The sequence below is a fragment of the Ischnura elegans genome, chromosome 11, assembly GCF_921293095.1.
Source record: "Ischnura elegans chromosome 11, ioIscEleg1.1, whole genome shotgun sequence".
Classification (NCBI taxonomy): domain Eukaryota; kingdom Metazoa; phylum Arthropoda; class Insecta; order Odonata; family Coenagrionidae; genus Ischnura; species Ischnura elegans.
The window spans coordinates 65,022,613-65,094,701 of record NC_060256.1 but is presented as its reverse complement, the minus strand read 5'-3'; positions in this window follow the sequence as shown (position 1 = coordinate 65,094,701).

Here is a 72,089-nt window from a genome sequence, read left to right as displayed (position 1 = left end):
GCCTATTGGAGAGCGGAGTGAAGAGCTCTATGAAATCAATCTTCGTATTACTGAATTACAATCGTGATGGGTATATGAAAGAGTGGATGAAATGGAAAGGTTTCTTTTCGCTGTAACTTATCTTTCCCTATCGAATTCTCGCAGCTGATTTCTTTTAAGTGAGCGAACCTGTTGGTTAGCGTTATACTTGAGGCCTGACTTATCCTGAATTACGTCGGGCATGCTTTTACCTTGCATTGAGCATACACTAACTACAATTTAGAGTATCCAAGAAATCATTTTTACCAATCTCCAAAACAATTTTCATATAAATAGTATAGGAAAACAAAAATAGTACCAATTTTCTTTAATAAATTCATCAGGTAGTAACACTCATTCATGCAGCAGAATAGAAGTCGAGAATAACATTTAAATAGGGAATCAATAACTGGTAGATATAAGTGATTCTATTATTTTGAAATCAGAATAACTAGCGATGGGAGAGAAAATTAAAAAATTATCAGCATGATAGCCCAAGCGAAGAGAGCATTCCAACAAAAGGGATACCTGCTTGCAACGGGAAACTTAAACATGGAAGTAAAGAAACGATTTATAAGAACCCATATTTGAAGCATGCTTCTACACGAAAATGAGGCATGAACAATGACAGCAGCCTGATGAAGGCAATCGTCGAGGGACAAGTGGATGGCAAGAAGAGAATAGAAAGACCTCAAACAAAATCTATGGACAGGCAAAGAAATCTGTGAATGAGAAGAAATACGTAGGTGCGAAAAAGTAGCTGATATGAGAATTGAGTGGAGAGCTGCGTCAAATCAATTTTAGGATTGTTGACCAGTGATGATGATGATGATGAGAAATTTTCATAAAAGAACACTGAATATGACGTTACATCGACTTAAAAAATTAATCCGCATAAGTGCATAGATTCATACCGAAAACTATGCCGATAAATACCGCGTATCTGTACGTTAGGGTAGGGTCAAGGCTCCGTATTCGTCGGTCGCGTATCGGAAGTGCAGTTATGTGTTACGCAAATGTTTGCGTTTTCACAATCTACGCCAACAAATAAATAATCAAAGCATGAAATCAAAATTATACATTCTTGCACCAAGTGAACTCTTTATCGAATTTAATTAGGATAATAATTAACAGCGATTCACCAGAGTGTCACGTGCGGTTGCCAATCCCTGCTTTAATTGGATTTCAACTCCGCGAGAAATTTTTCCGCTTTTAATTCGGAACGCATTAACCTATGCTCGATATTATTTAGAGGAATTTACAGCGTAGCCTCCATTAAAGTGATAAAATTACCTTTCATCAGAGATAAAAATACATATTAACAGAATGAATGCATTCAGCATCATTTACCGGCCTCCTTACATTAATCCGTATTTGAGGAATAACTTAAAACTCGATAAGGACTAACTGTTGTATCAAGTAGATCCCTATTCTTTAGTGTTTCAGAATAATTTCAAATCAACTTATTTTTAAATAATAATAAAATTATAAAGTAAAAACGGAATCTAAAAAATAAAAGATCTTGCCCGACATAGAATATATTCCCCTGAGAATGAATTTAACAAATAATGTTGTTAAATTTTAATATGGACACATTACATCGTTAAGTTATTATTTAGAGTAGACCTTATTACTACCTCTTCATAATTTTATGGCTAGTTCTGGTGAAACAGAATTCGTTGATAACATCGGATGATAATCGTAGACCCAAAAGTAATTTGCAGAAGAATAAAACTTGATGAGATCACTTTTTGCACTAAAATTACTCATACGCAAGTACTATAACCAAGAGATTGATAAATTTATCTATTTTACTTAGGAACTTATTGAAGGTCCTGGAGTCCACAATAACATGAAAGCTATCTAATATCCCATGCAGCAAAATAGAAACTAATCACTCAATTACTTCGCTTAGAAATCAGTGTGCACTACATACAGTGCACGTATATTTGCTTTTATTAATTTCCATGGACGTATTATTCCATCTTTGATGACCTAAGTAAGGCGTTTATCCATACGTGCTCATCCTAACGATTTTTTTATGTTGAAATTAAAAATATGCTGTATTGACTGAAAGCTAATAGGACCAGTATCACAAGTATAAAGTAAAAATGGAATCTAAAAAATAAAAGATCTTGCCCGACATAAAATATATTCCCCTGAGAATTAATTTAACAAATACTATCGTTAAATTTTAATATGGACACACTACATCGTTAAGTTATTATTTAGAGTAGACCTTATTACTACCTCTTCATAATTTTATGGCTAGTTCTGGTGAAACAGAATTCGTTGATAACTATAACTAACGTTGATATTTGATATAAAGGGCAATAAACGTTATTTCACAAGTTTAACTGAAAAGTAATAAGGATATGGTATTATGATAAGCGTATTGAATTATATTATTATACATTTTAGTTTAACAAATTTAAATTTTGGTCAGCAGATGATCTCATTCATGGGTTTCATAAAACTATTTGAGAACTACCAAACAACGGCAGAAAAATGGCAACTATTCACTTAAATATTTTGTTTAGAATTCAATGCGTAGAAAAATTTACTTTGATTGCTGTTCACGGACGCATTTTTTCATGAATGTCCTCATGTTTTAGGTTAGGTCTTAACCAATATGTGCTCAACGTAAAACTTTATTTATTTTTATACTAATGTGTTAATGAAATATTATTATGAGCCAAATAGCAAAGCTAAATTTTATATATAGAGCAATAAATTTCATTTTACAAGCTTACTATATGAGTAGCTATGCATATGTCACGAAAACAGGCTGCCTCATGGAAATATAACCATATAATTTGCAGAAATAGGAACAAATGAACAATCAAGGGTCATAGCGCTTAATTTCGAAGTTAAGCACAAAGGGTAGTCTTCTTTTTCACTGATGAAGTAACAAAAAAAGATTTTTGAATGCGAAGATTCTCTGGATTTAACCGTGTTGCAATTCCAATTAGAGGAATTCTTGGCGCACTTTTTTCGCACGAGAGAAACGGCATAGACCATTACTCATTAGGGGAGAACAACATCATTACTCATTTGAGTGAGCGTGTTCCTATGTTTTTCTACCGCTTCCACCGGGTGAACTCTTAATTGAGCGAATACTGCACTGCTAAGGCATGCTGGCGAACTCACGCAAACCACTCCATTCGCAGTAAAAAAAATATGGACTCAAGAGTGGCGACCAAAACACAATTTTAAAGATTCCCATCCTTTTCTTCTGGCATCTATATACACCAAATATACAATTACCTGATAGAAAAATTACAAGAAATCAGTCAACAATTATGATAATACCTTATTATTAAAGAATCGTGAAAATAGCACCTTCATTTTTATTTTATAGCACTCTCAATTACTTTTTATAGCATTCTGTAGCATCTGTTTTTTTTTACTTGCATAATGTAGCACTAGCAGTTGACAACAATGTGTAATGAAACGCAGTTACTTGAAAAAATACGGAATAGTTTAAATAATAATGGGGTACAGCAGTAATAAATTAAGGAATAAGACATACAGTACGTAACTAAAAATAATATTAGCAGCCCGAATATCATTTAAACTAGTTGAACATTAATACTGAGCAAGTTTCAAAACTTTCTCCCTTCGAGTGGTTGCGCCTGCCAGTCACAACTAGGTTGTACTAGCTAAAAAAAACCTCTCTGCATCCACGATACTAACTGGTGTCCAGATTGTGTGGAGTACAGCATTACCAAACTCAGTTTTTTCTTGGCATATGTCAAGAAATATTTGCTTTACATCGCAGAAGCTACCTCTCAACCACACTAGTAGCTGCCAATGAAAGTACATGTAACCATCTATGAAGCGGTAAGGCCCAACGTCCGGTGGCACAGCGAGGGGTGGGCTCTGCACTAAATTTACGAATTTTGTCATCGAAAAGGCAAATTTGCGCTTTTAGTATCATAAAAGTCCAGTCATCGTGACTATGTCGCGTTTATTCACGTGTATCGCATCAATATCGCCTATGCGATTTTTACGCATCACTACTTATTATTGATACATACAAATATCATGAAGTATGTATATACACACAGGATGAACATAAGATCTTTCCGCGATCATAACATATTACAGAGTAACCGTTTTACGTATAATTTAAATTTGATTCTGTCAAAGGTACTAGTTTTTCTAAGACCACCATTTATTAAACATCAGCGCGTGCCCCCTTAGTCGGTCAGAGAACTTCTAAGCGGTATTCCAGTTCCCACCAGGTGTTTTGTAACATGTGTTCTGTAACAGTATCAACAGCAGCTTGTATCCTAGCCTTCATTTCGTCGTTGTCAGCAACTGGTGTGGTAAAGATGTGCTGGTGAAGTTGTCCTTGGTATATAGCCCCAGAAAAAAGTTATTATGGAGTTAGCCGAGATGGAGTTGGAGAACCTGACCCGGTGGAATTCCCGAGTAACCTTCCACGAAACTAAAGATATTCTTATTTACTCAAAAGAACAAATGTTGCGTATGTTGAGTAAACCCTTCTATAAATAGTTTTAAATAACCTATTATTTATACTAACGTTGAATTTGATTACATTTGCACAATAAAAAATAACTATGCAGAAATGTGCATAAAATTCCCGCATTCATGCATATTCAAGCTAATGAATAAAGAGGGTTAGCGTCAGTATGGAAAGAAAAAACTTTGCCACCGCTTGAAATTCACACTCAATTTTCTTACTCTTATTTTTGGCCCAAAAACGAGAAATTTCATCGCATGCTGAATAAAATAACTATGACTACCAGGAATAATGCCATTTCCTCAGCAGAAAAACGAGGAATCAACCAAGAACCACCATGAAAGAGGAATATTATGGAGTACTGCAAGAAAGCTTTTATATAGAATAATATACAGGTTTCTACATGAATAATATATATTATATATACTAACTGTCCTGTTTAAGTTTTACTGAACCCACTTTAGTGATATTTATATTGTAAAATGCTTACATCTGTTGATATTTCCCTGTTTCTAGTTAATATTAGTACCAGACAGCGTAACCTATATTGGTAAGTATGTGTTATTGACAATCATTCCTAAAACATACAGTAATTTATTTTTATAATTATTTTACTTCATATTCTCAATGGTGATGAGATATGCAGACAGTCCTGTTATTCATGTGTCAGTCTCTAATTTTAGTGTCTTCCACTGGATTGGAATTTGGACTATACCGTTGACTTGGGCACGCTTCATAATATATGGATCAATACCTTTGTTGGAATACTATTATTTTTGCTACCTCAATAACCTTGACTAGAACCTTAATGGGTCAACGGTTGAATTTCCGTTAGTATGTTAGCGTGCTATTTTCGTTTCCGAAAACCTAAGAAGTGACATCTTTGTCAATCTTTTTTAACATTGAAACCCCAAAAGGCAAATTTTAAATTTTTCCTTGGACACGCATTGCGAGGTCAAAATTGTAAAATCTTGCTAATAGCCAACAAAATATGGGAGATTTCACATAATTTTGCCAATTTTCATGAGTATTGCTCGAGGGGAAGTTAGTAAAAGCAGAGGTCAAAAGTGACACACGATTACCGGGATAGTCTCTATATCTGATAACCATCAAAATTATGGACTAGAATAATTATAATAAAAATTACATCAATCGTAGTTTTCAATAATACATACCTACATATATTACGCTGTCTAGAACTAACAGTAAATAGAAACAGATAAATATCAAGAGATATAAACATTTTACAAGATGAATATCACGCAAGCGGGTCGATTAAAAACTTTTTCAATTATTTTAATCAAATAAATAAATTAACCACATATGTTTAATTGACATAAACAAATATTTAATGGTAAATATATATACTATGCAAAATTTCACGGATGAATGGATATTCAAGTTTAAGTTGACGAACAAGTAGGAGAAGAATGTCGGAAAGAAAAAAAAATGTCCACTGCTTGACAGTTTAGGCTCGATTTTTCCTCCTCTTATTTTCGGTCGGAAAACGAGAAATTGCATCGCGCGCGCTATAAAATAACAGTCCATTAGGAAGGTAGGGTGAGGGATGGAGGAGCAGGAGGAGGAGATGGGGTTTAAAAAAAAAAGAAGGGTAGGGTGCGAGGGAGATGTCGGGTCGGTCGTTGAGGGAAGCCGCATGTTTCTTGGGCTGGCGGCGTTTAAAAATTCCACGCAGGCCCCATCACGGGCACGCGAAACACCTATTCGGAGTGGAGCCGTGTCGCCCCCCCCCGACCGTCCTCTCGCTGAAGACACCACCGCGAGAACGATGAACGAAAATCAATAGGAAAGGAGGAAAAAACGAAGCGAAAGGGGGGGGAAGAGGAAGCGTTCAATGGAAAAGGAATGTGAGGAAAGGGAGGGAGGGAGTCCGTGTCAGCAACACGTTAGTGCAAATTGTTCTCTTAGTCCACATTTTCTTTTACGTTTTCCATACACTTACGTTACTCATATGTACCATTACCCAAAAATTGTTGTACCCGTCTTTTCCTCTCTTTCTCAATCAACGAGGGTTGCCCAGAAAGTAAAGCACAATTTTTTTTTCTTCGATCTTTATCGATTGAAAGAAATTGAAAAAAAAAAAAAATTTAAAAAAAGCTCACACGAAAGAATGATGTTTCAACTACTCAACCTATTTTTCTAAGTTCTCTCCGTTCCGTTCTATGGGCTTCCTCGAGAGCGAAACAAGGACGTGTTTGCCCTGCTGGTACAAACCCTTCTCCTAATCACGGAGCCATTTCTACACTGAGTGAGTCACATCCTCATCGTCTTCAAAATGTCTTCCCTGAATACCCTGTTATGTTCCAAGCAAGTGGAAGTCCGAGGGAGCCAGTTCAGGGCCTTATGGTGGATGGGGTAACACAGTCAAACCCTGTTTTTCCATCTGTTCAGCAGTCTTCGACCTTGTGTTGGGCCGAGGGTTAACATGTTGAATCAAAACATCTCTTTGGTTGATATGGCGCCGAAGTCGCTGGGTGCGCCTTGAGGCTTGTTAATGTGTTGACATATGTTTTTGAATTAATGGTTCCGCCTCTTGGTATTAATGGTATGACTATGGCAACATCAGAGCTCGCATAAATCGTAAATGAATGTGCTCCTTGGAGACGTATTTCAACCAATTACTTTCAGGCCGACAAGTCTGAAAATCTAAAATCACAGCAGGAAAATGACTTTCACCAAATTCTCGAAAATCAAAAAGTAGCCAACCACTTTTGAATTTGAAATATTAGTAAATATGTCGGTCGACGCGTTCAGACACAGTACTACTCTCAAGAGCTATACAATAACTAACAAGATCAAATTTAAAACAGTCTTATTTATCACACATCTCAATGCTTTTGGTAGGATCACTAAAGGCTACAAAAAAGATTTAACGGCGTGGCTCGAGCGCTAATCTTCCGAACTGTCCTTTTACTTCGGGTGCTTTTTAAATCAGAATAAAACCACTGACGTCTAATGCCTACATGAGTTTCAATTTGAATTAAAAAGATTACCAATCTCATACTATCCCCATCTTTCTTTCAAATTAAAAGAAATAGGAAAACAAAAATTTAAAATTCAACCTACCGCCCCGAAAAAATAAAAAAAACACTTATTTAAGTACACCGGGACTAGCCACGGTGATAGCTTTTACGTGAGTCACCCGCAATGCACAAATTGTGCGAAAAATCCCCAAATTCTGGTCAAGGCGAATGATTTTTTCCCTGTAGATTTTTCGCACAAAAAAAATTTTCGACCTGGTACACTGAAAAGTCTATATTACGCTGTCTAGAACTAACAGTAAATAGAAACAGATAAATATCAAGAGATATAAACATTTTACAAGATAAATATGACGCAAGCGGGTCAATTAAAAACTTAAAAAAAGTACTGTTTTCATGAATATCTGTACTGTTTAGATTGTCATCTAAACAGTACAGATATTCATGAAAACAGTACGGCCAGACAAGCAAAGGTCTTCAACACCTTTTGCCAAGAAATCTATGGAAAATCATGTCTAGAACGTCGTCGTTCCTACTCGTGTCCGTCCACTTCACCTTCTTCATTCTCTGACACTGCCACGTCTCGAACGCCTACAGTCATCTTCTCCTTCTCCTTCCTTAGTGTCCACGTTTCCGCACCGTAAGTGCTACACTCCAGATCAGACTAAACTAAGGGAATGCGTAACCTAAGAGAAAACTTCCGGTCCGGAGGCAAAACGCCAACGGGATCGCGTGCACCGCCCTCCCACACATAAACACCCAAATCTGGGGGATGCAGTTTAACACTTCCATAAACTGCCGCGCCACTCAATGAAAAACTGAGCACGTCTCCGAAATAAATTTGTCATCCCCCTCCTCGGCCGATGAAAGCTGTGTAACAGGGGGATTTGCGGATGGGGAGGAGGAGACGCTTTATTTTTTTTCAGACCCCCGCGGGGATCAGGAACCTTTCGGGACATGGGTACTAGAAGGAGGGTGGAAGAAGGTGACGGAATGTGGCCTCAATTTTTAACGAAAAAGATCTTTTGCATTTTTTAAAGATTTTTTTCGCCCCCCAACCAATTCAGAAGATTAGCTATGGCTCATCTATCTATACATGTAAAATAGGATGTCTGTATGTCTGTGCGCTATTCATTTCCATACATCTGCACGGATTGCAGCCAAAGTTTGTACATTGATGCATCTCAAGCTCCCAAATCCTGTACTACGACTTCTGGTCGTCCGAGTCCTTTTCGTCGTTTCCCCATTACCTTTTGTAGCGTCGGACAGTTACTGTGATTGGGCATCCTGTAGGGTAGGCACACCCCTTGACACGTAAAAAGGGAAAACCTAGCTAAAAAGATTATGCACCTATCTACATCCTATCAGTCTTTTCATTGCAAACCTATCTGCTGCGGTATGAGTTCTCACGATTTTCGGTCTACGTACGTACGGATATACATTTAACATTCAATATTGTGGAGCAGCGAATAAGCCGATCCCTTGCACGGTGTACGGAAATCGTAATTGAAAATGTATTTTTTCCATTGTTTGCTGTTGCGTCTGTACACCGTCACATTAACTGATTTGTTCCTTAACCTAAAAATCGTCTAATGTGACCGTGAATTCGATGAATGTACCAAGTTTTCCACTTCTTTTAGTACTATCCTTCCCCAGCAACGCCGGTTGACCTGCTTGTCTGTACATACGGTGAAATATATACGTCTTTTTCTCATTACCTTTTGCTCCGTCACGTCATACTACTTCTGTGGTTGGATATCCTACCGGATAGGCACCCCGTGTGGCACGCTAAAAACAAAAATATCCTACTATTTGACCATGATTCATGAATATGACAAATGTTTGGGGTGAACGACAGATGGTTACGACAAAATTGACCCCTTCTTAAATCCTCTGAAATCATAATAAAAATTGTTGAAATACTATATCTTCAATTTTCTGTCGATTAGTGTTGCCAAAAAAATCTGTTTTCAAAAATAGGGTTGAAAGAAGTAAAGGACTGTTGCCTCACTTTTTGACGGAAAAAATAATTTCCATTTTTTAAGACTTTTCTCGCACCAACCCTATTCAAAAGATTAGGTATGGCTCTTCTACTTACTATAAAATCCACTTCCGACCACTTACAGACTGACTGACTGATCGGTACAATTGTACAATTGTCCGGGGTAAAGGAGACGAGATGCGGCAGTCAGCGTGATAGAATCGATCCCCTCTAGTGTCTAAAACTCTAGGAAAATTGTCAGAACAGTGTTTCTATTTATTACAATTTTGCCACTGATTTTACCACCACCACTGCCACTCTACAATTTGGGGTATTTAAGGGCCAAATAAATCTTTTTTTAATGTAATTTTTCAAATCTACACCACTGTCATCCTTTTAACTTTCCCACCACCATTTTGCCCAGCAAAGAGTACGGCCTTGGGGAATGTACTTTTTTTCAACCCCTTCAAGTGAAATGGTATGATTTGGCACTAATTAGATGTGCTTCGATAATTCTGAAAATTGGTTTCTAGACGCATCACGTGGTGTAGATTTGAAATATTATATTAAAAAGATTCTTTTGGCCCTTAACTTCCAACCCCACCACCTGTTTTACCAGGAAAAAGTACAGCCTTGGGGAATATATTTTTTTTCAACTGTTAAACGATCGTAAATGGTACAATCACCTATATACCATTTCACTACTTTGTGATTTAACAACGGAGAGAGATACAGTGTTGCTTCATGGGGTTAAAAAAAACAAGAAACTATACTTCCCTTTACAGTATGTAGTCAGTTCACGGCTGCACTAGGTAAAACAAAAAGTTTCAACAAAAAAACTCAAATCACGATTAATGATTTTCATGAGACATTTAATATGATCACAAGATATGCTAAAATAATGTGGAGGAGAATTCTATCATCGTTACCTAGAGTTGCCGTATCGGTTCCTTCCATGTTGCACCGAGCATAAACATCAGGAACGTTCCAAGGTGTAATTCCCCTGGCGTTGGCGGATTGAGAAAATGAGCATCTTTTGAAGTATTTAAAAGCAGACAACATCAAGGTGGAATAATAAGAAACCCTATTCAAAAGGAATACATTCGCTTGTCTTCATCAAAATATTTAATTATCATTATTATAGTATTCCACCGATTACGGTAGGTTTCCATGGAGTATTCAATAAGTGATCTGGGAGCCCCCCTTTCCTTCCAGCACTGCCTTCTTCAATTCACTGTAAGGCCTATTCCCTTTCAATCTATCTAAAAATCCTATTCTTTTCCTTCCCCTCCCTCGTTTCTGTAACATTCTACCCTCTAACACCATTTTCAACATCCCCTCCCCGCTAAGTACTCCCTCCAGCCATACATTCTGTCTCCGCCGTATCTCATCTAAAAGCTGCCTCTCCTCGCCAACCATATCCAGCACTTCGTCGTTCCTTTTCCTCTCCGTCCATTTCACCCTCTCCATTCTCCTCCATACGCACATCTCGAAAGCCTCCAATCTTCTCTCGTCATCTTTCCTCAGTGTCCACGTTTCCACCCCGTAGAGAGCTACACTCCAGATCAAACTCTTCACTAATCTTTTCTTTAAACTCTTAAGTAACGATCCTCTCAGAAGCTCCTTCCTGTACATGAACGCCTCCTTTGCTAGTGCAATTCGCTTCCTGATGTCCTTGCTGCTGTGTTCGTTTTCCTCTAATGTGCTGATCAAATAGTTAAATTGCTCTACCTGCTCAAGTTTTTCACCACCCACTTTTATCTTAAGTCTCACATTCCTCGCTCGTGATGCTTTACAAAACCGCATAACCTTAGTTTTCCTGTGATTATTCCTCATCGCGTAATCCCCGCAACGGTCGTCTAACGCATACTTTAGAGCCTGCAGTACCCTCGCTGACTGGCTAATCAGCGCCTGATTATCCGCGAACCTTACCGATTTCAACATCATTCCTCCCACTTTCACTCCAGCTTCCAACTCGTCCCACGCTTCTTTTACCATCTCCTCGGCGTATTTTATATGAATTGAAAACAGGGCAAGGGTCTTTGATATGCAGGCGCCGGTACACAAACGATCACTAAGTTAAGCATATTTCGCACGGACAAAGGTTGGATGGATGTCAATTATTCATACCTTATTTCAGGATGGGGTTGGCACTAGGGATAAAAAAGTGAATGAGTACTTGCCGAAACCCCCTCCAATCACGCATTCTAAAGGCCGTTTTACACGGTATACGTCATTGCGCAATCTGACGCATGTACGAAGGCGCAGTAAAAATTACGTCGTGTAAAGCGGGAAATTCCTAGAAAGCATCCTAGAATTCATGGGTGCGAGATAGAAAAAATGCCACTGCTTTAAATTCGAGCTCGCATTCTCCCAATTGCAAAAATATTTTCAGTGCTCACCTGCACAATGACATGCCCCGTGTTAAGCGGCCTTAGCACATTGAAAATGAAGCCATTCACCATTTAGCAGATTAGTACAGATTGCCTCTATGGTATTCAATCAAGAGGATACTAATACCATAAAAGCTTACAAAGAAAATTAGCCTTTTGGATTTAACATTCGTAGGAAATAATTATCTTAATCTCATACGCGGCGAGTATCATTTTTTCTGATTGCCGTAACGGATTAGCAGTCAGACTACCTGGAGGACATTCCTTTATGCAAATTTAAAGGTGAAAAGACCCTCTTTGTGAGATATATAGCGAGATATATCATCGCTCTAAACATAAAACGATTTCGGCCGATCTAAAAATAAATAATACAAAAAATGATAAAGAACTCACAAATAAAATCATAAATTGTACAGAGAAAAGGCAATTATTGTTCCAATAGTTTATTATCTTTCTTTGTTTTCAATTTCAACGCCAATAGATGAATACATTTTTATGAAATATGTTCAACTTGATCATATTTTCACTCTACAAAACACAAGTCAAATCATTCTAGCCACAATCTGCCAATTAAACCTTCACATTGTGACACAAATAATGGGAAATATTTTCACTTTTCGCGTGTGAAAAAAATCTGAATTATAAGTGACCTTCATCTGCTATCTGAGAACGGGAAATATTCCGGACAACTAACAGCACCTACGGTAGTTGTGCATTTCAAATATGGGCGTCAACGCGGAAAATTTACCACAACATGAGGATTATTAATAGCCAAGGAACGTCAGCGTTCTCACTAAAACCATATTCACGGCAACGTAAGTATCCGAGTTAAAAATTAAAGCCGTGGTAAAAGTGCAACATTAGGTGTAACGAATATAAAATACTCTGACCATTAATTACAGCTTACTCTACTGGAACAGTGCCTTGGGGCATTGTTATCTGTCTCACTGTTTGCGGTGCTGCAAAATTAACAGCACTTTCGTAGAAATTTCGATAAACAACAGACGCATCCTCAGGCGAAACCCGAATCTCATTTGGCGGTAATGAATTTGAGCCCAGCGCCGAGGCTATGCAATGTACACCAACGTAATTATGCCTAAAACTCAACTAAAGTGACCTATATTAAGCCGGAAACTCACGAAGCAATTAACCCAAAAAATCAGAATAAGCACGAATTATCGCGTACGGTACAATAACTCACATCAGGCATATCAATCAAAAAACGGTATCGGATTATTGAAATTCCAGCCACATTTAACGATTTAATTCAAATATAATAGAGCTCTAAATTTTGCCCTGTGGACAGTTTTACGATAATGTGGCGTAACGGTTTTGAACTGTAGGTTAATAACGTTCGCCCGGACTAGAAGAGCTATTTTCATCCTTCGATGAAACAAATGAGGGAAAAAATTCCACAAAGATTAGCAAAACCAAAGTACCATCAACTCACCAATGCATTAAAAAAACTTAACACCGGCTTTTTCAAAAAGTATTACGAACAATGTTCTGATATAACTTGATCTTGCACTTTACACAAGAAACTGAGTCGCTGTGCGGCGACTTAAGATGAGGTCTTACCACACCGGTAAAAACAGGCAATAAAACTCACAAGGATATTATTGCATTTCCTGTTTACTGAGGAATTTTGAATGAAGTTTCTGATTATACATTAAGAGTGAAATTCTCCAAGAAAAAACCATATGGCTTAGCCGGGATTCAAACCCGGATCTCCCGATTGCCGGTCAAGAATGCTATCCAACTTTCTTGTTGAACATGATAAGTTATTTTTTTATGCGGTACTTGGAAAGTTTCTGAAATTCATTCGTATACTGGAATCTTATTTGCTATACGCTAGCCTTTCATTTGTCCCTGACCCACGACAGTTCTTCTACCTCCCCGAGGCTCACCTTCCCCGTATCCTTCTTGCAAGGTGCTTTTCCCAAGGACATCCTGTTCATGGGATATTTTCATCAATTTTACTTTCACTATGCTTCCCAAGTAGGTAACTGCTGTTGCCAAACCACCGTGTTTTTCTTCGGCGAGTAGTGATCCAAAGTGTCCTTTCTTCTCATATTCTCCTTGATATCTACCAATGCTTCGCCTAAAATGGGATTTGTATTCCTCAAAGTTACATGGGATTTTTATTTCATAGACACCCCATGCATTATAGAAAACATCTGATGATATTTACATATTTTCTCAAAAATATATGCAACTCTATCATATAATTCTACGTGTAGCATGCAAATGACAGAGCCCATTTAGCACGACAAGCTCGAATGAACAATTTTGTATCACAAAGAATGAATTCCGTGCCATACGAAGAAATCAATGCCGTTTTATAATGAAATTCCATTCGCCTTCTAACAAAAGGAACACTTATATGCGAAAAAGTAATAAAAAACATTGAAAGAGAATTCAGTGCAAAGGCTCAGCGTAAATCTTGATTTTAAAAATCTATTTTTGGCATTTTTTAATCTCACACAAAATATTCACACAAATTTTTCCGAATGGACAAAAATCTGGATTCAAGATCTTTCAACTCTCGTTACTTTTCATGGCGTTTTCGACGAAATGCTTAGCAGTCAAATTGGTCAGTCTAGTTGTAAATATTTATTGATCAAAACCTGAGGTACGTATACATATTTCAATCGATCAATTATAAAATACTTAATTCGTTTCCAAGTATTACGTCCTCTTGCCTATTTCATTACATAATACAATGACACGTGCTCTTTAATGCTAGAGTACTGGCGCTCAACAAATACTCAGTAGTTGCTGGACAGTCATGAAAGAGCCCTGCTTCTCATGGGTATATAATTCCAGTTTTATGCTGAATTTAATCGTGGAAAAAAAATCGGAATTTATTCAAACCAAATAATAGGTATTGTTTTCAGAACTCCATCCTTGGTGATTTGAGAATCATACGGTCATTTATGTAATATAACTCCCTAAATGCTTACGCTGCAAAAGGTAAAAGTAAATAAACCAATAATTCATGCAAATTTGCATCAAAGTCATAGTAGAACAAAAGCAAACACGATGCACGGTTACAAAAACTTTTTTTTTAATGCTGGCAACTAATTTCAACGGCTATAGCGTCATTACCAAGACAAATATCAAAAATTTCCGTTTTTGTCGATATTGACGCTATAGCCACAGAAACTAGACGACACTATTAAAAAATAATAAAGCTTGTTGAACGGTATCGATACCTACACAGCAAAATCGCTCAACAATCGCCCACCGAATCAAATTCGCTCATCTAGTAGCCTAGCAATACGAATACACTCAGCTGACAGTGTCTGTAGCATAAACGCTCACCTCCAAGCTTGGAGAATAGGAGATGAGCGTTTATGCTCCGGACACTGGCAGCTGAGCGGATTCGTATTGTTGGTCTACTAGATGAGCAGATTTGATTCAGTGGGCAATTGTTGAGTGTTTTGGCAGTGGAGTTATCGGTGTTTTTTCTATGCTTTACTTCAACCATGAATAGAACTACATTCCACCAGGTAGGTAACCCCAAAATAAGTCGATTTGATTCACCAATCATCTCAAAGGAGCCCTAAAATATTTCATGTGCACTAATTAATCAAACAACATCTTCCAACCACCAATTTTTACATTTCAAAGTAAATATTTCATTAGCTTATCCAATCGGTTAGCTTAAATAAATGATGAAATACAAACAGTACGAACATCTGCTAAATAGGCTACCGATTTCACAAAATTTATAACGACAAATTTTCCACTACTTTTCAACTTCCTTTTTGTGTTTCAACTCACCAAATTATTTTCATCTCAAAAGTATTCATATCCTCTTTTAATTACAGAAATATTATTTGACTTTTATAAACGGAGTCTTCAAGCTACAATTAGAGGCGTAAACCAGTGGCAACAGAATATAATTGAGCAAATATTTAGATCATTTTTCAAAAGCGAATTTTAAAAAATCTCGCGGCTACTCAATTTCCCACTTTCACCGCTGGGTTATGCTTCATACGAGATTTATTCATAATCAGTTTTTCATCAGGTTTATGATAAACAGACTCCACGTCGATTGAAATTCATATATATGTCCAAGAAAATATTTTTCGTATCTTCGGTTTGACCAAGTAATTGTTGGGAGACTCGCTTGGATTTCACCAAATATTCTTCACATAAAAAATTCATTGCCCCTACCTTTTTGTGAACATAATTTTTCTCCGAATCAGGTTTTTAAATGGAAAGTTCCAATGCATCACCTATTTTCGAAAACCATCTTCAGCAAGCATACCTATCCGGATAAAATATATGGGACGTATTCCATGCTCGTTTTATTTGTTAGTAGCAAGTGAGCAAGTATTATATTCTACTAAGATGAAAACGGTTAAAATACATTTGAATCTGTGGTTCCAACTAAGGGTATTTCCTATTTCCCAAGAGAGATGTCGTCTTCTAGGAATCTTCAGAGCACTTGCTAAAAATTAATTTAATTCATAGTCGGGCAAATGTACCCTACGTTCCCTGATATCGTGTGCATAAAAATCCCCTCCGTTATCCAGAGTAACAAATTTTCTTGATGAGATGCATATTGTTGACTTCAACACTATTTACTGATTGCAGATGACAGTTAAAGGAATGCTTCAAAGAATTAAGCATAAAAAACGGTGTGACATGAAAAAGGAACAAAAGTCAAGGCCCTGCATCCACCGAGATATGATCAAAGCTTTCGGGTGTGAGTAAATTTCGAGGGTCCGGAATGAAAAATTGCTCCCATTCAGTGTAGATGTTCCATTTTAGTGCATTCTATTCCTAGAAAACAAGGAAATGGAAAATTCGTTTTGAGCTTCCTACTAAGTGCATTTCCTGGAATCCACGAGAAATTCTGCATTTCGCGAACCTTCAAAGCGCTTGCTTACAATTATCGTTACGCATGACCATGTGCGTACCAGTAAATCCGCTTGTACATTCCGGGAAGCATATTCGTACGATGAGATCTATTTAATCAAGGGTGACACTGTTGTGAGCAAAAGGTACGGTATATATGAATACCGTTTACCGGAAAGAGACAGAGAGAGAGCATTACCTATTTTCATAACTTAACCTCGTTTACAAATTCGTAGTAAAAGCTATTTCTATTTTGCTTTTCCCCGCAGTCCCGTGGGATTCCGTTACCTTCAGTCATGATGTGCCATTTCATATTTGTTCTAGTTTCGGTTCTAATCTTAGAGGGGTGGACGCCTAACGGAAATCCTCTCCTTCCAGCTTGGGCCGATATAGAATAAAAGGGAAGTGCACAGAAGGACAAAGGGAGTTCATCCTCATGAAGTTTTGGTGTTAGTTATTGCTGGTTAGTTTCGCCATCCTGAGATGAAACCCACGGTAAGCCGTAACCCATAAGAAGCCCCACTTTAAGACAGTAGGCTCTCTCTCTACTTGGAGAATATTTGCACTCCCCGCCTTATTCCACTACTTGGGTGTATAAACTGCCGGTGTGAAATAAAACTTATTTTAAAGCTTGATTGAGATATTCTTAATCTTTGGTCAGCTGACAACCTGGCAAGATCCCTTAACTGTGCAGCGTCATGAAGTGATCCGTCGATTCATGTCGCGTGCGCACGACAACACTATCTACAAAGGAAAGAAGAGAGTTGTAGGAGTGCCTCAAAGCATTAATTTTTTTAGCTAGCATCAGTAGCCTCACATCGGTAACACTCAAAAATACTCGCGTACAAAACAATAGAATATGTAATAAAAAAAGAGCGAATGATTTAGAGCCGGTCATCCATTTACTTTTTTTCCTTCCAATTTTTTAAGGACGATGCGATTTGGTTCCATTCAGCTATAATCAAAGCCTTGGCGTAAAAATTATACCGCGTTTTCACTGCAGCGGCTATTTGAATTTTCGCCGCTTGTGTACATGGGATGGAGAGCCCTCCACCGTGGTGTGAAAGGATAAGCCAATTAAGCTACCTGATTCAAAGCGCTGACGAGAGAGGGCGCGTGTGAGTGTCAATATTATTATCCCGCGAACACTTCAACAGCGTGAAAGAACGTACACGGAAGGGATAGGGACGAGCTCTGGGGACCCACTGAGCCGAAAAATGGGGAAAAATAAATTCGGAGGAATGAAAGCGATGGGGGAAAAATATACTTCGCGGCGGATTAGGAAGTAGGGGATGACGTGGAGAGGGTAAAGGGTATGGATAAAAATAAAAAAGAATAAATAAAGGTTGATTCGGGAATAGCACGTGGGTCACGGAGGATCTATCGTGATGTGACGTGGATTTCAAAATATAAGCTATTACTCTTTTTTGAAAAAATAGAAAATGGGCATGGGTTCCTGAGGAATAGGTGTGTGATAATTGGAGTGTGGACAACATAAAAGGACAATTATAGGCAACATAAATGATTCTACACATGTTAGTAAACAAGTAATACATACAATAGGAATATTTACGTGATGTGTCATCACGTAAATTATGTATGGTCACAGAATATATTATATTGAACACAATATTTAACAGGAAGGAAAATGCATGAATCAGGGGCGGTCTGACCAGGTTGGCTGGTCGGCAATCCTCGAGGGCCCTGAGCTTATGGGCCTCCACAACGCTCTCGTCTATCGATCATATAGAAAAGGTGTGTAGAAAAGACTCATTTTCATAAGCATTTTCTGCAAATAAAAAATTCTGTTATTAGTTGCTTTGTTTAAAATATACTCAGTGTAAAAATGTAATATAAAAAATAAATAAAACAAAGGTGCCCGAAGGATTTTTTTGTTAATTTGAGGTTTAATTGTAAAGGTTATATTAGAGTCCAATCCATTTTCAAGGTGCAAATTCACTGATACATGTTAAAACCATAATCTGTATATAAAAATAAATGATTCAGGGGTGGTCTGACAAGGTCGGTTGGTCAGAAATCGCGTTTATCGTGAATCTTATATGAAAAGCTAAAATAAAAACTTATTTTTTGAACCAAAGTTTTAATACAATTTGTAATAAAATTCTACGATTTCATTACTTGCTTTCTTAACAACACACTCGGTGTAAAACGACAATATAAAAAATAAATTTAAATAAGTGTCAGAAGTTAAAAAAGGGAACCTGAAATGCTATTTTGAAAGGGTTACCTATTCGAAAAGGTTATTTTAGAGGTAACTGTTTAACCCTGGAAAGAGTAGTAACTGCTTAAGCCTTGGGCTAGAATAATATATTTCAGGTAAAGAAAAGATGTGAGGAAATTATACAAAATATGAGGAATTAAAGATCGCGTTTGATTACCATAAAATGCATCTGTTATAAAATGCGTTACGTAAGAACGTTTTCTTCAATTTCAATAAATTTCAGTTGGAAAATGATATTTGAAATTTTCGAGTAATATTAGAGATGCCATGGCAAAATTAGCAGTGCTGGAACGCACTTCCCTTGACTTTTTTACCAATAAAATGTTCAACTGTTTTTATTACAAGATACATCTGAATATTTTAAAATGTATCTACCTTTGTTTCATCAATATTTTAATTTTTGTTTTGGTTAGGAAAATAAATTTTTGAGAACTTTAGGCACCAAAGTTTAGAAAAATGATATTTTACTATTTTGTCTTTTGTTAACGCCGTTCCGGCATGCTCTTTCTCCATGACACCACTGGTCTACGTAGTCTATCATAATCACTAATCTCTCCTTTTTTCATATATGATATACATTTTTGCTGCGCAAGAAAAAATATTTTATTCTCACATACATTTTCCGACTCTTTTTTCATTTAATAGTAACACAAATGTTTATTGGATAAAGAAAGCCCAATAAAAGAATATTCCATTGGAAAGAATATTTTACAACTCGCCGCAGCTTCTTCATCTCAAAATACACAAACAGCGGTACTCGACACTTCATCTGTTGTGTCTACTTCCTTCGGTACATGGCGAACCTCCTCTTCCCAAAACGGAGTGTCCGCCTGGGCAAAGATCAACAAGTTCCGTAGCGCTTGATCGTCTACATCATGGGTTCCCAAACTTTTTTGTACCACGCCCCCCCCCCCCCCCCTACACATATCAGCTTTCCATTTTGCAATACCCTATTTCCACGGTGCCGTACATACCAACCTCTACTTGTACAAGTACTTGTACTCGTACAAGTATGTTCCTACTTGATACGGTGAGTAGGTAGATTTTTTTGTTCACTGTTGAATGCGGTAACGCAGAATGGAAAGATTCAATAATTGTACGTATGATGAAAATTAAAACAAGTATAAAATGAAAAACTGACTGACCGTTGCGTCTGACAGTAACTGCTATGGAGGGGGACGGTTTTGAGAACCTTGAACTCTTGTGTGTTTTGTAGTTTTAAAAACTGTAGCCACCTAAAAGGCATTTGGCAGGGGGTGTTAGGACAATAGTTGTTTACACATCAGAAGGAAGTGCTCTAAGTAAATTACACCTAGCATTTAGTTCTTTATATCTCCTCATTTTTAGTGGGGCGGGGTATGTTCAGATAGACATTACGGACACAACCCCATTAAATTTTCTGGGAATTAGCGTCCCACCCAGTTTAGTCCTAGCAAGTTCAAGGGGCCTTGCGCCTTATGAACAATTGTATAATTTTAAGCTCTAGCAATAAATGGCCTCTTTTATTCCATCAAGACATCTCCATCTACGAGGTACCATGCAAGCGACCACCAGGGTTAGTTGCAATGGGTTATTCCACTCCAGGCATGAAGCACTCATCCAAGCCTACGTAAATCAGACACGCGCTCTCTTACCGGACACAGACCAAGCACACAAGACAGCGAGATGCGGTCAGAATAGAAACTACGAGAGTGCGAGGGACACGAACATGCTACCATGCAAATTAAACTACCAATTAGTGATAGAAAAACGACAAGTTCTACATCTACATACTACCCCGCAAGCCACCTAAAAGTCGTAAGGCATGGGATGTTAGAACCTAAACCAGCCATTTGCACATAAAAAGGAAGTGCTCCAACGAAATTACGACTAGCATTTATACAAGTCCCTTATGGTTCGGGGAAAAACGAATTCCCATATCTATCCGTTCGGCAAAACATCTTAATTTATCGCTTCTGTCGGACCTGGAGATAGAGTGCGGCTCTAATAATATGTTCTCCGTGTTGCTCTCAAAGATATCCATTCTCAAATTTACAAGTAATCTAAGCCTAGCGCGCAGCCTCCGAGTCTCCCGAGGCTCCCAGCCTAATTCGCTTAACATCTGGGTAACGCTGTCTATACGCCCGTAGCAGTGTTTGACGACCCGCGCTTTCCTTTGTATTTTATTCAGGTCGCGGATTAAAATCTTCCCGGATCCTAAAATCTTCCCACAATAAGCTTGACGAATCCTAATCACTTCAGCGCTGTGCCGCAAATATTCTTTGTGTGTTCCCCACGAGACTTTCGGGGTTATCGTAACTATAAGGTACTTCACTTCGTCTGTTACCTTATTCAATATACCATCCACAGCATAAATACGGTTACGAGTTACTTTGGCTAATATGGAGAATTTAACCTTCTGGGAATCCCGAGAAGAGTTTATCCATATTTCCTCTGGGATTCCAATATCACGTCCAAAGCTATTTTGTCCGCGAGGATGCAAGCAGAAAGAGAGAGCTCATTTGGCTGACGCAGTGATATGAAAGCGAAATCCGCGCTTCACTCGGGTAATCCACGCGACCTTCAGCGCCAAAATGGATTCCATCCCACAAGATCCTCAAAAGTCAAATCAACAGCTAAAATAATTAGAACATGGGATTCCTGGGGGATGAGAACCATCAGTCGCCCGAATTCACGGCCAATCACGCCGGCAAAAGACCTCGCCTCAACCCTATACCCCTAATCCTTGTCCGGAAACCACATCTGGCCCTCGCAAACTGAATGACATTCGGGGTCGTAATTCCCCCGTACCCGTATACCTCATTACACTGCGGAGTCCAGTCGCCGCAAATTTATAAGATTGCGCGACTGCCAAGGCCAATGGTTGTAATCCCATCCGAAATTTCATCTATAGAGCCATTTGCCTGAATAACGGTCTATATATGCACCTGCACCAGTAGGAATACCGACAAGCATGTAATACTGGGGGCGTCCACTAATGTTTTTACTGTAATGTTTTATTTATGACGACATATCAGTCGTAGCTGAGTCAGCAAGTGATTTTATGAAGAGCGTGATATATAAGGAAACGACATTGGCTAGATATCAGCTGTAAATCAGCAAAAAAGAAAGAAAGATATTACTATGCAGCAGAAGAAAGGACACTAGGGTAATCTTTAATTAGGAAAACGAAATCTTGAAGAAGTGATATAGATTGACTACCTATCATGCCAATTAACAAGCGATGGATAAAGCAAGACAGAAAAAGTTAATAGAAAATCACAGGCGAAGAAGCAATCCTAAAAAAATAAAAATCTACTTACAGATGAAAATACTATCAGAGAATTGTAGAAACCAAGCACCAGATGGCGTAGAAAAAGGAAGACGAAATAGATGGACCGAGTACGTAATGAGGGAAAAAAAAAAACTTTCCAGGACACTTTAGTCGGTAACATCATATGATGGCATCCACCTGTCGTCAAATGACAGGTGGATGGGAAGAAGAGCGAATGAATGACATAAGACAGATTATTGAGGATGTAAATAGGAAGAAATATTTGAATAGGCTAGCAAGAAGTAGATTAGAATGGGAGCTGCGTCAAACCAATATCACTATATGATCTTGCCCTTTACCGGTGTATGATGCTCGTAAAGCCTTCTCGTGTTTATCACCGGGTGAGTTGACTGTGGTCAGACGTTTCGATGGAGGCCTGTCCTTGTCTTTATGGCATATCCTTTAGGAACCACGTAATTAGCCCTGAAGGCATGGCAGTGGCAGGAAAATCCGATAAAATACTTCACCATTACTCTCACTATTTATTACAAATGATGACGATAAAGATATCCATTTCCCAAATTTCGATCCACCACTCACTTCTGGAAGTATTTGGCCTAAACCCTTCCGCAGATACATGAAATTACTCGCTCCTACCGAGTGTATCAACGCTTTTCCCTTACTTTTTGCCTCGCGTAATTTTATGTTGCTGAACATTCTTGTGAGTGATAACTTTACTCATGGAGAGGTACGTGAGTTTACTTCGATTGGATCTTCAATTTGATAAAACATTAAAACTTGAGCATGCCAGCTGAGATACTTTCTTGCATAATTGACACAAACATAACAAAGACGATTCTTTTCGTATAAAAAATGCTATATTAGAACTTTGCCAAAATCACATCGATAGCCTAGATGGAAATGCTATTTTCCTGTGCTTAGATTGGCATTGCAAAGTAGAGCTTTCTCTTACTCATTTTCAAGCACATTGCACTATAAGTACAATCAGAAGTGTATATTATTCAGGTTTCATAAAAATTGGCATTCACCTTATTAAGTTGGAATCTCTTTAAGCATCAACATTAAAAACAAAGTATGGATATGAAATACGCCGAATATTGCAAAAATTGCAAACTAGTTTTTTTATTGTTCATCCCACTTTTTCTACAAGAAAGTCATTTGTGGACTCATGGCTTGCCTTGCTGTGAAGATGAGCGTTCGGGCAAAAAGTTATGCGCTAATGTATTCTAATGCTCAAATACCTCACTGCGTCGAAGTATAAACCTCTCAGAATTGCAATCAATTGCGATCTTCAGTTTAATGAACTCATGGTCAATATTTAATTTTAAGTATTTATGCTTATGCAAATGGTCATAGATGAATTTGCTGTAATTTGGAACAATTCACCAGCGAGGGGATGGAATCCATGTGGACATTAACATGAAGTTCCTTTTTTCTATCTAGATTTCTGATCAAATTTGATCTCAATTCCCAATATGGTGCTCGCATGGCGAACTTACACTGCAACAACAGTTTTACTACTAAACATTGCATTTATTTTATGTTCTTCTCACCATTTCCATCCATACCTCAAATGATATCCGTCAATCCTCATCCTCCCTTCCCTACGAACGCGCTTCCATCCATGTAGGTATGTCTGTCAGCCTTTTTCTTGTAGATTTTTAATTTTTTTCTTTCCCGACGTGTGTCCCCAATTTTTAAGGATACGAATTTCCAGTACTTTCCTGTTCCTCATATACTCGCATCTATTTCCAACTAGCGTACGAGTTAAATAATAATTTAATGTTCGGCCAACTCGGCCAGCTCCAATTTTTTCCCACCTCATTATGCATATAAACAACTCTTCAATTTATTTCAAGCTATGATATATTATATACCTTCAATATTATATGCCTTATACATAATAACTTCAATTAAATCGCTCTCAAAGTTGCGGAAAAACCGAATTTTTTATTTCCATACCGCCCTGCAAGCAGTTTCCATGAAAAACCATAATTAAATTTTCCATTTTTGTTACTTATTTTAATGCGAGGTGAGAATAAAATATCAAATGAATTCGTTTGATGAAAGACTAATCACAGCACCTTGATTGTAAACCAAATAACTGCACAAAACTATTATGCTACGTAATGGCAAGTCCATGGAAAGTTTTTTTTTAAACTGAGATTAATCCACATCTACCGATGAAATTATGTGTAATAACAGAGTTTAACAGAGGTTACCCAATCAGTCGCTGGCACACTTGGGGAAAAATACATTGAAAACAAATCGACCAATAGAATCTCTTGCAGCAGTAGATTCGAGTGCATTTACGTTGGCCCATTCGGCCCCTGGCTAACTTTGAGTAAAATTAATCAAAAAATCAATAAATTAAGTCCACTTGCGTAATAGTTTCCCGAAAATAACACACTCGCCTGCGGGGCATAAATGCAGCCACGAATAAGGGGATCTTCATGAAGTTGATCCCAGTATGCATGAAAACGCAGCATAAACAATCCTTGCGGAGTCACGTCTCTGCGGAGGGTTAACTCAAGCTGTGCATTAGCATGTTTGCACAGTGGCGGGAAACCAAACATGACATGCTTCATAGTCGCTAAAGCAGAATCAGGATTATGATAACAACCTCTGGCATATTACTATCTGCTAGAGTGACTTTTAAAAAGTTCCCGGGATCTCCTAAAGGGGTTTACTCCTGAGGGAAGGGTAAACCTTTCGGGGTAAGAGGGAAATCTGAAGCAGGAGAGCACATCATCCAAGTGAACTCCATCATAATAACACTGGCTGGATCTGATCAACTGGAGCGATTACAAGGTTTTATAAGTTGATTTTATTGCATAAAAAGTTTTCTAAATCAGCAACAATGATTAAAGGGTCAATGAAAAATTACTAATCCATCTGCTATGTAAAATATTTTAAATAAATGTTTTTGAGATTACTAATAATAGCGAAGTTACAGTATTTATACAGGTATTGGCCATGATACCTTAAGGAAAGGAATGGAAAAACGGCCAATAGGAATTAGCTCTAGAAAATTGACTCCACTTTTCTCAATAAATCAAAAATTGCCATCAAATACCGTCCTTGAAGATAAATTTAACTTGGTAGGAAGTCAGAGTAATGTTCTACATTATTTTTACACATTCAAGTACATGAAGGAATGGGTTGCTGCGAGAATGCTTCTGAAGCTCTTCATCGAAACCTACATAGGTATCGATAGAATACCATAATGATAATTCATATTTTTATAAAGTGGTCAAGCAAGTCATTTTTATGAACTGAACTAAAGCTGCATGAGTTTCTCCAGACATTTCTCATCGATTTTGAATTTTTAATTAAGGTCCACCTTTCACCATGATGCTTGCAGTACTACCCGGCGTACAGCATTGACAGGGAAACGCTAAATAGAAAAATAAATTATCCGTAGTGGTATATCACGTAGGGTAAAATTGAGAATTCACGCAATACTATGAAATGGATACAAATGCATGCCTGATAAATCCAATAAGATATTTTTTAATTGATGCCGTCTATACGAATGAAATTGTGCGAAATCATAAGAACACCTACTATAGAGTCTGTTTAGCATTTCCATAGAGTTTCTGAGTTAAAAATTATAACTACATACTTTTCTTATGTTCTCACATTATATAGATCTGTATATTAATTCGCGACATAATTTCACTAATGCATGATATTGGATATTTATTCACAGTTCTCTTTGCGCATTTAACGAAAAACAAATAGGATAAACCCGTCTCGGGCTGTATTGATGCAAAGAGGCTTGTGGGCCACAATACTCTTCCAGACATCAGCTAAGATTAGTTTGATAAGTAACAGGGACAGGTGAGATAAATGGGCTGATACCATCCCTTCAAAGATGATAATACCTGTTTTCCTGATAAAGAGGTCGAGCTACGTGAGGCACAAGCACCTTCGAAGCTTAAACTAATCAATAATTATACTGATTACAAAGTCTCCGACAGGTAAGAGAACGCTGATGATATGAGCATTTTAGTCATTACAAATAAATTTTCTATTCCAGTGATCCGATCCGATCTAGACTTCGTTTTTTCTCTTACTTTCTACTTGAACACTTTAAGACTTCTGGTATTCATAAATTATAATGAGACTTTAAACATAGCATAATTTACACTTGCGGATTAATGGCCAAAAATTGAACTAGCCAAGGAAATTTCGACCCAGCAAAATATCAGTAACTATTAAATATTAGGACGTGGTTCTTTTTTCCAAATTTTGACCGATTATCCAAATAAGTCTAACCCAGTTAAAAACTAATTGGTCTAACTCATTTCAAATATAGAAATTAAATTTTTATTTCAAACATTTGCACCAAATTTTACTAACAAATACGAGTACAACAAAACGATTTTTTCTTTAAATGGATATGCGCAACATCAACTGTAAAAGTTAAATATTTTATGCTAAATAAAATTGTTTATTTAAATAAAAAACGCCATGTTTATATGATGGCACCGAAGTGAGAATATTAATGTTCTTTTTAGACCATCGGATCCCCAAAGGAGATGAGTGCTGCATGCCTACCCAATTTCACGTGATCATAGAAAAACACAAATTAAAGGATGTAATACGCTCTACAAAATGAAAAATATTTAATAAGGCTTACAAAATATTTAAGAAATAAAAAGTTGTTAATATAATTCATAATTTTATCTAGTAAATATCCAAGGTCCGAATTTTAGTATAGGTTAACTGACCAATAGCCAATAAGGTGACACCAAATTCATAAATATGTCTTAAAATGTTAACAATCGGACGTAGACTCGTTAAATTCATCAAAAAACACCTCCCACAGTAGGAAATTAGCGTTTTAACTGATCACAACTTTGCACAAGCCATTAGTTTTTTTACAAAATTAATCATTTAATGATGGCGCCGTAGTCGAATATTAATGTCGTATTTAGACCACCGGATCCCCAAAGGAGGCGAGTCTACATTGATACTACTTCTACATCGATATGCCACATGAAGGAAATTGGATTTAATATGACACTAAAGAGTTAAGTTTTCATCTCCTCCCTGGAAATGTATTCTTGGAAATACCGTGAGAGCAATGCGATTTTGAGGAAAATTTTGAGATTTTGGATATAATAGGGAAATTCTTTTCAGGTTGTCACAAGAACGAATAGCTCCACCTCCAACGTTTCGGCTGCTCACGCCTCAAGGTGGTATCAAAGTGAGCTCCCAAATTACACTTGATATACAGCCATTCACGCGGTTGAAGATGCGGGAAGAATTTTTGCAAATACGATCATTATAAAAATTTCCGTGTTTTACCCAATATTTTATCTTTACAAAGAGATTGTACGCCACGTTTCTTCCACTCCTATCATTTGCGAGCAAAAATCACTTTTTAAATAATTAATCGGTCATGGCAACCTTTTAGTAATTTCCATTGTTATTTAAAAATAGAATAGTATTCCACATGAGTGATTGGCTTAAGTATATTTGAACCACTTCAGTATATTTAAAGCAATTCCTGCAATGTGATATGTTTTGTAAAAATTCATCAATTCTACAGACAAACACAGCCTTTGAGTAGGCCAAGTAAAACCTAGAATACAACTAAAGGAAATACATGCGTCAGGCGAAAACAATGTAGTGTTATTTTACATGCAAACAATGATCATGTTCTGATAAACAACTTGTACTGCTAGAAAATCATGGGTATTCACTTTCATGGCTTGCTTTTACAAAGAGCGCGTGTATGAAATATCAAAGCAACAGCACAGCTACTGTTTTCAAACTAAAAATAAAAAAAAACGTAAACGAGGAAAACAATGTTGCTCTAAATGTGTAACACGACACAAAGATTTTTTTCAAACAAAAACAGTTACCAAGGTCTTCTGACGAGACGAAAGAAAAGCAAAGAGTATAATTACCCTGTGAACTAAATGACTGGAAAAGGCATCAAAGGGTGAAAGATGACGCTCACAGAAAGAGCTATGACATAGACAGAAAAAGGTCTCCCTTTTTCCATCCTCAATCACTGGCGGCTAGACTTTTCCTAACCTCTATTTCCACACAAGCTAACTCACATTATAATTCCGCGACCCTGAGTTTTTTTTCTATATAAATATACATCTTTCACCAAACTAGATGCCAAAGGGCTAATAAAGCCTTCTTTAAACCAAAAGAATCAATACGATTATTTTTGTATTAAGTATGCGAGAAAATCTATGCACTCACTTTTAACGCTTCATAAAAAATGTTCGAATCGAAGTCAACTCACGAACTTTACATGGCTTAATTAACAAGCAATAAAAGCATTATATTTGAATGTAGGCACTGAAAGTTTAACATTCTACGTATGATGAATTTACGGCTCTTTATCGGTGCCGTTAAATAAGGCTTTAAATATTGCCCGAAAGTTGTTCTTTATAATCACCTACTAAAAGACCTAATTGGCTACGCCAATCTAAGCATGAGGTGAACACTACTTACATCTACATAATCAATATGGTTTTGTCCAAGAACTTATTTAACCTTTGCGATACCAAAAGAATCATCACTATTATGTTTGTGCCAAGTATTGAAGCAGATACATATACCCACTTATAACGCTTTGTCAAATAAATGCTCAAAGTGAGGTCAACTCACGAACTTTAGATAAAAATGGTTGACTTTCCATTAAAAAAAGAGCTATTTTTAACCGTAGGCATTGAAAATTTAACATTCTATGCATCATCGGCATATTATTTTCTTTTTTACAATCGGTACACATAATAGCAATATTGTTACAACAAAATGCTGGGATACTCGTTTGCCTTTAACTATTCTGCTTATATTCGTAACTTTGATGAATGGGAGATATAGCTAAAACTTAAAGCGAAAACTACACGTTCAGCCATTGTTTCATTAATTCCATATGAAAAACGAGAAATTACCTACTACATTTCTAGAGTTGATGACGTCTTTTGAGTTTCGGCTCATTATTTCGTTTTTAAATTACTATCTTAACTGTATTTCTCCTATAAAGCAGACATGCCCTTCATACCAAACTCAATTCATCCAGGTAAATTCAAATTATTCAAACAATGTTCCCTCTTCTTTTCTTTATTTTTTATGTTCTTCTTTTTTTCATTGTGGACATTTGCTTCTATCATATTTGTCATTTTTTCGTTACTTATGTCCGGTGGCTTAACTATGGGAATATGCTTTGAGGGGATTAGATAGCCTGGGGCGAGAAAATTTTTGAAAAATGAAATGCCTGAATATACATTTTACGTCATTTTGGCACTAAAACTTTAATTTAAGCAGATGCAATTATTATATTTCAAAACTAGGCAATATTTTGAAATTACTTTTCTATTTCTCTGATGCTTTTGGGGGGATCTATCTCCTCATCCCCCCCCCCATAGTAACGCCACTGCTTATGTCAAACATTCGAGGAATTTATTGGCCAATTTGGTAGGTGACATCATTTATCATCATCATTAGTGAACAATCCTAAGATTGGTTCCACGCAGCTCTCCATTCCTTTATCCTATCCGCTAGACTTTTCATAGTGGCGTATTACTTCTATTTTACATCCTTCATAACTTTTCCTATGCAGCTAATTCGAGGCCGAGATATCGGTTCTATACAGAAACATGCTCCACATGTAGTGTGGGATGAATGAAATTTTTTAATATTTTTGCATTTCAATACTCTAGACTTAAATGCATATAACAAGGTAGGATATGATATCATGACCTGAGTATATTCTTTCGTTTCATACAGCGATTGAAATGCATTTCATTCATTTTGTCGCAAATGCAATAAATACAGTCACATTGAATATTCATTAAAATATATTAGGAAAAAGGAATATCATAAAAGCATCAAGACTATAAAGAGATGCGTCATCATGCAGAATCATAGGAGCTATCATCGCAGTTACATTAAAATCCAATTACGAACATTCGTTCGCTAATTAATGGCATTTAAAATATTTGCGACTTCAATATGGTGAAGCCGATAAATAACTATGAATTTTTCAATAAAAAACTAAATAACCATTATATATACACCACTCAAAAATAGTTTACAATATAGACCACTCAAAAGCAAAATAAAAATAGGTATATCATATCACAGTATTCAAAATTCAGTCATTCACGTAAAAGGAACAAGCACCGACAGGAAATATTTATTTTAACAACAAAAGAGACATCAAAATATGATAACACTGACACTTCAGAGCGAAAAATAGAAATTGGAATTATTAAATTAATTACCTAAGTAAAAAGTTACACATGATAAAAAATGATTTCCAGCATATCAAGAAGCCAGTTGCTTGTTGAAACCTATTTTAGGAGTGGTGCGGTTGGAAATTTGGATGTTTCCACTTCCTATCTTATGCCATAGTTGTCTCTGTCCCTTGCCCTTTCCTTTTTTCCTCAATAATAAACTCCCGCTTCCCAGGTTCTCTTCCTTTCCAATCGGAGGCCAAAGGATAAGGTTGTGCAGAGACTTTAGTGGTTCCATAGGGCGGCGCAACACAGCCTTTTCCCTTAAAGGTTGGGTCGCCTGGCGACGCTCCAACCCACACTCCTTATATCCATCGTTGGAGAAGGCGACCTTACATCCCCCTTACAATCCCGCTGCTGTTACGACCCTAAAGTCTTCGATCACTAGCCCGATGCATTGGAATTGTTGCTGCTGTGACTGGATCGGAGAATTTCCTCGGTTGACTCCCAGGATGTCGGACCTCATTGTTCTTGTGAGATGCCTCCAGTCCCCATGCGAGGGTAAAAAATAGAATCTTTACGAGCTAGTCGCGGTTTCCTATTGACTTTTTCGAGAGTAACACGGGATTATTCCACGTTGAATGCTGAGGAAAGTCTTCTTGTATTACGATTATAATGTATTTTTATGACTGATGGAGATTGGCTATTGCTCTTTTGTCTTCAGAATTATTCTTTAATTTTTATCTAGAGTATTTATTTTTTCGTTTTTATTTATTTGAGTAGTAAAATGCTCAAATATTTTGAGCATTTAATTATAGTATGAGTACTATGTCTTATTATTAATGTCGAGCAATTTATTATTTTATTATAGTATTAGTTATTATGTCTTATTATTAATGTTGTTGTACTATGAACTCATAATTTTCGAATAAAAGATCGAAGCGTTCGCGATAAGTGGATGAATCACTCTAAACCCCAAGCCTCAATCGTCATCATCATACATAATGAAACAAAGGCTAAAGTACTACATCATAGTTGTATTTTTTAGATTTACATTCTGTGAAATTCTTTCCTTTCCTATCCTTATGCCAATTGCTGGGAGTTAATTATGCTCAGCACGAATCCAGATTATATTTCAACCTTTTTCTTGGTCGATCAACACTTTCTTCTCCTTTTCGAACATATTCTATCGTTTCATTCCTATCAATTTCTAATAATGTTTTGAGGGTAAGACTCCTTTTTCGTTTAGAATAAACAAATCAATGATTCTCTGCAGCAAACTGTCCAGTCCGTCAAGAGAACTGATTCGTCACCATACCGGATCATTTTTATTTCATTATTTCGTTCTGACGAAATAATAGATGTTTACTTATGTTAATATGCGGTTGTTGATGTTTTTCTGGTCACACGCAATCAAACGTTCTTTGAACATTTTGAAAGGTATCAATGAATTTTTTGATAATGTCCTAAAACCTGAGGTAGGTCTTCTTCAAAAACAAGAAACAACGGTGTGAATTTTTTTTAGATGAATATTCTGAGGTTGTTATGGGTGTTTTGTTATTTTAAAAAAGTAATTGATTCTGTTTATTGAAGTGCCATTAAAATAGTTATATTTGTGGATTATTAACCGGATACTCCTTCGTCAAACGCCAGGAGAAATCTCCTCTGACAACGAAAAAAAAGTATATTTTTTATGTGATAAATATTCTGAGGAATTGTTTGTTCTATATTAATTCATTATATATTCTTTTTATTGAGTAGTCCTTAAATTAATAAGTCACGTATGGTATTGCTCATAATTTCTCAACATTAATGCCCAAGTGCCAATATAGCCGTTAATAATTCAAGTAGATGTAAGTGCCAAGGCTTCAAAAGAATTTTTTATCACTGAAGGAATAAGTAACTCTGATTAATGATTACTGGTGACCTTTTATAGCGGTGTAAATGTCTTGATGGAATCATTTTTATCAAGTGTACTTGATACCTAACTAACTATTACCTAACTATTTTGTCATTTTTAAAGAAATAATGAAGTAATTGATGAAATTACTTTGCGGAGTTGCTGAATTAGAAATTAAAATTTTTATACGTTTACTCTTCAATTGCAAATCATCAAATTTAATGATTATCAGTGGTGCCAAGTCGAGGAAAAAACACTTCTTGTATCTAATAATGAAAGCGAATGTATGCTATTTTCTTCATATTTTATTAACTATTGCATCTAATATACAGTTATAGTAACAAATACCACCTGCAGAGTATGAAGTATCGGAAATAATGAGAAATGAAAAACTGATATCCTTTCATGAAATTATGGATTAAACATAACAAGAAGTACAATAGGACCGACCTTGATTCCAAAATATGGATTTAAAAAAGTCACATTCAAGGACATGTACATTTTATTTATGGACACCTAAAATGTGACCGAATTACAAGAATTTACGTGCGTCATCTTGCAACGGGACTTTCACATAAATAGCTGATATTGGTGGCGTTGACAGTGAATGAAATTGTAGTTACTTTTAAAAGTTAGTCTGGACCAATTTCTTCCTTCAAGATTTTCACTCTTATCCCTCTGAGTTTATTATTTATCGATTATGGGAAGCGCAGTTTGGGAGAAAAAAGCAAATTTCACAATAATTTATATATCTTACTTATTAAAAAGTACTAAATTTAATATATGAAATGGTAAAGTACGCATGTTTTTAGTATAACACATTTCAAAATTTTCTGAGATCGAGTCATTGAGAAAATTTAGTAATCGATTTTTTTTAACATTGAAATAAAACCGAAATAGGAAATTCTAATAATTGTAAACGCCTTAGTCGGTCTATGTAGCATAATTCAACAACAGGCAATATTGATACCATTCCGATCGTATTATGATGAATTTCTGCTTCATTTATTACTTGGTATTATATTTCTAGCCTGGGAGCTATATATTAAGCAAAACATTTACGCCTTTCAGCTCTCAATAGTTTATTCCCACAATCCGCAAGAACTTAATTCCTTTCTTCCATATTATACATCATGTATCCAAATTGTATCCCCTAGATCACCCGCTACTTATGTGTTGAGAAAAATCTGGGTGAAGTTAATTAAATCACGTCTAATAAGATGAGCTTTTCTCAACCTTTGCCTTTTATTTGTTCAATACACACGGAGTAACTACGTCGTAAGACGGCATCTATTAATTATGTGAGAAGTTAAAGTGATGGAAGAGTTTTTTCACCTAATCTCGTAGGAGATAGAGTGGTACTGGCAAGTATCACGTTATTATTTTCACCTCATGGAACGGCGTAAAATTTGCGATCTTGGTAATCTTAAATAATAGTCTTTATTAATATTAAATAAAAATAAATTTAAAAAATTGTTTTTATATATCCAACGTAATAAAGCATTTATTAAAGTATTTATACTGAGAATTCACATTTTGATCTCATGTGAGATTAGATGGTGAGGGTCGAGCCGTATCTTACGATATCTCACCAAGGGGAGAGAAGGTGATCCGAAAATCGTCAAAATCGCCTCACGTAATTAACCGGTTAGCTCCCCTCAGTACCAGAAAATAATGAGGATATCGGTCGAAAAATATTGCAACATTTCCTTCCCATTAAAAAATTACTTTCCGCAGCATTAGCAAAGCTTTAGGATTTATATAATGAATAATATATGGTAAGGTACCTACTTTATTTCTCACAAAAATTCTCAAAGCAACAAAGCATGGGGTTGAGCAAAATCTCTCCACTGAGGGGGATGGGGGATCCAAAAATTCCCAAAATCTCCAAACGTTACTAATGGACACCCTTATTTGTTCAATATGCACGGAGTATCTTCGTGATAAGATGAAGGAAACGGTAGAAAATGATAACAAGTGTTAGTGAGGTGAAAGAAAAAATGTGAGTTACTTCCAAAATGGAAATACAGGAAGGAGCATGGAAGAGGGAGTAAAGGTAGCGTTACAAAGTCGACTTCTGAGGCTTCCATAGAAAACTCGAACTTAAGGTCGCGTCGAAAAGGTCAGAAGATGTTATCTTTTCCTTTTCCTCAAGCCTCGCGCGCAAGTTTTTGCAACAGTTGCGCGCCAATTACGGTTCAAAGTAATGCTTTAAATATTTACGTACCCGCAACGTTCGACTTCCGCTGGCAACTGCAAAGTTGCCTGACTAAGAGTTTCTTAACGTTCTTTACAGGGAAGTTCAGAGGCTAGTTTTTTCCCACCAAACCAAAGAATTCATACCTATTTCGCCACACGAAATAGCACTAAGCCACGTTACTCAGTTGGGAAATTACATAAATTTTGAATCAGAACTAAGATTCCACAGAAAAGATTTCATGCGTTTATTTTTATGGAAAACAAATTGAATTTGTTCCCCGTCACATAATTTATTATAAACATATGCCCACTAGGTCCACCTTACTTAATCATAGGTAAATGTTTACCTTGCACTAAGAAACTCCGTGGTAAGACAGATACAAGGCAGTTATTTACACGTTGAATGGTCAAGAATATGAAATTTCATTTTGAACTGCCATTCCGTTTCTTTACCAATCAAGGTTATATTTCCCATTAGCATTATTTACGGCAGGTTGAGAAACTTCATTGGTAAACACTCGAGTTAACATTATCTCTAATCAAATAGCATACTATAAGTTTCAATCTCCAAATCTCAACAGTAAAAAATGACTGCCAATTGGTTATATAGCTCGAGCAATAGCTTTTTAGTAAGAGTAATTCAAATTAAGACTCATGTAATAAACAACAGGCCGCGCAAGAAATTGAAGGGAAAAAACAAATAAACAAAAAAAGAATTAAATTTTTCCTACAAAGAGCTACGATACTTTCGTACAGATTTATGTGTAACATTAGATGTTGAAGAAAACAGAATGCAAATAGTTGTCATTACTACCATCAGGTTAAATAAATTAAAACAAAAAACTTAAAAGCATTCTCTAGTAAGATAGTTATAGCAATAATTGGCCTCACGGCATAGAATTTTGACCTAGTCCTACTTAAAAATATATGTTTGTGTTCGATAAACACTATAAAACCTGGCCTACTCCATCGTACCTTGATCGTGGAACGCGACTAGGTTTCCGAAACTTCAGCCGAATGTATAAGACCCGGCTAGAAGCCTGAAGAGAATTTTTCGACTTTATTCTCCGGGAAAGAAGTACAGCCTGTCAAAACAGGGAAGGCGAGTAAGAGATGAAGGCACCGCTTGAGAGCCGAACAATAGACTCCTACCTTCCTCCGCTAAACATTAGTCGGTGGCCGGTCGACCACGTGCACTATAATGAGTCATGAATCGCACTCTACTCTGAAAAATTGTCACATTATAGTAAGCGTTATTTGTAATTTTTATTACAGTTTTGATTTCTACGTGTGATTTCATGAAGAAAGAGTCTAATTACGTCGGAGTTAGGTAAATAAGTAATGTAACACTTACAACAAGTGTGACAATTTAAAAAATAAGCAAAATACAATTTTTGCAACCACTAAGTGCTGCATAACTAATTGAAATAACTATGCCTCGTCGTCTTTAGACTCTTTTTCATGTAATCACACGTAAAAATCAAAACTGATAAAAATTAGAAATTACGCTTACTAGGAAGAGATAATTTTTTTAGAGTGGTGTGCGATTCGTGACTCACTATAGCGCAAGCGGTCCACCGGACCCCGGATACTGCTTAGCGGACGGCAGGTATACGGCTGTGATTATGTTCTCGAGCGATGCCTTTATCTCCTACCCGCCTTACCAGTTTGGACAGACTATAGATCTTACTCCTAAAAGAATTCTCCAGAAATCGTCTGACGGGAGTAAGCCAATCATCACCGGTAAACCCTTCCTGCCACCTCACCCCACTGTCTTGAACCCGCAACGGGGCACACCCCACCTAATTTCCCCTCCTTTCATGACTGGGGGAAAACCAATTTCCCCTCCGCGACTCCCAGTCTTGCTAGCCGCTCTCTTGCGTAGCAACCGATGCGGTGTTCAGTTCTCGCCGAACACCGGCCGAGTTTAATTATTCGTCAAGTGTAAGGACGTGGTCACATAATACGAGCTTCTGACCTGACAGTAGACAGTTACAGGACCTGGGAACTCGCATGACAGTAGCTCGACTCGCCTCGCCCGGTCACACAAGTGAGAGGTACTGGCGTGAAAGTAGACGGTTGCTGCACGTGTTTACTCGCATAGTTTCAGTGGCGTTTCAAACCCAATTCCATGCAAATGTGTTCAAGCTAGGCTTTACGCAAATAGCTGTTCCTATAATTAGGATCCAAACAATTCCATAAGTTGGTTAGGTCCTTGTGGAACTACACAAACTTTATATATCTTGTTTTTAATCACTACTTGAAACACAGAATCACGAAAAATGCACCCGGCGTGGCCCCGTACTTAGGAGCTACTGTCATTTCACAATACCGTGTTCAGTTCACGTCCGACTGACATGCGAGCTGCTGCTTGTGGCATGGTTGGGGAAGGTGATGGGCGGATAAAAACAAAAAATGTTGTAGTAAATCGGATGTGAGTCATTGACCGACTCGCGCATAGCAGTAATTCGAATGATGCGGTCACACGATGCGAGTAGCTGCGGTGGAGTAACTGACTACTTAGGGTAGCTTGGACACTAGCTCGCTCTGTGTAAACCAGGCCTAAGGATAGTAATATTCGCATGCTGGTTTTTGCCACTCGTTGCTGAGCTTTTTGCAAATATATTGCCACATTGATTTCTCTTATTGGTTTTGTTTGCCTTTAGTGGAGTTTTCCCTCATTCATGTAACCAAAAGGTGGAAAGAGTTATTTTTCTATACAGGGTGGACGTTAGTTACCTACGCTATAAAACTGTTATTACACGTATATAAATTAGCTTCATATATTCGACCATATAAATTCGAATTTAGCCAGAAACATATTGGTATTACAGATAGACAAATTATCAGAATATGAGTTATTCATTTAATCATTTAATTTCACAGTTAAAAAGGCTCGTTTAGTTTCTTAGCCACAAACAGCTCTGAAGAAATTTATGATCACTGATCCAAAAATTGGATCAGTATTGTGGCATCGTGTGAGAGTATCTCAATTATATTTGATGGTTATATGGATAATTAAGACAAATTATCATCCAAAAATTCCATTTGCATCGCAAAAATTGATTTTCTGAGCAAAATACCAATTATGATAATAAATAACTGTGCGTAGCAGGAAAATTTTAACCATAATGCCATAGCCACAAGAGTAGACGCAAATAGGAAAAGAAAAAATAGACGCCGTAGATAAATTCGAAAACAATGAGTGTTGACGAGTTTCCCACAACCAAAAATACGTTCAGCACAGCAGGCTAACTGGTATTTCCTACTATTAAAGGACCTGACCCCTAAAACGAGAAAGTAAATGTAATGTCTTCAGTAAATTTCATTTTATCAAATGTTAAATGAAATTATAATAACCCCTTGCGCTGACATGACGAGTATAGTTCGTCATTTATTTTCAATGTCAAATCGCGCAAGGACGAGTGCAGATTGTCATCATATTTTCATTATTTTAAACTATTTAAAAGAGCAATATAAAGGCTTTGAAAGTTAAACTATATTATAGAATTCACAATGCATATAAATAACTCATATTTCATGAAATATAATGCAAAGGAGGGAATATAGTGATTGTATTCCAGAAGCAACAGCTGTGTTCTCGATGTTCTCACAGCAAGAGGGTTCGATTTTCAGCAATATTAAATAATAATCATTTTTTATTTCACTATTCTACGTTGATTACAAACTACAGAATATCATTCCATTACTTACCATTCCTTTTAAATAGAACCAGAGATAAAATAAATAGAGCGTAGGAGCACGATATTCAGATAATTAATAGAAGTGAAAAGTGCTTAAGAAAAAAATACAGCAATCTAACGCAATAAGTGCATGCAATAAGAATTATCTACATGTAAGGACCGTAGCTACTAAGGTTACGCAAAGAAGAAAAGAAAGACAGAATGTAAGGTTGGTGAATGGAACGGAATGAATTTGGCAGAACGAGATGAGAAGGATGAAAAGGAACGAATAAATAAAGGGTAAGAAAAGGACAGGGCATGGAGGGAACAAATGACGGTCGAAATAAGGGGCAGAACGCAGAATAGGAGCGTGGATAGAGGAGAAGAATGGACGAGATTTGCTCACACAAAGGCCGCCCGAGGTGTAAAAGAATGGCGGTCTCCCCAAAAACCTATTCTTCTAGAAATGGTATCATTTTTTCCCCTCCAACCAAGCACGTTCCTCGTGTTTATTTTTCTTTTCCTATTTCTCCAAATCACTTCTGAACCGACTCCATTTTACACCCGAGGAGATGTCCTCCACGATAAAATAATTCTATTAACTTCCATTCTGGCGCATGAAATAAGTTAATTGAATAATTTAAAACTGTAATTTTCTCTGCTCAACTGACAATAGTCTGTAAAATTATCCCGAAGGTTTGATATAAAACTTCTGTTCCTCTCTCTAGGGGGAGAAACGAGTTTCTCAGTTAAAAATAACTGTAGTAAAAACTGTAAAAACTCTTCACATACCCTTACAATTCTCGATATTTGACATGGTTTAATTTATACAACTCAAAAATGTGCTCAATCCTGATTTTAGTAAAATATCACAGATAATGAGCTTTAATTAAAGGTAATATTTAAATGAAATACGTGTAGTCAATAGATAATATTTTGAAAATTTATCTCCGAATATCATCACTCACATCATAGACTTTTCTCTCACTAGCCAGCACATAATAGCAGTATATATTTCTCCATTGTTGGCCTAATAAGTCTCTCATTCCTAACGTTGTCATCTCGAGAATACCTATGGTTTTTATGACGACAGATGACATCGTTCGTAACGCAGTTTACCAGCATGATGTGCACGAAAAGAAGGTTTAAAACATTCAAAATCATTAAAAAATACATTAAAGAAAAGTCCTCGAGGTAATATTATTCCTCGAAACTGTTATCTCGCCAAAAGAAAATTGTTTCATATCCATTAATGCAGCATAGCCTTCGAAGCAACTTCAAAGTCTCGTGGGCTAATGCGAAATAAACTTTCAATATCCACACTTCCTGTAGATAAACTCTATATTTATTAATTTATACTTCAAAATAGAGTTTCCGATTCCCTCTTCCGGATTATTAAAGCTTTTTAAGAGCTAATCCAACGCTTAAAAAATCAGTATTTATAAGATGAATCGCGTTAAATCAATCATAATGGGATCTTTTCCGAGTGAAAGGGAGTTTTATACAATCTACCTTAATATTTTTTCTAAAGACCCAATTCGTGCCAAGGATTTCACGTAGCACGTTATAGTCAACTTATTACATAAAAAGTATAAAGTATACAAAAAAAGCGTTGCTACGTATTTGCACTATATATGATGCTAATCTATGCGTCTCATCCTCCCTTCAGCTTACCAAGGGAAACTGCATTCACACCTTAATAATAGAAATAAAAGAATAATAATTAATTAAAGCATTTTTGACGTTGTCTATTACGATAACCGATAAGCCTGGTTGATTGAGTCTGTTGCTCCCAAGGTTCAATACCTCCTACCGGCATACCTTTTCTCCACTTCTTTTGTATATTTCAATTGCGGAAATTTGCAGTGATCTCTTTTATAATTTTCTATTAGAGTATTGTTTTTCTGTGTGGAAAGACTTTTATACGCGCACGCTACGCCGGATTTATCACCTGTTTCATCATAGCAGTTTTTATCTGATGCGGCCATATCGATAGTATTTCTCGATCTGCACTCATTGAAGTTTTTGGTAAAAGTTACCGAAATATTCAATATTGCATATGAACCCAAAAGTCAAATGTCATCAAAAACTGGAATTTCCGACTAAATGTTTTTCAGTGCAGAGAGTACAATATCTTTGTGTATCTTTTTTTTGTAATTAAAAGCTAGTATCAAATGCATTGGTCTTATAACGATTCACTTTTTTTTTAACTGTGGGGTCACATAACCCTGGACATGACAATTTTTCTCACCCCCACTCCTAGAGGTAGGCTAACGTGTAACAAGATTTTCATTCTCAGGGGATAACTCAAGTTTCTAGTTCCTGAGAGGAAATGCAGTTTCTGAGAAAGGGCAAAGAGAGGAAGAAAGTCTTCGTCGAAGTTGACCAATGGAGCGTGAGTTTACTCCGACTGACATCGAGAGCCCCCCTTCCCCTGCCCCACCATTAACTCTCAACATCAGAGTCCACTAACCCTTTCTTCATTGGATTAGCCGGGTGGGCGCAAGGAGTTTTTTCCCCGTCACCCAGGACGCTCACGTCTCCGCCGTGCGTCGGCAATGAAACGGAGGCTAGCGTTACACCAATACCCCATTAGTCCATCTCAGCTAATCTCCCTCCTCCTCTGTCTCACTCTCAAAAGGGATAGGTACTCTTACTGTCATCTCACACATCCGCTAAGTTGCGAAGGCCGGATAAAGATTCGCCGACGCTGTCTAATGCACGTGCGTTCTTGAGGAAAGACCCGATGAGCCGTCAGTTAAAAGATAGATTTGGTTTGCTCTTCAGGGAAAGAGAGAAAGACGTCTTCTTTTTTGTTGTGATTATGTAGCTATTAGCTTCGATGAGGTATTCTACATCTACATACTAGCCCGTAAGCCGCTTCAAAAGGTGTCTCGCAGGGAGTGTAAGAACACCAGCTGTCAAAAGCGAACACCATTATAAGCAAATTCTGAAACAAAAAAAACGCCTACCATTTATTAACCCATCATTACCAAATGTTGCTCCTAAGCAACATCGAAAATGTATAAATTTTCTACTCTATTTCGGAAATACCTAAACTACGCATTATTTTGTGGCATAAAGCTTAATTACGACGTACATAGCTCCCATGCTAATTATGATTGAGTACAACATTTTCAAGCATTCTAAATGAAAAATCTTGAAAGTTGATTTCCTCCCAAAGTAGCTCTGGGTTAGAAAGGGTTAATGTCCTTCATGGTTCGCGGCAAAAACGAATTCGCCTATCTATCCGTTCGGCAAAATATCTCTCTTTATTAATCGCTTCCGTTGGGCCTGGAATTATAGAGAGTCCCTCAAATAATGGCCTACGTGTCGCTCCTAATCATATCTATTCTCAATTTTTCAAGTAATCTAAGTCTAGCGCGCAGCCTCCGTGCCTCTAGCGGCTCCCAGCTTAATACGTTTAACATCTGGGTAGTGCTTTTTGTTCACCCGTAGCAGTTTTTGATAAGATTTCAGTATCATCCCGCAGGACTTCTATATGCGACGCACATTATTCTTTTATCTTGGTTGTTCTAGTTATAATTGCAGCTACTGTGATAATGACGAATAAGTAATTATTTTTTAATTAATTTTGCCTATTCCAATACTCAGGTTATGATACCGTAAGACAGAAATTTCCAACTAACCTTTAATTTGATGAATTGCAAAATATCCTAGATAGGCCTTTGGCCTACTCAACAATTGTGCATTGGGAGCAGAGTTACGATAAACCACCATAGGCAAGGTTAAGAGTGATAGATGAAAGGCAATCACCAAGGCATTGGAGGCCCAATGTGTAGATATTTTCCTCTCCGTTTATTATTGCTAAGTTAGTGAGGAAATCATTTACCGAGTAATGCGTAAGCAGCGTAATATAAAAAATTTCTCAGGTTTCCCACCGGGTGTGGTATTGGGTAAATTCTCCCAACCTTTTAATGGCTAAGTCTGCCATCATCTTCAGGAAAAAGTAAAAAGCACCATAAAGAGTAAACCCCTGAAGACGATGGCAGACTTAGCCGTTGAAACGTTGGGAGAATTAACCCAATATCACACCCGGTGGGAAACCCGAGAAATTTTTCATCAAAATATACGCCGGGAAAACGTAAGATTTTACAGCGTATTATCAGAGATGTAAATTCTCTCGTGAGTAGATGAAAACTATTGGTTATCAAGATATAATAGAAGTTACAATTTTGAAGATGTCAACTGCTAAATATCTTGAAATTACTCAATGGAATATGAATTTCGCAATAAAAATAATTAAATATGAAAAAGCTACAACTGCACTTATCCTACATATACTATATCTCTCTGTCTTAGATGAACCGGCTTAGAAATAACATAGATATAAATTTTTTCCGTGTGCTAATAATACTTTGGAACTTTTTTTAAACAATTAGACAATGGGATATCTTTATGAACCTTTTCACTATGTTGTTCTACGATATCCCTCTTGAAAAATTTTACTTTACTTTTAATTAAAATCTTAATACTTTCATGAGATTATATAATATATTCCATAATTTAAAAAGGCTAAAATTATGAAGGAGACATAATATTCGTAAGGAACGTAAACGGACAACGTAGTCCACCAAAGTATATGATATGAGGATAATTTCAAAACAACAAGGCAACTTGTAACATTGTTAAATAAGATAATGGAGCGAGAAAATTATTAATTTCATCATAGACGCAAAAGAAAAAATTGTATGATGATATCATACATTTCTGTAAATTCTATGTAAACTATATCACTTCTTTGTACACTGAAGTATATGTGAATCATATATTTATGAGAATTGAGTTCTATAAATGAGAACTATTTTCATCATGGAAGAATTCCAGATGCTAACCCACCCTTTCACTTTAAAACTTACTCAGTGTACCCGATACTAAGCACTGTTTTTGCAGCTTGAGGTTTCCTAAGCAGTGGGTTATATTTAGCGTCACTACAAAAATAAAATTCAAATCATATAAGATACTCATACGGCTTTTCTCTCGATTGCAACAGCCATTGGAAGCGTCTTATTGCTGTGGCTAGATGTAGCTACGGTGGACCCTTTCATCGCAAAGAATACCATAAAAATAATATATTTTAACGGTGGATTTGTCAAATAATTCAATTTATATTATACAAATTAATTCAAAGGTAAGGAAAGAAAAGGATAGGAACATGCTGTGGTAGCGGTATCAGAGGGTAAAAATGCTGCCTGACTGGGACTCGAACCCAGAACATCCTGCTTGCCGGCCGGGTGCTCTACCACCAGGACAGAATCTTGGCGGAGGTTAATGCACAAAAAACTCCCCCCCTCCCTCCCTTAATTTATATAATTATTTATTTTATATTATCATTATCATATAATCACATGTGCATAAATTATAAATTCGTTATTTTAATTTCATTACTTGATAAGGTGACAAAATGCTGGAATGTTTTAAGTTGCATTGAAAGAGTGAAGTAGCCCTCCTAAATGCGCTTTGTTTCAATGTCCAGGAATATCTAAATATCAATTACTTTAAAGTGTTAAGTATGAGGGAGCTAACATCTTTTTTTATAATTTGCGTCCAGCTTACACTGCGATTAGACTCAGCAGTTCAAAAATTTCGCCATCAGAAAAATGACGAACCCTCCGAATTTTTCTGCGACCTTTGTGAGAGATTTTGTTCTTAGAGAACCGTTGAGTAAGGTTATTTGACGCGCCTCTAGAACACTTTCCACCTTAACATTCCATTTTTTTGCGATCGTGCCCTAAGATTCCTTTCCTGTGGTCGATAAAATTTCCAAAACATATCGCCCTTGAGGAAGGAGGCCGCAATGACTTTTTGAGGGCACGTCAGTGCGTACGAGAGTGATGAGGCAATGATATCGGTCTGTTTGGACGCGGGATGGAGACGACGGATGGGCATGAAAAAAATATTGGCAAGGGATGAAAAGGAAAGCGATGAATACGAACCTATATATGCAGCCGAGTAAATCGAGAAGAAGAAGGAGGAGGTGATAGCGAATGAGATAGAAATAAGAAGCAAAGAGAAGCAAATGGGATGTGGGGAAACATGAGGATAGAACGTGGACAAGATGAGGATAGAGTAAAGAAAAAGATGGTCAAAGCGGAAGGAGAGCCGATTCGGTGGAAAGCTATATATATAAAGAGTGGTTAAGGCTTTTATTATCATTTTTTTTTTTCTTCCGCTCTGGAAAGGTTGTAGGAAAAGGGGAAAAGACAGCACGATGGGTTTTTGGTATCAGAGCAGAATACGTGCGTACATTTTGGGAGGTAAATGGTTGGGAAAGACGAAATAGGGGTCTGCTATAGGGTAGCGTAGTGGTGGGTTAGGCGCTTACAGGACGTTGGCTCGGAAATAGTAGACGAATATAAGGAGGAAGAACCGTAGGGGTGTGCGCGGAAGGCAAATTCGAAGGTGGGCCATAAAACCTTATGGCGGAAGGAGAATGGGCATGGGGACGTAGTTAAAAGAAATCGGTAAACAGTGAATTCCTTTTTCGGCCTCGCTTTTTTTTCCCTCTCTCTCTCTTACCTTACCGTGCTCGTCTTCTTCGGGCGTTTTGTTGAAAACTGCCGCGCTGCTGCTGCCGGGGAAACGGCGGGAAAGAAGCGATACAACCGTGACAAAACTATTTTTAGGGCCTAGCCGGAAGGGAGGCTTTGGGACTTGAAAGTTACGCGTTCAGCCAGGGTCACTTGGAAAGTTAGTGCTACTTCCGGAGTTTCAAGTCGACGCGTTGAGCATTACTTTGCTCCCTCTCCGCCGCTACATACTCTCCCTGAAAGATGGGCTAAAGTAGAAAACAATATTGAATGTCTAGCAAAAAAATAAGCCACAGCAAAATGCTGTTAGTAAATAACTCGAATTTGCTCTTCTTCTAGGGCTGTATCATTAAAAATGCAATACTTATAAAATGTTAAACATTTATGGCGATGGGTATTTAACGATTTGATCCAATGTAATCCTTGTGTTATATATTTCCCCACCTCTTTACGACACTGTTGTCTTACCTAAGATTCCAATTCCAACGGACGAAGTCTCCAAAAAATCTATGATAATTGCTGATGTTAATTGAAATTAGGTGAACTAGTTGAAATGGTCAATGCAAAAAGTATGCATATGAAGTAATTTCCGTTGTCTTTGAGGTATATTTTGATTTATTTCGTTCAGATCTTGTCAATTGCATACATCTTCATAGTGTTTCCAATTACTTTCAGTTTTTTTTTATTTTTCTTCAAGAAGAACACGGAAGTCCAAAAACGGTAACATATTGGCCTCCTGATGCATCTAAGTCAACATTTTCGTGTGTATTTACCATTTATCCATATATTTTTGATAACTGATTTTGATATGGAATAAATTTATGCCATTGCTATCTTCGCCGTTATCATTCTTTCATTAAATTGATAGTAGATTCTCAAGTACCCCGGCGGTCTTTCTAATTACTATTCCCACACCACCATTATCATTTAGCGATTCGGTCTGGATTTTTGGTAGCTCTCCTCCAAAAGTCTCCGTCTTTAAGCCACTTCATTTCGCTGGTGTAAAATATGACAAGGTTCATTATTTCTTTTTCTACCTTCAATGTCTTCATGAAAATTCTTTATAAACGCATTTCCATCAAGGACATTGAAACAATATCCAGATGATTTGAGTGATAATTAGCATATTCATTTAGTTCCAAAAAAAAAAGCTTTTGTTAGCAACGGGGGGAAGATAGATATAAATTTCACTTAATTCGTTAGAGGTAAAATTTTATTCCTCGCATTTCAAAGGATTTGAAAAACATTTTGAAACCCATTTAAACATATTTGACTTCTATTTTACATCGCACGTAAGACATTTAACCATATTTTCACTAATTAGCTATGTATTTAGCTTTGAGATATCAACCGCCGTTAATAGCCCGCCACAGCTACGAAGCAATAAATTGCCAGTTCGTTTCTAACATAATTCTCAAATATTCCTCATGACCATACATCCTGCCCACTCCAAATGGTTTAACCTTACTCAAAGCTAAGACTTATTTCACCGTTATTACATTATTACTTCCCCTCCTACTCTTAAGCCCACACACACTAACAAACACACGATCATTTTTTCGTTCCTCAGAATGAAAGCTCAATTGATAGCTTTTCAGGGACCAAATGACTAATCGCTCGACCCATCATTTTCTGAATCACAGTCTTTTCCACCGTCCCTTTTTCCATCGCTTATACCGTCACCCTCGATATTCACAACTGTCATTCAATTAAAAGTCAAACGTGGCGTTATAATCGCTGTTTGCGGCCGTGAGCTCTGATCGACTGAAAGACAATACGAGCGACGGAAAAAACACGTGACGTGATGGAAAAAAGGGATGGAATTGGCATCCCTCGAGCCATCGCGGAAATTTATTGTGTGAAACGGTCGTTTTTCCGCCATCATTGGAGCGATAGCAAGAGCTGTCCCTTGAAAAGGATGGAAAATAAAGACCGTATGATTCAGTTTTAATAAAAGCATTATGCTATTGATAGATGCTATTTATTTGTGAACTTTAGCTTTTAGCACTGTTTATCCTCAGAAAAATGAAGGACTTACATTTAGAGGGCCTGAAGCTCACGATCATTTTATCTCTCGTCCAAAATGATAGCTCCAGCGTGGTGTTAGAATCACTGTTAGTTGCCGTGCGCTCTGATTGGCCGAAGGACGGTGCCAGTGACGGGAAATGAATAGGATGATAGCTCTAGCGATAGGTTTCCAGGGGTCACAAAAAGTGATCGCTCGAATCGTCCTTTTCTGAATGCTTGGAGATGAGACCATGGTTTCAACATATTACGTCATTTTCAAGGTGATGTAATATGGACTCTCAGTATTTGTACCCGGATCCAAGGCAAGAGGTGGGAGTATATGGAAATGGCGTGAGGGGAGTGGGAGGGAGAACAGAGTGTGTGAGAAAAAGAATGGAAACCGATGACAGCAAATAAAAAAGTCGGGTATGAGTGAAGGTCAAGTTTTTTTCGTCAAAGAGATGCTTAACTTTGGCGGAAAAAAAGTTAAACAAAAAAAACATTTGTTGAAGTTAATCATCTCGATGACGAAAAAAACCTTGACCTTCACTCAATCCCTACTTTTTTTATTTGCTGTCATCGTTTGTCATTCATTTGTTCACCCAAAGTTTTCCCCTCCCACTCCCCTCATGCGTATTCCATATACCCTCAAATCCCACATTGGCTATGGGTAAAAATACTGAGAGAGTGCTCAATACATCACCTTGAAAATTACATAATGTTTTGAAACTATGGTCGGTTATGGAGTTGGGAATAAAAGTGTGGAAGTTATCATGTGTAGTTTTTATCATGGATGGCGTGAAACAGTAATGTTTCCGACGATCTACCCTTTTCGCCCCACCAATTCTTGATTAGCTTCTCTGGCCTGTTTCCTCTTCAAAGCACAGGGCTACCATAAATGAATAATGTCTTTTTACAAGTTTTGAATAATAACAGAATTAATTTCGATGCAACATTTTCGAACTTGTCGACTCATTTTACTTAATCAATAAATTTCAACATCTGAGAACATAGTTGCTCCACTGATGTCCAAACGATCTTCAACTTCTTACATAACGTTAGTATTAATTACTTCGTAGATGATTGTCATTGTTCAATTAAGAATGTTGATTACGTATTAGAAGCCACGCATTTTTTGTGTATAAAAAACGCTTTAGATGCACCCCCAAATGAGGAAATCGCACAGCATGAGATATGGCATCTTCCAATGAATTACTGAAACCGCACCATTCTTTTATTATAATCCTCTACTTCGTTACTTATAAACTTATGTATAACCAAAATATAGTTTCGAAAAAGGTACAACGCATTACTATCCCTGCTCTTTGGGCTTCCTCAACTTCTAGATCATTGAAATGATCTCTGGAGCTGTCCCTTGGAAAGGATGGAAAAAATGATGGTGTGATGCAGGCTATAGATCCACCCTCCTCACCGTGCCTCCTTTCTTCCCATAGGACATCTCCCCTACTCATCCCAACCCGCCCACCTTCTCCATCTCCCAAGCGGCTTTCTTTAATCTTCTCCACACACCCATCTCCTTCCCAGAATCCCCCGCACACCTCTCCTCACGCCCTTAAACCTCTCCTCATATTTCTCCGCCCCGAACACTCCCTTTTCTTCACCATCTCACCTCATGCCCTCATAACTCTTTCCCCTAAAACCCTCCCCCTCCATCACTGAAGCGCCACCACCTTAACTTCCGTGAAATTTCATCGCCGCCGTTTCACTGTCAAGAATACCTCAACCTACACTCCGATCACACACTCTTGCTCATTTGCTCCACTAGATAAGAATATGTTCGGTTATCAAAGTCGTGTGGTAGGCACTGAACTGAAATAATCGGAATTCTAATTACTTGTTCCCCCCCCCCCTAATTGAAGGCAAGGTCCGTCTAATTCGTCATCCTCAGGGTACGAATTTCATTTCCGAAGGAGGTAGAACGTAGTTGATACGTTGGAGCTGATGGATTCTCTTACTGTCTGCAGAGATTCAAGGAGGAATTCTCGCCTATTCGCAAATAAAACTTAAAGTGGCAAGGACGCCAAATATAAATCCATTCTATTTCGTGCTGTTGAAAACAAATATTCCCCAAATTATCATCATAGACTACAGTGGACACTAACACCTAATACCACATGTTTGGACCCCTGAAACCAAGTGCAAGTTTTAAAACTCTGAATACAAGCGCAAATAATTTTTGAGGAGCACACCATATTGTTGTGGCAAAGGGATAAGAGTAATTAACTGACTCATTACATACGTAAATACTTAGTGGTTCACTTGCTCACCCTTTCCACAATAATATTGTTTTCCCTACCAATCATTGTCTGCCCTCAACTCCAAAATTATAAAAATTGCACTTAGGGTCATGATATGACCTCAGGGAAGAATTGTCATTCCAGATAAACCGGAATCCTCCATATTGCATACTCAACACTCCATTATTATTAACAACATTATTTAAATCCACATAGAGTTTGTTTCCATTATGATTTCCACTGCAAGAATGGGCTTGTCTGCCATTGTTAGACTAAACTTTCTTACTTTGAGGAAATGAGGAGATATCATGTTTTTTCAATTTTATAAAACGGATGAAGATCTCCGGGAATTTAAGAAGAGTTGAGATATTTTCCGGAGCCTGTGGAAGGCTAACTGCAAGCATTTGACGCGCGATGACTTGAGGAACGTCAGAAATAGGATAAAATTCTGAAACTCTTAAATTGATTTATTGCAAACATTTTTGTAAACTGCTATTATGGATGCCAAAAAAAGGTGGGCTACTATGACTTTCCGCAGTAGTTATTAAAAAGCAATCTAGGGCCTCCAAGGGCCTGTTTAATAGCAAGATGACGTTAACTGGAGCAGCTTTAAAGTATTTGAAAGTTAGACCAATGAAAATTAGGTAGTTCAGAATAACGATAACTTTAAAATATGACTTGAAGTTGAAGACATCGTTAACTCTGATTTGTACGCTCCTAAAAAACTTAACTGGACATTATAAAAGCGAGCCAAAACCAAAGTGGTCATGTATTCGTGAACGCAGTATGAATCCAAAAATTATTCGGTGGGAAACCCGAGAAAACTTGAACCAGCAAATGCGTCAGGAAAGCACCAGGTCTTTCTCCACCACTTCACCGTCTTTACAGTTTTCCGAACCCCAATTGAGGGCCCGCGCACGAGTACCCCTAACTTCCGGCTTTCCCTCCCGTCCCCAAAAACCCTTACCAAGAGAGAATCCCCACTCCCTATTCCATCAACCCCAACCCAACCACCCCTTTATCCTCCCTCCTTGAGCACCGCATCCCCTTCCTCCCTCCCCCCCCCAGAATTTCCTCCAATTCTACCCCCCCCCCTTCGCTCTATTCCCCAGATGATATCTTTTCGATTTCCCATTCACCTTAAGTGTTTGCCGGCGTCATCAATTCAAACGTGTCCCGCAGAAAAAGAAAAATGACCGCCTAAATTCTCGAAACGGAATTATTTCAATTATTCAGTGTGAAATTCTGCCTCTTCCTTCACGTCTTCCTACACTTCTTCCCATTTCCTTGCCTCGCCATGGGACACGCTTGGGCAGTTGGGGGAAACCTCCCGTAAGTCCCAAAGCTAGGGAGAAAAATAAGTTGGGTGAAAAATATAACTTACATCTTCGATATAAGCTGCGTATCCGAATATGAGATGGAATTTGTATTTCTTTCTCTTCTTTTTTTCTATCCCCCCTAGTTCTTGCAAATTAGATTTTGATTTCTTCCAAATTTATCGTCTTCCTTTTTAATTAATGAAGTACAAAAAATGGTGAAACAACGCAATGCCATACTCCTATATGAAACCAAATATGGTCAAAACACTTCAAAAAATACTTATCTAAAATACTACCTGCGTGTAATACACGGAGCTTAAACAATTTTTTTGCCCTTCCAAAGACAACTATAGAATGTTTTGATTGATTGTTACCTCCATGATCTTAAATCAGTCAGATTCTGTCTTTTTCGGATAATTTTAATCTCTGATAATAAGAAATTGTTTCTTAAGCCCTTACCGTGATAATATAAAAGAAAACTATATTTGAAAAACACGTTATTTCGGCGAGTTTGTAGCGAATGATATTTACTAATACTTATTTTTTTATTTATGCAATAGTAAAACTCATTGATTTGCATAGAAAAGGGTGAGTTAACCATCACTCGTACATATTTTGAATTCTTTTTTATTACGTTCTTCTGCATGAAACGGCAGGCAAATTCACAGACTTCAGAACCGAACCCTAGACCTTTTCATTGGTACCACACTAAAAATGTGAGATGTACGTCGTTCAATATGGTGGAACTATTCCATCATCTATCGGTGAATAATATGCATTTATCCACTAATTATAGAACTATCCATGAATACGATCACTTTTATGCACTGCATCTATCTATACATTCATCATCAGAACCCTACTCATCTCGCCCGACGCATCCCTAATCAGATCGTACCCACTCATATTCATCTTATATGACACAGACAACATACCAGGCATTATAAACCCTTTCACCAAACTTTTCAGAGGATAAGTAGGTATTTTTTATTACATCCTACGTGATTAGTGATGAGTAAAAATCATTATTTACCCAGAAATATATTCAAATAATATTTTGGTTGAGTCGTAAAAATACTTCCAAAGCGAGCAATAAAAAACTCTTTTAACAGTGGAAGAACCTACCAGAATGCCCTCAGATTTCTAAGAGTCAAAAACACCATGGATGAGAGATTCGTTCCTTATCTCTCATCCATGATTCTACGCTCAAAAAGATACATTTCTTGCCTAACTCCGTTCTTCTCCCCGGAACAAAAAGAAATAGATTGAAAGTGGTAAAGGAAGAAGAGCAGAAAAGAATGTGAGAGGTTTGGAAAGTTACGGAGAGGAGACTATCCCACTTTGGCATCGAAGGTTTATGCCGCTTTCAACCCCCCACCATACACCCCACTCCTTTAACGCATGCCTACCCGAATACCCCGGGCTTCTCCAACGATTCAAACAGAATCAATTCTTTCCGTTAAAAATAAGACTGAGCGAGCAAGGGAAAAGAAAACGGATATAGAGAGAGTGGCGCTAAAGATTCCAATAGGTTGGGAGTGGAAGGGAAAGGCCGTCGAGAGATAAAAGGTAAGGATAAGAGGGAAAAGTAGCAATGGAAAAGATAGAAGGATGAAGGCACTCCGAGATTTGGACAAGGAGAGATTTCAAGACAGAGAGAGAGGTTAGATAATGTATTTTCTTTCCGTAAAATAAAAACGAAAATCTGTCGATTGCTATGCAAAGGTCTTCGTTGCTGGTCACCACTTAGTCCACCTCACTGGGAAAAAGATATTTCCGATTCTGAATTTTGGATTTCCTCCCTAAATCTATTTCTTTTTTTTTAGTCTCGTGTTCTTACCTATGTTTTTTCATGAAGATTCCAAATTGTTATTTTTGACTTAAATTAGGTGTCTGAAGAGTTTTCCTACCGTTAATATGCTAAAATCGTCGGATGCAGGATCTCAATGTGAATCATTCCTTGGATTATAATAATTTGTACAATTCTCAACGTTTTGGATACTCGGTTATGAAAATATTAACAAAGAAAATCATTTTAAAGATATTTATTCTCATCAATTACTCTATAATGTGGGATCTCATTATCAGTTTTTCCTTAGATCATAATACTTTTTACAACTATAAGACTTTGCAACTCCCTTATGAAAAGAAATATTTCCAAGGGGAAAAGTTAAAGCGGCATGATAAAAGTACAATTTATTTTTTAAAGCTAATCGGCGTACAATTAACATCGAAAGAGAGCAATGATTGGAAACCTTGATTACGCCTCTAGAGAAACACCTATCAAAGAAAAACTGCGGAACAAGAAATTCAAAACCTCAATGTAATTTTTACTACTAATAAAGTAAATTAAAAAACCAATAAAATCCTTTTGCAAAGAAGGTTGCAGTCGCAGTAGAGAACTAAATATTTCTAATAAATTTTTAACCAACATTCTTCACTTGTTATTTCTAAATTATTAAATTGCGTAAAAATAAATGGAATGAATTATTCATGATCGGGATGAAATTCAATTCAACATTAAGTCAATCAATATGATGAATATGTAATAGGAATATAGTCATTCACAAACAGTTCTAATTTTAAAACATTCAGAGAGTTTATTTTATTCTACTTTCACTTAAAATTATATAAAATTTCGATTGCCTAATTTAATTGAGATCAAAATGTTTAGGGAAATAAGTGGAGCTAAAAATACAATTTCAAATCTAATGGCTGCTCCAGATGCTAAGCGGGGCATCAAAATCCACTAAAAAGGAAGAATTCATTCATTTATTTCGCACCTTTTCACTCCAATTAAATAAATGAATAAAAATAAATAAGAATAAATAATAAAATCCCCAGCCATATTTTTGATGAATAAGCAACTTTTTCGAACCAGTAAGGAATAAAGTATACCCAGTTAATTTGATCCTCGAATCACATTTTATTACCTGAGAAAAGTGATAGACAGTTTGAAGATAACTTTGACGGCATTTTTCTATTTCTAATATTTTATTAAATGGAAATTTAAATTTTCCGGGCTTCACTCCGTGCCAGTCCATGTTCTTCCTGACAACAGTATCGCCGATGCCTCTTCACTTGAGGGTAATAAAGATACAGGTTATAATATCGGTGAAACTGTCACATGGAATAATTATGGACCAATGTGGAGTAAAACCCGGAAGATTTACATCATCATTACAATAAACCAACGTAAGCCTTTAGAAGAATTTTGTAATTTTGCTCATCGGAATTGGGAGACTACAATATATCCTAGAGGATATGCAACGGAAATGGCAATTTAATTATAAAATTGCATACATTCCAGGGAAGCACTTACTAGGTGTCATTGAAATTAGCTCCTGAAAATAACGTGTAGGCAAGAAACCAGATATGCATCATCAAAAGGTTTTCAAAAGAGATTACTCTTTCAGAATCCTCAATTTTCTCTCTTTCCTCGTAGGATAACAAATCTTAACATTCCGATGAAATTCACAAGGAAGTTTAAAAATCCAGCTTAAAGAAAGAGGAACGTTATCTTATCTAAGGTTTTCATACTGCTTTACATAATGACTAGGAATTATCTGCACTGCTAATGACTATCGACCTACATTAATCAAAAAACTCTGAACACCAAAGCATGTCCTGAAGAATTCAACCCTAGAAAGCGATTGACATAAAAAAATAGGAAAGGAAATATGACTTCCTCTTGAATAATACTTAAATTGTGATGTTTTTGGATGACAACAACGCTTTTGAGGTTAGCAAATTGGTTTTCTCAGCCCAATTATTTCAAATCAGCCTTCGGGGCGAGGTATTCAGAGAGAGAATTATTTCAATTATTCGCTGCGATTTTTGAGAAAGGTAGCCTAACTATTCGTTATTCCAAGTTAAAGGCATGTGAAGGAAGTTGATTTTACAACATGAACCTTTTTTACCTTAAAATTCATTAATTAACGTTACACGATGTATAACTATCAAAGTTAAACCTTTATGAACGCCATACATTATTTCTTTAAGGCATTTGATTCACAAGAATAAAATGTTTGCCGCGTGATACAATAATACGCGTGTCTATCGAGCTCATTTAAACAATATCCAGACCACCAGATCCAGATATCTCTACCATTTAGCTCTCGAGATATTAGCTGCAATTGCAAATAGAATATATCATTTGAGGCTCCTGGAAACCCATCCAATACGTCCTTAGTCCCGACTGATAATTTATATCCGCATAGCCCCTGTGGATAATATTTCATTTTTCAACGGCCTGCCCAAGAGGTTACAAAAATTGAATCGACTTCTCACCTAAAGTGCCCGCTCACCTCGAGGGCGAGACGAATTTGGCAGCCGTCCATATTCTTAGTACATCTTCCCGAAAATGAAATTCCCAAGTGATTGAGTGTCGAGAGTTTAATCTTTTCGGAGCCCACCTTCCTTCTAGCTTTTAAATTAAAACTAAATATTCTCCAATGGCTATGCCTCGTAATAAAGCGGTTGGTTGTGGCAAACAGTAGACCATGATAGCCCACTTAGTGACTGAATCTATTCAATAATGTTACTTTAAGTACGATGTATCCCAGGGAAAGAAACAGGGCGTTCACAGAGACTTCACTGCGGCTTGTTCAGTGGTGAACTTCACTTATCTTAAGCAACCGCAAGACTGAGTCCTTGAGTCAATGACGGTTAAAACTAACTTTAAAAATAGAATATAAAGAAACCACTGTGGCTTCAACAATCAGCTGGTGGAAAAATTTATTCATGCATGCATAATCTATCTATTATGGGATGCAATCTATCATGGGATCAGCATGTACTTTAAGTACGTAATAAAGGGAATAAGGCTCTTTATTTACTGAAACTACAAAAGTAAAATCTTCCTATTTCCACGAGAATTATGCTTGTCACGTGTGTTATCTTCCCCACCATTGATTACTGTATACTAGCCTATAATGACTTACTTAGTGTATTTGAAATGAGTCTGCAACGGTTAATAAACTCCTGTGTTAGATTTATATTTGTTTTACGTAGAGACGAACATTTGTCCAAATTCTACACGGATCTGAATTGGTTACCTCTTCACAGCCGAAGGAATTATATCCTGGGATCTTTTCTGTTCTCCTTATTCCAAAAACAGACTCCCGCACACCTGTACGAATTATTCATCCCCCGCAAAAAAGTTACTGAAATTTCCACCCGCCGTGTTTCTGACCTTCAAATTCCTCAAGCCCGCACCAATATATATATTTCAAATCTTTTCATCCAACTGCGTCTAGAAGCTGGAACTCTCTACCGCCAAATATAAAGACGTCACAATCACTTCAGTCGTTTAAAGAAAGGCTGTACTCATAGTCTGAAGTCTGCTCAACTCATTGAAATTATCATCTTAAAGTTGTGATGTTATCAAAAATCTCTACATAAATGTTTATATGTGTGTGTTTTATTACTGTATGTGTTAAAACTTATGTTTTTCAGTTATTTGTATTGAATATTTTACACTTTTTGTCTAAATATCTACTGCTTGTTAGCCTAGCAATAATCTCCATAATGCCATATTTGTGTTTAATTGCCTTTTATTAAGAGTAGAAAATTTCCTGTATTTTCTATTTTTTGCTCTCATAGGTTTTACCTAGAGCATGATAAAAATATTCATTCATTCATTCATTCATAATGAAATCATTTTTAAATAATTTATCAACGTAATTGAAATTGCAACTCAATTTCTAAATTGGCACAGAAATACCGATGCATGGTGACCTAATCAGGAATTTATTTAAAAAAAAGTACCACAAGTATTACTGATTAACACTTTAAAAAAATCCAGAATACCGATAATCAAAGCTTCTGCTAAATAATGGTCATATGATAATTCTTGTAGCTGTCGCAACGGAAATCAGAGATAAGTGGAAATTCTGAACTTACGATTTTTCCAGTACTCTTTCAATAAACAAAGACCCTAAAAGTGAATTATGGAGAAATATTGGCAAAGAAATGAATATATTTGCATTCAAATTTAATTCTAATCAATTGATTCGATTAAAGCCACGTATCATTCGTTCTGTGATATTTACGGCAAATCTAGCCTCTCCTGTTAAACTATTAATGAAGTTGTCTTAAGTATGTATGCACATATAAATGATTCCTTTTTACGATACGACGATATATCTTTAGCTTTTCCATTGTTACAATGGGGTACGAGTACCCATACATTAAAAAATAAAAGATCGGATGAATGATTGCAACCAAAATCAAAGTACAAAGGAAGGCTGCGCGGTTAGCCAAAAACTGCTACGGGCGTACAGACAGCGTTACGCAGATATTAAGCGCATTAGACTGGGAGCCGCTGGAGATTCGGAGGCTGCGCGCTAGGCTTAGATTGCTTGAACAGTTGAGAATTAATATCTTTAAAAGCGACAAGGAGAACATAAAATTACGAGCTCAATTGTATTTCCATGTCCGACAGAAGCGATTAATTAAGAGAGATATTTTGCCGAACGGATGGATATGGGAATTCGTTTTTTCCCCGAACCATAAAGGATTTCAATAAATGCTAGTCGTAAATTCCATAGAGCACTTCCTTTTTATTTTTAACGGTTGGTGTCCCAACACACCCTGCCACAAGCCTTTATGGAGGCTTGCGGGGTATTATGTAGTTTTAGATAGAAGTAGTCGAAAGTATGTGAACAAAAACTCCATGCATTATCCGAGTAGAAAGTGAAGTAATATAAAATTTTAATAATTTGATGGATTTGAATTCAGTATGATTTTTCATGAAACGCAAATGAGATATGCATTTAAAGCATCGAAATCAAATATGCTCACATTCTCCCACTAAATCAAATCACTCCCGTTTCCTAACCTGATTTTTTCGTTCCGAGTCTCCCGCGCATTGACTGACTGAAAATGGCCGCGGAAAAGATGAAACACTTTTCTGCTCTGCTTCCCGGACAACCCACCCTAAAGCCAAACCAACCCCCCCTGAACTGAGGGGGAGAGAAATAAAAAAATAAGCGAAAGCAAAGAAATACACGGACTCCAATGGATTGGCAAAATGAAGGCTTTCACGATGGAGAGAATTTCCATTTTGAAAGAAGCTCCCGAACTTTTTTTTTTTCATTTCCTTTTGAGTTACACTCCTCTCATTTTCAAAATACTTCTATCTCAGACCGTAGTTCAACAAGATGTACAGGAAAAAAAATTCCCCGCGTTCCACGAGGCAGTCATGGTAATGAATAGTGCTGATCCCTTTCATCCTTTACCCTTGAGCGAGGCAGAACATTCAACCAGCGAAGTTCATCTGCAGGCCGAGATACTCGGGTCGCTGCCTTTTCAGTTGAAACCAAGATAGCTGTCATTAACCTCTTTAAAACGATATAAAAATACCAAAACTATAGGTATAGGAAATCTACCGATATTCAGAGCATGTCTAAACATTAACTGCTTCTTTTACATTCATAATTGATTTCCAAGCAACGAATATAAATGTAGCTTATCACAAAACCTCCCTTATTCCATTTGGAGATAACAATATCCATATCTGTGACTGAAAATGCACCTAATGATCACCTGAATTTACCTTAAATAGAATGCTCTCTGGTGGATAAGTTATGCAATTACCATTTGTTCGTGCTTCGTAGTAAAACGTTTAAAATATAGTCCATACAGTATCGATTCAAGAATTTCTAAGGGTTTGTCATTTTTTTAGAAAAGTTACCCAAGACCTTATGTCACCAGGATTAAATGTGAAAATACCAATTATATAAGTTATTATCATTAATCAACAAACCTAAGTATGGTATTAAGCAGCGCTCTATCCCTGTCTCCTATCCACTAGCCTTCACATAGCGACAATGATATATTTTCAATACATACTTTGCGCTATTTTAATTTTGAAATACTTTCAGCAGTAATTCTAATAAGCATGACGCTCTAAATTTCAAAAGGATATTTTGCTAATACAATATAAATTAAAGCTAAAAACAACATCAAGAAGCCATATCCATATCAGCTTAAACATCCTTTATAATCAGATTATTTTTAGCTGATAAATTAAAAATTATTATTTATTTCCCCCGTATTTTCTCATGATATTACATTTAACTCTAGAATTTCATACCTTCTGCTTTCTTCGTCCTTGGTTTCAGATACTTCGATGTGAACTCGTCACATTCAATTTCCGGCACTTCTACTTCTACACAAAAATCATTTTGCGGTAAGTCGTACGATTTAATTTCTGTAATGATGCAAGGTACATCAACTTGATTCGACCCGTCGAAAATCAATGAAATCAATAATATGGATACCTTAATATCTACCAATTGCACAACCTATGAAAAGCGAGACACATCATTTAAGGGCAAGACAGTCCAGTGAATGACAAAAAAGAATAGCCAGTTGAAAAGGCTTTGGTTCTTTACCAATTTCTGAGTCTGCATTAAAAACAATAATTCCAACTCCGTCATTAACTTTTGGCTGTAAATCCTTTATCATCATGTGTTTTGATTGTACCTGGTGAAACCAATGAAAAATCCCATTTGCACTTCCACTCAAAAACGAAGCAATTAATCATTCCCAGCTTCCTTTCGTATTTATGTAGTATTCCTGGGAATAAAAACTCGACTAAATACTACTTTTTCCCCAGCAACGTAGATTTACCGCCCTGTATGCCACGTTTTAATTTGCGGTTCCCCTTCTTCCAACCACTGTCAGTAAAATTAGGGAATGAGCGAAATATTTTATGGAAAAAGGATCCATTTACTGGGAATATTTTCATGTGCACATTCTTCGGTAAACAAAATATATGCCATGAAATTAATATTTTATGTTATTAATGCGGTGAATAATATTTCATAAATCATTAAAAAAATAATTTTATTACTTCCGCAATCATTAAATAGACTTTTAATGCTCTGGTTGAATAGTAACGCACTGTAAACATTTACTTTCATATACTCTCCACTTCATCGTGTAATTCTTCGATTTGCACTCATGATGTAGTTAACAATGACGCATTAATTAAGTTTAGCTTGAATCAGACGTTAATCTCCGAATTGCCCGCCATCGAATATTACAAAGCAATATGACTTTATTGTTCCTAAATTCATATCTTTAATTACATACTTTGCACCCATACGCGCGGTGACGTACAGAGCTACCTTTTTGTTTCTAGTACTCCAATGGTTTGAACACTCCTATTTATCCAGAATTATTAAACTACATTCAAAGCCCTATTATCCTTAACAAAACAGCGATTCATCCTTCTATTCCACCCTTCCACAAAATATATTCATTTATCCTTTCGTTTAATCCTATTTTGAGCCTATGTGTATACCTGTTGGTTTTGCATTTATCTTATGAACAGTTAATTTGGGGTGGATCTAAAGCCTGAGCTAATTTAGGGCCAATGAATGGAATTCATTTGATCTTAAGCATGCTTCAAAACAGCGGTTGAGTGATTTAGACCAACAAAGGTCCGAAAAAATTCATGAACATGACTAAGATCTTATGAATTAAGGGCTCTTCACGGCAGAACCAGTTTCTTTTTCGCAATGTAAGGATTTTTGAACCTTTAACGTAGCTCCGGGGAACAAAATAGATCACTAATGCACACATACATTGTATAGGATGATGGGAGTATAAGTATCCACGTGGTATTGATGCATAACACTCTAAAAGTTGAATTTAATCTGGAAAGCTTGAGGCACGTGGCTATAATGCATGAAAGACGCAATTTGCACTATGTATGGGGGGATTAACCCATATTTGAGAATTTTAGAGATTAATATTTTGTGTAGAGCCTAAAATCAACACTTCATTCTTTTCGAATATTTAATTTGCTTCCCATGAACTAATTAACTATGGCCCTGCATTCAGTATTAGATTATTGGTACCACCGAAATTTCCTAAACTCATGCAATAAGCTTACCCCATTAAGGATAATAATCCCCGATTTGCAGAAACTAGGCAGATATTTATCTTTCATAATTAATTCTTACCTTAAATTGGATAAGATAAAATCATATGAAATTAGAGAAATAATATTTTAAATTGTGAATTTGTATATTTTAAGTATTCTCTCAATAAAGCTATCTTTCAACTTCACTTTTTCTTATTTATCATTAAATCCTTTTCATTAAAAGGTTCTAACAGGATTTTTATCAGCAACCTGACCTTTGTACAATAGTATTGCCAACTTTTTAACTTGCCTAGATATACATGTACATGAAAAGAAACCTCTTTCAAAAAGATGAATAAAAATATAGAAAACAAAGGGAAGATTATGGTATGACCAAGAATTAAACCGCATTCAGGAAAGTATTAGCATATATTATGACACCTTTATATGCCGTTGCATATGTTAAGTTTTGCATGTTATATGCGATTTTCACTTTGAAAATAACACAAAATAATAATGCAAATCCGACTTCTAAAAATTTGATGAGGAAACCAACCTATGTGTAAGATGCTCCATGAGGTAGGGTAATAATTATATCCAAAAGGAAGTTAAATGGAAAATAATGTGCACAATTAAGAACACATAATATATCCGCCAGGGCTTCGCTACTTCATAAAAATTTGGAGTTAATCAGGTCGCCAAAATGGCCTAACAGCTGAAATGAATAATCTTATCTTATTTATTATTTCACTGCATCATAAGAAAAGGAACGACTTCATATTCCATAGTGCGTTCTACAGCAACACAGTGACTATGTAGCTAGATCTTTTACGGTAAATTTTTTGCAGTTTGACGAAGCATAATTGACTATACCGTGATCTTAATTACCTTTAGATGCAGCATCAAAAGACGTGTCACACCTCGAAATTCCAATGGCAAGGAAAATTACTCAATTGAAAAAACAAACAAAAAAGCGTTGTGAGGCACCGTGCGTTGATTTTCAGCCAGCGAGAACGGCAGGCTCCAGCTTCGGGCATTATCCCAACTCGATGAACCGGCTGAGGAATGCGGCTTAGTCTCTAAACAAAGCTCCAGAGCAGGAAAACATATACACCAAGCCCAAAGAGGAGAGAATGAACACCTCAGAAGACGCCAAGAGTTCGCACGGAATCCCAAAACCTACGCCTCCTAGAGACGGTGACGACGTTCCAATGGAGCCTTCTCTATCTTCCGGGCTAGGAGAGAGAAAAAAATGCAGTGCGCCTAGGAATGGGGCGAGGAAAGCGTCACCTAGCGAAGACATCACCGACAACGATGTCTCAGTCTTCCACCAGTGGAATACCGGACGCATTCTTGCCGAGAAAAAGAGAGGAATAGGCTTTGAAAATAATGGGAAAAGACGGATTTCCTTGTGTCTTACCCAACCAACACAGAGACGACAAGACTCCCTCATCCTCCCCTCGTCCTACTTTGTCAACCACTAGGAAACCCTTCTTTTTGCCCCCATTACACCCTCACTCCTTGAGTGGGGGTAACGCCCAGGCGGTCTCCACCACTACTACCTCCCGCTACCGGCTAGTACGTTCTAGGGGGATGGGAAACACATTCCTTCAGGTAAACGTTTTAAATTGCTGAGGCGAGTGCCATGCCTCCCTGCCTTTCCCTACCCTTCACACCTTTAGCTACGTCCGCGTCCTGTCTCATTCCTCTCCACTCCAGTTATAAACAGATAGTCCCCTCCACTCCGCACAAACTCCCCCAGACCTTTTCCGTTCCGGAATGCTATTAGGTAAGATTTTTTCCCCATCGCAGGGTGTGAAGGAAGTGAGACACACTCTCCGGTGGAGAGAATTACGGCGTGAAGTTTTTATTTATATGGGAAAAGGGAAAAAAATTACGGTCCGGGACGTTTTTCACTCACGTCCCGTGGGTTTGGGATGTTAAGGGTGGGGACCGCGTGGCCCTGGTCGTTTGTTCCAGTCTTTTGTTTTTGTCATTATTTCAGCCCGCAAGTTTTTCTTTCGTTTATTTTTTTTTTGGAGAGGAGATTTTTTTCGCGGGAAGTCTCTATTGCTACGATGGCGTTAAACTGACAGCTCAAACTGAATTTTCAACCGCGGAATAAACGGCCTGCCCAGGTATTTCGCACCTAGTTTAATGAACTGAAACTCAAGTTTATACACTCTCTTATTTAACCACTGCCGCAGCATTTTTGTTTACAAAGCTGCGCATCTTTTATGTGAGTGACGTCTTGAAAAATAGGTAAATTCTCTGTTTACAAAAATAATTTTTGTCCAAATATAGGTCAATTACATTCTATATATATAAAGAAACGAAAAAAGTTTCAAGGCGCAGTTTAATTTTATTTACAAAGGTATTATTCTTCAGGGATGAAAATTTTCTTTCCTATAACTCCTACATACATAATATACGGAATAAATGGCCAGCCTAGGCATTTCTCGAAAAGTTTAATGAACTGAAACTCTAGTTTTATTCTCCCTCTTACTTTACCACAGCCATGGAATTTTTGTTTATATAGCTATACATCTTCAATGCGAGTGACGTCTTGAAAAAATAGGTTAATTCATTCTCAAAAAATATACTTTCTGTCCAAATATAGGTTAATTAGATCCCGTTAGAAACAAAAGTTTCCAGGTGTATTTTAATTTTATTTACTAAGCAGTTTATTGTTAGGAATTGCTCTTTGGGAGCGCAAATTTCCTTTTCCTCCATTACAACTTTGAGACTTGCTAAGTTTTGGAACAATGTTTGTTCGAGAAGACAAAGTGAAATATCAATTAAATTTCCCTGTCTTGTAAATATAAACTCAATACATGACTTCTGTAACAGAAAATGAAGAAACATATTTCCTAAAATACAGCTTTATTTTTACATTTTTGTCAAATTTACGCGTACGCAATTGCTAAACATTGTACTTCTTACATTTTTAATAACTTATTTCTAATTATTTTTAGTCATTCTACTAAATATTTTTACATGGTATAGAATTAACTTTGATTAACAAATGATGATTCAAAAATTGCAATTTGTTGAGGCTGAATATTCACTTTTTGGTGCTGAAAAATAGTTACATAAGTAAAATATGTGGAAAGCAAAATTCTGTTGTTATCAGACTGACCGAAAAAATCAGACATCGTTTAAAATTACAAAGATTTCTAAGCACTGTAGGAACAAAAAAGTTCTTTTTACTAAATTAATAGTAAATGAGCAATCAAGGTTGATGATACTTGATCTTATTAACAAACATAACGGCAATGAATAGTTACGCTCTATACATGTAAAACGAAAAACTTGAAATACCCATTCCATATATTCTCAATATAATGATCTCAGAGAAAATTTAAGACAAAGTATATTTAGAATGTAGAATATTGCGGAACTATAAAACATCAGCAATAAAAACTATTAGTATTTCAGATTCTTAGGAGTCCTAAATCTCATAAAAGTCATCAATTGCATTTTTTGGTGTTATTTTGACATTCTACATTAAGGATAAATTTGATAAAATAACTGTTGAAAAGACATGAAACCCGGTGTAGACTTACACTTTCAATCATTTACGGAGGAAAAGTTACTCTAATATTGAATAATTTAAAATAGCACAGGGGTATATAGTAATCAAAGATTGAAAGGAAAGATAAACAAAGATATCGTATATCTACATAATTTGATTTCATCAACTCTTCGACACGTGATTAAACTGGCGTACAAAGTTGAAAAGCACGCATGGTAGAGTTGGTGAAGTAAAGTTAAGTAAACGCATTGGTTTCAGGCTTTACATTTTGAAAATCTATAGTAAAGAATTAAAAAGGTAAGTTACTTTTTTCACAGAAATTATTTAAGTCGACCGGTTTCGTCGCAAAGGCGACATTTTCAGGTACAGAGTTAGTTATTTTGTATGTGATTTTCAACCTGTTGACTTAAATAATATATGTGATAAGTGCCATACCTTTGCATTTCTATAAATTAAGAAGATAGGAAAATGCCTTTATTTACCATTTCACTATGCTATTCTGCGATATATTTAAGAAAAAGTTGCCTTCAACCTGAGCGCATTTTTAGCAGGAAATGGGAAACCCCATTACAAATACTGAAATGATGTATTACAAATAATCATTATCAAATAATAATTATTGTAGCGGAGTATCACTGTCGTCGGTGGTACCCGAAATTATGGTTCATAAAACTAATTCCGACAACGTTCCTTAGATTTTATTTCTGTAGCTCGGAGGTAATGGAACCTCTGCCCGTTATCCTAATTTTTCAGGAAAGCATTTTTATGATTTAAAAAAAATTATCCAGTGATTACAAGAATTTTAGGTTACTATAACATTATAATTTTGAAATAATTTTTTTTAAATTGTCATCTAGTAATCTTTATAGTAATTACTGCTTAAATTATTAAAAAATCTTGCAACTTTTCACCTAAAAAACTAGGAGACCAGATATAGTGTTCTTTACCTCCGGCATATAGAAAAATAAAATCTAAGAATCTTAGTCTAATTAGTTTAATGAACCATACTTGAGGGTACCGCCGGGGACAGTGATACACCGCCATATTCCTTATTATTTGATAATGATGATCTATAAAATATGATGGGTTTTCCAATGTACTGTTTAAAATGCGTTAACTTATTTATTATGATTTTAAGTTCAATTCACTAAATAATCGAGGATGCTTTACAATTAACTTTGATTTGCAAATCGAAAGCATTATTCAAAAAGAGCTGTCATATATCATGAAAAATAGGCACTTTATTGAATAAGGCAAAATATTAGGAAAACGGTCATAGTGTTCTGTACCTCCGGCATACAGATATATTTTCCGAATTACGCGATGAGCCTCCTTGATTCTCCGTCATATACTCCCCCGCGGCAGTCCTTTCTGTCACTCAACTACCTTTCCACAGTTCCGGACTGGAGACAAGCCTCCCAGTCCTGCCAAACCATCTTCGCGGCTCCCCCTACTTCACGACTTCCCATTCATTCTCTCCCCCTCATTTTGCCGACAAGGGAAGGAAGTCCACTCAGCCCCAAAATACAAGCACTTGATACTGTGCTTTCCCATTTCTCATCCCGTTTTTAGGAATTCAGTATAGTATTTCAATCTGAAAATCACGAGCAGTTCATGATAAAAACTTTGGTTGCCATGTTAGCAAATCAACAAATGTCCATAGCTTCTTCTATTACTATGTTTTCAATTTTAGCTTTCAATAGCTCAAGTTTGAATTTTTAAAAACCTACCTTTTCTCATGTTAATTATTCATGTATGTAATTCAAATGCGAAATCTGTAGAAATACAGTCTGAAAATGCGCGATTAAATTACCAACCAAATTTCAATGGTATCCCAGTCACATTCAGGAATTCTTTTCGGGCTCCACACCAGATTAATTCACTTCTGTTGGCTGACGTTTCGGAAAAAGCCTTCCATTTTCAAGGAACAATTTGAAAACAAGAAACAACTTGTCTTTCGAGAAGAATTCCTGAATATTATTCACCAGGAAAAATTAAAATCGTTTTATCAAAGTTGCATAATTTACTCAAAATTCAAGAAATCCTCATCATTGATAATACGTAACCACGTATTTACAGACAAGATATTAGTCTCTTAGCCTTGCCAAACCATCTTTGCAGCTTCCTCTACTTCCACGACTTCCCATTCCTTACCTTTCACACCGTTATGCCGACAAGGGAAGGAACGCCTCTGAATCCTTTTCTCTCTCAGGGCTACACAAGCTTTGTAACTGAGGAGGAAACTCAAGAAATGAAACAAATGGCTAAGGAAATAACGCAGGAGATGAAGGACAAGAAATAAAATTGGAAAAAAATTAAAATCCTACGGTCAATAAAAAGCTGATTTATTAAATCCGATAAACAATTACGAGGGAGCTTTCACATATCAGCAAAAAGAGGCTGATATGCGACCTTCGTCAAATACAGCGTCGCTTGAGTACCAGAGGGGAAAAGCTACCCTCGCCATGATTTATTTCCATCACAACCAATATTTTGAGACCTAAGATGATAAAATACTTACAGAAGTCAGATACCTGGTGTAGGATTAGTAATTGACGTCATATTCGAAAAGAGATAACAGTGCTCACTAATCTGATGAGATTCAGGACTACTAATAATCTCATATAAAAATATTTCTTATTGCTGATATTTATCCCACCTTAATCTCCAGCAGTACCTATTCCCTTCTGCCGACTACCTCTCTTCTCCACAGCTTTGGACTAGGGACAAACCTCCCAGCCCTGTCAAACCATCTTCGCATCTTCCCCCTACTTCCAAGACCCACGACTTCCCATCCCTTTCCTCCCCCACCGTTTTGCCGACAAGGGAAGGAAGACCTCTCAGCCCCTTTTCTCTCTCCGCGGAGTCATTCCCGCTCCTCCCTAAGAGTCACTCTGCCACCTCCACGGAATGGAGATCGAATTGGTTGAGGTGTCTTGCAGCTGCCACCCAAAGAGCGTGGAGTCAAGACAAGGACGGGATCCAAGGAAATGGTTGAATCCATCCGACGTGGAGGCGCTGCTCTCACCTAAGTAAGTAAATAGTTTCCTACCCGGAAAAGGACGGAGAGGAGAGTGAGGAAACTTCTCAACATGGGCGCCAATCAACTAGATGTGCGGAGCAATACACGGTATTGCACTTTCCACATTCTCTACACGATATTGCACTTTTCTGCTTCTCACCCTATTTTCACGGATTCAATGTAGTATTTCAATAAGAAAATCGAAAGAAGTTCATGAAACAAAAGTTGGTTGTCATGCTAGAAAATCTAAAAGTGATGTTAATTTTCAATACATCAACTTTTTTGGGTAATATTTTCAAATACCTACAAATTCTAATGGTAATTTTTCATTTTTATAATGCATATGCAAAATTTGCATGCATATAGTCTGCAGATGCATAATAAATTAGCAAAACCACGGCAAGAGATCAATTACTGACCCGATTTCTACTACAACAAAATTTATATAATTTAATCAAAATGTAAAGATATCCTCATCACTTGTAGTAGTAACCATGAAGTAACATCATCATTTGGTAAAGTCGAGAAATCCTGTTCATTAACTATTGGTAACCGCATACTTCGACGAAGATGCTGACGACGAGAGCTAAAAATATAGCTCTTCTGCAAAGATATGTTGTTTTGAATCGTCTTTTTCCCTTCTTTTGGTTACCAAGTCATCTATATGCTAGGTACGGCCACAGCACCGACTGAATCCAGGGCTACTCCAGCCGCGATCCCTTTCCTGACACTAATACCCACGCCTAGGGATAGGAATCCCATGGCCTTCAATAAGAAACAACACCCTATGCTACGGAGAATGATATAATACGGCAATGCTCACTAATCCCCGTTTCTTTTCCTCCTTCATCTGTTAGACTACCCTATTATATTCAAAGGAACCAGTAATCTATTCAAGGTCTTTGAAATATGAATGAAATTCTCTCGGGTTCGCTAACGAGTAAGAAATTTAATCGAAGGTTCGAAGTAAATCGAAGTTACCAAATCCTCAACCATTTCTAGGCCCCTTTGGTTTTAAGTAGGTGTGTCTTCGTATTTCTCAGTAAGAAGATGTAAAAACATTTAAATTTTAACTCAAAAGCTCTACCAAAAAATGTTCAAATCAGATAATCATCCCCGATTGAGCCAAACCTTGCGATATTTCGACAACAACGACATATTTTACGGATATAGTAGGATGTTAATAACAATTTATGGAGCTAATGATGTCTAATCTAAAGCGACGATAACGTTTTATATACGAGGGTTGTTCAGAAAGTAGATTACGTTTTGGAATTAAGAAAAAACTATGCACAGGAAAATGTTTTTATTATATACGTATTCTCCAATCACAACTTTCGCCGTACTGCATCAAGGTAAGTGAACTTACGCACATTTTCGCACCACTTTTAATGAGGTGTTGAAAGCATAAATACAATTTTAAACGCACGACTTAAAAATCAAATATCACTGATAAAACTAGCAGTCTCTGAACATCAATCCAAGTAGAAAATTGCGAGAATTGCTCGTTGGTTAAAGCGTAGCAAAGTGAAACAGCTGTGACACGGCGGTCGCAATACATTTTTTATCACGGATAGTTAAGTTTTAAGCACGAATGCCGCAAAAAATATAAGAGAACCGTCATTGGTACCAAAATTTTAGCTAAGCTAAAGCAATACATCTTAGCCTCATTGATTAATTTCGAAAAATGTGTAATTTGCCATTTTTATCAATGACTTTCATAGTAATATTTTCTCAACTATTCTTCATAGTTTCAATTTTGTTTTGTTTGGGTGAGATTTATTATTTACGCCAAAATGTATTAAATAAAAAAACTAGCTCCTAACATCGTGAAAGAATCCACTTTATAAGAGCATTTACTTATAAAAATGAGATGAGTTTTTCCAATATATTTATAAAAGAAAGAGGGATCTTTTAAGTTAAGAACAAGTATTGGAACTAGCACTAAGGTATCCGTCCGAATGCTCATATCTAATCATGTATTTGGCATTCAGCCCAACACGAATTTTTTAAGGCAGATCAATAGGGAAATAAAGAAACTCCATTTATACGTGAAAATACATTTACTTTCCACTAGTACATCAATCATTGCGACTCATTTTTAAACGACATAAAAAACAGTATGAAAAACAAAAACTCTCTGAAATACACGACGAAATTGAATGTGTCATCATTATATTTGCAACTTTAACTTTCATTCCTCCAATTTTGAAAAGTTTATACACTTATTCATTCTTAATAACTGCTGATATGGAGCAGTAATGATGGGCATAAACTGTATTTTCGACCTAGTGGGCCTCAGTACCAATATGCTGTAGTTGATGGCTTACATGACATTAGATGTTTCAACACTTTATATCTCTCTCAGGAAAGAACAACACTGCAAATATCGAATGTTTAGGCTGTAGTATGTCCATTTTCTTTCTACATTTAATCAATACGGACGCTCAGAGGGGGACACTATGTTGAAAATGTCTTTATAATATGCTATCTTTATTAAAAGTAAAAACGTTATTCTTTCCTACCACCCTTATAAATTTACACGAATAAAGAGACGAAGATCACAATTTCAATAATCCATTAATAGCTTCCTGTAAACTGAGCTTTACGTCTGCCATCGAGATAGTGGAAACATTGCAAAAGCGAAAAAATACCGCTGTAAATACAAGCATAAGGCTCCCTTAATTTTTCTCGGGAAATTAAACGCGTTATTTTTGCTACTTTTTATACGCATATATTCGTTTGGTACAGTATATCTTTCCCGTATAAAGCCCGGGAAGTTAATAAATTGTTATTTGATTCAACATAATCTGATTGATAGAGCATGTTATGATCGAAATAGAATTGTTATGCTTGTAAACACTTAATGACAGCAAGAAACTGAAAAATGAATATAAACTCATTATAGCACTGAGAAACTAACTAAATAAAAACTTAAAATATACTATTCTAATAAAACTGTTAATGGGATTTAGTGCCTCAAAAAGTGCGTTATAGCCCAGGGGTAGTAGAGCCCTCTGGGCCCCTGATCACAGGGTCCCAGGTTTATATACTGAAAGAAGCTTACGAACACTCTGAGACAAAAATTCTTGACCCAAGAGGTATTCCAGGGAGACGAACTAGTCACACCTATCGTAAGAACCGTGGTATCAAAATTCGTCTCCTATGGCTAAGTCCGTATCTACCCAAACCATATTTATTACTGAGTGGGTAAGTGAGCTACAATGCATGTTGCAATAATGTTACAATAATTGTACTTTGTAATGAGCTAAACTTTCAGATAACCATCTATTTTTATTTGATTCTATCCTGGCGAATGGCGGGTGTGAATGCACACGGATTGCCTACCATGTTAGGCACTCCATTTCTGCCGACGCTTCGATGAGATACTTACCCATCATCGTCAGGGCTGGTTGATACCTGATGTCCACATGAAGTACCGGTGAGTCAATCTCACCCCAACCAGCCGGTTGACAGAAGCAAATTGAATTGGCGTATGTGTATAAATATCGGTGTAAAATGTTGTTCGTGTGAAATAGGAAAATTAATTCTAAATGAAATATTCAGCAAATTGAATTAATTATTTTGTTTCTTTTTCATTTTATTTTATATATATTTTTTATGAGTTTGTTAAGCACACTGGACAAATCTGTCGTGTGTTCTTTTAATATTTTATTTTCATTTTGAAATAATTGAATTTGTATTTTTCCTTTAAAAATACCAAATAAATGACATTAAAAAAAAACAATGAATTGAATTAGGAAAGACATACGAAAGACTTATAGAAGAGAAAATTGATAGGCAGTGTAACGTGTTGATTTTTATGTATTAATAGTGTTAAAAGTGCCAACAGCCTAGACTCTTACCTAACAATTTAGTTAAGGGGATTGGAGTAAGAAAAGTTGATGAAGGAGGAACGATTTTTTTCTGTTATAGAATACAGAGAAGTGCTCAGTTCGCGAGCTTATTTACAATCTGCGTTAGTTGAGGCGGGAAAAGGCGAGGTTTTATGACAGGTGGGAAAAAAGCGGAATAAACCAACACGGGTTCCTCCAATCAGAGACGTATATCCACTGACTGAGATAGTACATAAGCCGGTGACCAGGCATCTGAAATCAACCAGACCAGAGGAGGATGAAAAATATTTCACTGACACGTCAGTAGAAATAGAGTGCCTAACCCGGTGGGAAGCTAGAGAGACATTCACAGACACCTATTGTTATCGTCACCTTACTGTTTTCTTAAATTTGAAAAAAATCAAGGGGACTCAATTAAAATTTACGAGGGCTGTTTTTGTTTAACCTCCGATGGGTCATGAGCAGAAGACGAAGTGATTGATTAAAAATTATTTCAATGCTAAATATTGAGCACACTTATGGTTTTCTTTCGACATAATGGCCTCGGCGATTGAGGAATTGGTCGCGCCTGTGGATAAGTTTCAATATACCTTCTTCATTGGATGCTGCCGCCAATGACTTCCAATAAATTTTGCCGTTGTTCTGAAGCTCATCGCCCGTTTGGAAACGCTTCCCTCCCAACCACATCTTCATTTCAGCGTGAAGATAGAGTTCACACGGGACTAGGTTGGCATTGAACGGCAGGTGATTGTAATTGCTCAAGCAGCAGTTGGGCTGCATCAGCGCTGCGATGACCGGCGTTTTCATGGGTCAGAACACTTCCAGAAGTCAGCACGTCTATTCTTATGCTTTGAACGGAAATTGGCATAATGTTTCACTCTGAGCAGCTAAAACGTTATTTTATTAACGTTAAAATTCTTCTCTATCGGGGTAAGGGTCAAGTCACTCATTAATGCCATTCGGCGTGTTTTCTGCCTGCTGTTCCCCAATACACACTTGGCAGGAGAAGCGATTGAGGCAGTGTAGTGCCCTGCAGTCCTTTGAGGTACCTTCATTACAATCCTTATTTATATTCTACGCATTTACATAAATCATCTATGGTCTTCTTTTCCGCAGCAATTCCAACAATTCTATGCGAGTTAATTCCGGTAACTTGAATCTCTCTGCATTCGACATTATCTTCCCTATCGATAAAAAATGTAAAAAAGTTTAAGCCATGTAATATACATATCATAAATATTTATAAAAATGTTAACCTCACTAAACTGCGATACTTAAATTCAAAAATATACCTCTAAGGCTCATAATATCTCTCTAATGCGTAACTATTAGCAATCAAAATTTTTAACCCAAGCAAAATATTTATGAAGATGTTTGATTTATGGCCGGTAAAATTAACATGG